At 41.0% G+C, this 72,089-nt stretch overlaps 1 protein-coding gene and 1 long non-coding RNA gene across 2 annotated transcripts; one reads left to right on the forward strand and one right to left on the reverse strand.

The window, feature by feature from the left end:
• Window positions 1–4,790: 4,790 nt before the first annotated feature.
• On the reverse strand, window positions 4,791–7,476 carry LOC124128319. The gene is made up of 3 exons (XR_007219259.1): window positions 7,390–7,476; window positions 5,134–5,205; window positions 4,791–4,896 (listed from the first exon to the last, which is right to left on the reverse strand). It is a non-coding gene; the product is annotated as an uncharacterized LOC124128319 (long non-coding RNA).
• Window positions 7,477–40,001: 32,525 nt separating this feature from the next.
• On the forward strand, window positions 40,002–58,474 carry LOC124125669 (COP9 signalosome complex subunit 6-like). Its single transcript, XM_046489019.2, has 10 exons — window positions 40,002–40,211; window positions 42,831–42,962; window positions 44,717–44,805; window positions 46,342–46,404; window positions 48,786–48,833; window positions 50,439–50,553; window positions 52,505–52,591; window positions 55,183–55,283; window positions 56,105–56,173; window positions 57,899–58,474. The coding sequence occupies exons 1-10, from the start codon at window positions 40,055–40,057 to the stop codon at window positions 57,968–57,970; spliced, it is 933 nt and encodes a 310-aa protein (XP_046344975.1). The 5' UTR covers window positions 40,002–40,054; the 3' UTR covers window positions 57,971–58,474.
• Window positions 58,475–72,089: the final 13,615 nt, after the last annotated feature.

Raw genomic sequence — 72,089 nt, forward strand, 5'->3', positions numbered from 1 at the left:
CCTGATTCACCTGATTGTGTCAGTGTACTGTGACCCTGATTCACCTGATTGTGTCAGTGTACTGTGACCCTGATTCACCTGATTGTGTCAGTGTACTATGGCCCTGATTCACCTGATTGTGTCTGTGCACTGTGTCCCTGATTCACCTGATTGTGTCAGTGTAGTGTGGCCTTTAGTCACCTGATTGTGTCAGTGTACTGTGACCCTGATTCACCTGATTGTGTCAGTGTAGTTTGGCCTTTAGTCACCTGATTGTGACAGTGTAGTGTGACCCTGATTCACCTGATTGTGTCAGTGTAGTGTGGCCTTTAGTCACCTGATTGTGTCAGTGTACTGTGACCCTGATTCACCTGATTGTGCCAGTGTAGTGTGGCCTTTAGTCACCTGATTGTGACAGTGTAGTGTGACCCTGATTCACCTGATTGTGTCAGTGTACTGTGACCCTGATTCACCAGATTGTGACAGCGTACTGTGGCCCTGATTCACCTGATTGTGTCAGTGTACTGTGACCCTGATTTACCTGATTGTGACAGTGTACTGTGGCCCTGATTCACCTGATTGTGGCAGTGTACTGTGACCCTGATTCACCTGATTGTGACAGTGTAGTGTGACCCTGATTCACCTGATCGTGACAGTGTAGTGTGGCCCTGATTCACCTGATTGTGACAGTGTATTGTGACCCTGATTTACCTGATTGTGACAGTGTACTGTGGCCCTGATTCACCTGATTGTGTCAGTGTACTGTGACCCTGATTCACCTGATTGTGACAGTGTACTGTGACCCTGATTCACCTGATTGTGTCAGTGTACTGTGACCCTGATTCACCTGATTGTGTCAGTGTACTGTGGCCCTGATTCACCTGATTGTGTCAGTTTACTGTTACCCTCTCATTCACCTGATTGTGTCAGTGTACTGTGACCCTGATTCACCTGATTGTGTCAGTGTACTGTGACCCTGATTCACCTGATTGTGTCAGTGTACTATGGCCCTGATTCACCTGATTGTGTCTGTGCACTGTGTCCCTGATTCACCTGATTGTGTCAGTGTACTGTGGCCTTTAGTCACCTGATTGTGTCAGTGTACTGTGACCCTGATTCACCTGATTGTGTCAGTGTAGTTTGGCCTTTAGTCACCTGATTGTGACAGTGTAGTGTGACCCTGATTCACCTGATTGTGTCAGTGTAGTGTGGCCTTTAGTCACCTGATTGTGTCAGTGTACTGTGACCCTGATTCACCTGATTGTGTCAGTGTAGTGTGGCCTTTAGTCACCTGATTGTGACAGTGTAGTGTGACCCTGATTCACCTGATTGTGTCGGTGTAATGTGACCCTGATTCACCTGATTGTGGCAGTGTACTATGACCCTGATTCACCTGATTGTGACAGTGTACTGTGGCTCTTATTCACCTGATTGTGACAGTGTACTGCGGCCCTGATTCACCTGATTGTGTCAGTGTAGTGTGGCCTTTAGTCACCTGATTGTGACAGTGTAGTGTGACCCTGATTCACCTGATTGTGTCAGTGTACTGTGGCTCTGATTCACCTGATTGTGTCAGTGTACTGTGACCCTGATTCACCTGATTGTGACAGTGTAGTGTGACCCTGATTCACCTGATTGTGTCATTGTAATGTGACCCTGATTCACCTGATTGTGTCATTGTAATGTGACCCTGATTCACCAGATTGTGTCAGTGTACTGTGACCCTCTCATTCACCTGATCGTGTCAGTGTAGTGTGGCCCTGATTCACCTGATTGTGTCAGTGAAGTGTGGCCCTGATTCACCTGATTGTGTCAGTGTACTGTGACCCTTATTCACCCAAATGTGTCAGTGTGCTGTGGCCTTGATTCATCTATCTGAGCAGTAAATGGGTACCCAATAGGATGAAATGGCAATGTGGTTGTTAACCTAGTGCCAGAATTATTCAGAAAATTTGACGACACTTGCAGTACTCAGCATCATCATTTTGAGGTGGAAGTGTATAGGTATATGGTGGCATCAACTCATCATTGTTAACTGCAATTTGAATGACCTACGGGACATGTTCCACCCTTTGTGCAAATGTAGGATAATTCCCACCCACTCGTGTTTTAACAGACTTTTTGAGGCAGCATAACATAGCAATACTGCCATGGCCAGCTGTTTCTCCAGGATCTCCCCTATAGAACATGTCTGGGATGAGAAGGAGTGACACTAGGACCAGATACAGACAGTAAAACTGCTCATTTGGGCCAATCTTTGGTTGACATTTGGAACAACATTCCCTAGGCTGTTGTCATTCATCTTGTGTCTTCAGTGGCCACTGCCTGGCCTTTATCAACACAAAATAATGGTGATCACACCTAACATTGTTAATTGTGTTGTTACACCATCCCTCTTTTAGAGCAAGTAGGTCTGTCTCCTGTGCAGGGACCCAACAAGAGCAAGTGTGTGCCGAGAGTCCTCGGCAACGTACTCCAGGGAAGCATTTAAACTGAGCAGGCAGTTGTAAATGCGCTAGTCACGGTCCGTGGGAGAACCTTCGACCAGACTGGCCGCTGCAGCCAAGTAAGTGTCTCCGTGAGACATGGAGTTCCGAGCGAGGGCGTCCAGCTGGTGCAAGGTAGCTTGCGTTACCGTAGCAGCCGGTGGGGCACGGACACCCAACCGCTCAACATGGGCCTCCGCGGTAGGACCAGCCTCGGGAAAGGCAAGGTCATGTACCGGGAATAATCCCTTTCCCCACGACGTCGGAGGCAACGGGAGACCCCGACCGGAGGCCGCCGCGAAGGCGTTCTCCAAGGAAGGCTTGATACCGCGCAGCAAGGTTGATGCGGGGAAAGCCGTGTCGGAAGACTCATCGTATACCTCGGAGGAACCCACAGAGCCGTGGATTCCCCTCGGTACCGGCCGGGGCCGAGGCATGTCCTCAAAGAGGTCATAAACCATGGCCACGCGGTCCTTAACCGATAGCGGGAGCAACGGTTCGGGGGAAGGACCGGTGACCACAGCCAATGACGGAACAGCCAGCGGCCTATCCTGAGATAAGGCCACCAGCTTGGAGTCCACAAGTTTTGCAAGTAATGCAGCGACGGAAACCCCGGACAGCCCACGGGCCGCCAAGGGATCCGCCGCAGCCGTGGTGGTGGTACCCGCAAGGGGACCCCAACCGGACGAGCCGGCCACCACAGGGGTGGAAACGGACTGCACATACAGCCGGTAGCGCTCGCTTGCGGCACAACCCGCAGCTCCTGGTTGCGGGGGTAGAGGGGGTGGAGGACGGCGAAACATCCATGTCAGACATTTTGTTTGTACTATGAACAAAGAACAAACATGGTTACAACACACGCACCACAAATAGTCACAAACGAGTATTTTCACCAGAAAATAAACGAAATGCGAATAAAGAACATACACATATAACATATAGAGGAATAAGTGATGTAGAAAACCCAAGATATACTAGAACAGGGGAACGTAAGACGCAACGTGCATACGAGACACCCAGCAAGTATATAGAAAAAAAGGGCGGGAAAAATATTTCCTTTTGGCGGGAAAAATATTTCCAAGCGTAGTTACAGCAAACGCCCCATAAAAGCACAGTTTATTAGAGAGAATAAACAGTAATAAATATCACCGAATGGTCGGAGAAACAGGAACGCTTGAGCAGTTTATTGTACGTCTTGCTAGAGCAAGCGAAGAGACAAGAGTGAAGGGTGTCACATGGCAGCTAGGTGGCTACGCACGTGCTGCATGAGGTAATTGATATCTCTGTAGTAGATTTCGCTATAGCAGCAGTTGTGGGAGACAACAGCCTCGGTATAACAGTGGTAACGTATTACTTAATGTAATTATTGTACAACACGTACAGCACACAGGTTTATTGTACAACACGTACAGCACACTGGTTTATTGTACAACACCTACAGCACACTGGTTTATTGTACAACACTTACAGCACACTGGTTTTTTGTACAACACGTACAGCACACTGGTTTATTGTACAACACTTACAGCACACTGGTTTATTGTACAACACTTACAGCACACTGGTTTATTGTACAACACTTACAGCACACTGGTTTATTGTACAACACGTACAGCACACTGGTTTATTGTACAACACGTACAGCACACTGGTTTATTGTACAACACGTACAGCACACTGGTTTATTGTACAACACGTACAGCACAATGGTTTATTGTACAACACTTACAGCACACTGGTTTATTGTACAACACGTACAGCACACTGGTTTATTGTACAACACTTACAGCACACTGGTTTATTGTACAACACGTACAGCACACTGGTTTATTGTACAACACGTACATCTCACTGGTTTATTGTACAACACTTACAGCACACTGGTTTATTGTACAACACGTACAGCACACAGGTTTATTGTACAACACGTACAGCACACTGTTTTTTTGTACAACACGTACAGCACACTGGTTTATTGTACAACACGTACAGCACACTGGTTTATTGTACAACACGTACAGCACACTGGTTTATTGTACAACACTTACAGCACACAGGTTTATTGTACAACACGTACAGCACACTGGTTTATTGTACAACACGTACAGCACACTGGTTTTTTGTACAACACGCACAGCACACTGGTTTTTTGTACAACACGTACAGCACATCCCTCAACAAACTGGGCTTTTTTTATCAGAAACAAGTTTCAAAGAAACAAAGTAGCCTTCTAGGATAAAATTCATACCTTGCTACCTTTGAAACTTACCATAAAACTCATCCTCAAACCCATGTATGCTCCAATGTTCATGAGGTTGATATTTTCCAGGTCTATTTCTTCCTTGGGTGCATCATCAGCCCATTTCTGGCCAGTCGACCATTCCCCAGACTGGAAGTGCTCCTTGGCACGTTCATGTGCACTGTGCTTCCTCTATCAGCAACAAAACACAATGATTGCTTGAATCTAAACTCATCAAATCTTCTTGAAAAAGATCAAATGAAGAACATAGAAATAGGCAATAACCATTTATTCATAATTAACAAATCATAATGCTCTATGGATTTCTTTCTGGAAAATTCAAGTCATAAGGTTAGCTCTATACCAGGACAAGACAAGGCAGGCAGAACAGTACGTTTTTATTGACCATGATTGAATGTCCCTACTTACCCTCATGTTAGACATGAGTTTTTTATCCAGGGTTTGTTCCAGGAATCGAGGACTGACTTGATGTAGAGAGCCCTTGAAATACCAAAACATGGAAAAATGTGTCTCGCAGTGACAGAAAGCTTGAATGTCAGAAAACATAACATATAGGCAAATACATTTTAAACAATTGATATACTGCTGAGGCCTCATACATGACTGAAATCATAAAACGGCACTAACGTACTGTCGGAAATGCTAGAAAAATGCTTTTCTGGCTTCATGTAATAAATACGAGACATAGGACTATAAAAGAGCATATATATCAAAATAACCGAATTGACCTAATCTTGCCTAATTGACATTGTGATTACCCTCAAAATGTACTTTTACAAGTAAAATCATGATAAAGTTAGAAAATATTTGTGTGTTGTCATGCATGTATGAAAAGTCCAATAACCTGAGGTAATTACCTAACACCTGTCCCGAGGTGATGACCTCACATCGGCCTGTGCATTCTCCCAGGTGCAAATGTCACCAGAGTTGGGGGTGATCTCACAATATTGCTGTTATTGTTCTTAATTGACATGCATTGATAGGGTAGCAATTAAGGATATGTACTGCATTATATTTGCTTGGAAACATGATGGACTAGTTAAGAGCCATGAAATGGGATGAGTATTGGAAGTTTGGGTTTTTGGAATCAATAAGTATTTGTTATTCTGCAGATGATTTCTTGAGGTAGCATCTATCCCTCCTGATGATGACTATGAATCTGTACTATCACCCAAAGGTATGATAACTGGTTCAACAAGGCTGATGTCTAGCAAAGACTGAGTTGATCCTCCCTTTGACATGTGTGAACTTGAATGCTGTGTTATGTCTTGCCACAAACCACCCACAGTAATCGAGGATAGGCACAATAGGTTTGAGCTCACAATGTCTGACTGGCGTACTTAAGACAATGTGACAGTGTTGTGCCGCAAGCACATGTCTTGTACTTTACTGGTTTCTTATTCAGCCGGTCTGAAGTCGACAATGTCATATATTCCTATATGGTCGCCTTCAGACTAATCATGGTTTGTGTGACAGTATTTGATTCCCAAACATTACATAAACTGACGTTATCCATGACAATGACACTGAGGTTGTTTAAAATGGAAATAGCTGATGTTGCAACCAGACAATGAACATATCTCCTCCTATAATTTCCTCATGAAAATCACAAGTTTTCTTTTTCGGTCTTGCGGTGTGCAAAACAATGCCATGATTACCTTTACCTGATGGTACCATAGGTGCTTTTTGTCCATCTGCCGATAGCCACGTGTAGTCAGTGGAATGATTCAACAAAGTAAATGATCTGGAAGCCCTGACTTCAATGAATGGTGAGGAGATAATGTGACCTCATCGACAGGATGGAATATTTTCCCCTGAAAACTGCTCGCCATGTGCAGTGTATCGAAATCGGCAACATTTAGTGCAGTCCGAAAACATTAATTGTAACTTTAATTTCCTCCTGAATTTTACAAGTCGGGGATACCTTCTGCTCATAAGCTTGTACACTATATCCTTTTATGTCCAGGTTTCGTTTTTGAGACCACCCTTAAACCTTTTTGTTTTATTTATCAATCCTTAGACTTGATGGTATTAAAAAACCCAAAGCTTGGCCAGTTCAGTAATTCACGCCATCTAAACTAAAAAAAGTAAAGAACTTTCCTAATACAGACTCAATATCATGTACCATGGCTATGATTATTTGTAAGTGTAATGTAACATGCATCATGGGAGCAGTGTTGACAAAAGAAACGCAGCGTCATTTTGTTATTTTAGAAGATGCACATCTAGAATTTTCTCAATATGATTTCTTTTGTGTGTATTAGATATTTTATGAAGACTAAATTATTATCATTATAACAGAGTCACATGCTCAAATTTCTATAGTCTGTTTTAGACTGCCAACATTGGACTTAAAATAAATGTGAACTTACTGTTTTTGTTCGACTTGTTCTCCTGTAAACTTGTCGATAGGATTCCTTGTGACTGAAATACTTCCAACCACATGTAGGTCGATTGGTAGTCACTCAATATTACAATAGCAAAAGACTATTTTTAACGGGGAAAAAGCATTTTTCTAGCATTTCTGAAGTACTTTAGGCCTGGTACCAGCATCAGGTCTCATTGGGGAAATAAATGATTAGCCTTTATACAAATAGACAATGTCAGACTCATCTAAGGGAGTAACATCCCACGTTGTAACCATGGTAATTAGGGGAAGCTCACCAGCAGAGAGGCAGCTTCTACCCGAACCTTCACAGAGATGTCGTTGATCATGTTACAGATTTTAGCGAAGCCATCATCCACTAGGCGTAGCTCCTCCATTGACGATTCACACACAGGCACCAGACTGAAACACAGACACAGGCACCAGACTGAAGCACAGACACACACAGGCACCAGACTGAAACACAGACACACACAGGCACCAGACTGAAACACAGACACACACAGGCACCAGACTGAAACACAGACACACACAGGCACCAGACTGAAACACAGACACACACAGGCACCAGACTGAAACACAGACACACACAGGCACCAGGCTGAAACACAGACACACACAGGCACCAGGCTGAAACACAGACACACACAGGCACCAGACTGAAACACAGACACACACAGGCACCAGACTGAAACACAGACACACACAGGCACCAGACTGAAACACAGATACCGGCACCAGACTGAATCACAGATACAGGCACCAGACTGAAACACAGACACACACAGGCACCAGACTGAAACACAGACACAGGCACCAGACTGAAACACAGACACACAGGCACCAGACTGAAACACAGACACACACAGGCACCAGACTGAAACACAGATACCGGCACCAGACTGAATCACAGATACAGGCACCAGACTGAAACACAGACACACACAGGCACCAGGTTGAAACACAGACACACAGAGGCACCAGACTGAAACACAGACACACACAGGCACCAGACTGAAACACAGACACACACAGGCACCAGACTGAAACACAGATACCGGCACCAGGTTGAAACACAGACACACACAGGCACCAGACTGAAACAGATACCGGCACCAGACTGAATCACAGATACAGGCACCAGACTGAAACACAGACACACACAGGCACCAGGTTGAAACACAGACACACACAGGCACCAGACTGAAACACAGACACACACAGGCACCAGACTGAAACACAGACACACACAGGCACCAGACGGAAACACAGACACACACAGGCACCAGACTGAAACACAGATACCGGCACCAGACTGAAACACAGACACACACAGGCACCAGACTGAAACACAGATACCGGCACCAGGTTGAAACACAGACACACACAGGCACCAGACTGAAACACAGACACACACAGGCACCAGACTGAAACACAGATACCGGCACCAGGTTGAAACACAGACACACACAGGCACCAGACTCAAACACAGACACAGGCACCAGACTGAAACACAGACACACACAGGCACCAGACTGAAACACAGACACACACAGGCACCAGACTGAAACACAGACACACACAGGCACCAGACTGAAACACAGACACACACAGGCACCAGACTGAAACACAGACACACACAGGCACCAGACTGAAACACAGATACCGGCACCAGGTTGAAACACAGACACACACAGGCACCAGGTTGAAACACAGATACCGGCACCAGGTTGAAACACAGATACAGGCACCAGACTGAAACACAGATACCAGCACCAGGATGAATCACAGACACACACAGGCACCAGGTTGAAACACAGATACCAGCACCAGGATGAATCACAGACAAACACAGGCACCAGGTTGAAACACAGATACCAGCACCAGGATGAATCACAGATACAGGCACCAGACTGAAACACAGACACACACAGGCACCAGGTTGAAACACAGATACCAGCACCAGGATGAATCACAGACACACACAGGCACCAGGTTGAAACACAGATACCAGCACCAGGATGAATCACAGACACACACAGGCACCAGGTTGAAACACAGACACACACAGGCACCAGGTTGAAACATAGATACCAGCACCAGGATGAATGACAGACACACACAGGCACCAGGTTGAAACACAGATACCAGCACCAGGATGAATCACAGACACACACAGGCACCAGGTTGAAACACAGATACCAGCACCAGGATGAATCACAGACACACACAGGCACCAGGTTGAAACACAGATACCAGCACCAGGATGAATCACAGACACACACAGGCACCAGGTTGAAACACAGACACACACAGGCACCAGGTTGAAACACAGATACCAGCACCAGGATGAATCACAGACACACGCAGGCACCAGGTTGAAACACAGATACCAGCACCAGGATGAATCACAGACACACACAGGCACCAGGTTGAAACACAGATACCGGCACCTGGTTGAAACACAGACACACACAGGCACCAGGTTGAAACACAGATACCGGCACCTGGTTGAAACACAGACACACACAGGCACCAGGTTGAAACACAGATACCGGCACCTGGTTGAAACACAGACACACACAGGCACCAGGTTGAAACACAGATACCAGCACCAGGATGAATCACAGACACCGGCACCAGGTTGAAACACAGATATCGGCACCAGGTTGAAACACAGACAGGCACCAAGTTGAATCACAGACACAGGCACCAGGTTGAAACACAGATACAGGCACAAGGTTGAAACACAGATACCGGCACCAGGTTGAAACACAGACACAGGCACCAGGTTGAACACAAACACAGGCACCAAGATGAACACAGACACACACATGCGCCAGAATGAATCACAGACACACACAGACACTAGTACCAAGGGTTTAAATTGTTTTTTCAAATGTCATAAAATAACTTTCACAATTATTGAAAGACATGTTTTTATAAGTAATAGATTTTATTTTGTCCGCCTGTCTTCTAGTTAGTTGAGGCTTAAGGGGAGAAACACATCAGACCTGTCAACCTTCCCGCATTTTGCGGGAGACTCCCGCAATTTGATGAAATCTCCACGTCTCCCGCAAGATGGACTATTTCTGCCGCAAAACAGAATTCTTCATTATTTAAAACATTCGCCTCCATTGTCCCGTGAGTAAAAACAATGAACGGGAAGTTTGCATCCTGATCTGTCCGGTAGGCTCCCGGATTAGCGACCCGCAGGGGGACCCAGATGGGCCGTTGTCCAGTGATCAACTGGTAATTAAATTCATATGGTGAACGATTGAACAATGTAAACTGTTAAGAAAACTCGGATAGTCCTAACAGGTGCCTGAAGGGTTGAACTTGAAATGAAAAATCAGCCAAGTATTCATCACTTCATGAAATGAACTGTTGTCTTCATGTTCTTAGCGTGTTTATTCTTCCATAATTTAAGAACGTAGATACATATGGCCGGTCCAGTTATACATAACTTTATTGGTTATCAGATTTGTCAGAAACTTTGTTAAAACATCAACATACCTCAAAGTTACATCTTTGAACTCTTGGAAATGAAAACAAAATATGTCCTGTTTCTAGGAAGTTTAAGAAGCGAAGTAATGGGACTGTCAACAGACTACCGCAGACAGAAAAAAAACAGTATATCTTATTGAAATTAAGGGCGATGATGTTGCGTCAGGATAAATGCATTTGATATTTCTTTGGCGAATTTTGTAACCAACATCGCGCCAAATACTCAGAAAACCTGCACCGTAACCAAGCCTGACAACTGGTCGGATTTGAACACGTCGTCAACTGGTCAAGCTACCGATTGTGAAATTTCAATATCTGTTTGCGTTTATCTGAGATGATCTTTGAACGAAAGTTATATTGGTAGATTGTGCTGGGTTCATTTTTGGAGGAGGAAAATGCGGACGGAAATTAAGCAAGCTGTACGTATATATACTTATTGATTATTTATTGTTTCAAAATATTTGGTTTTCTTTGTAACATTATTAAAAATAAAAGTTGGAAATTATCTTATCTTCACTATCTTAAAAATCTCCCCCTTTGGAGGCAAATCTCCCCTATTTTGAAGTCAAATCTCCCAAATTGTCATGATGAGGGGTTGACAGGTCTGCACATACAAAAAATATGGATGGCTTTATGCAAATGACATTTGGCATGCCAATCAACAGGGACCTGGATCACTTGGACCCACCAACTTTCACGGATCGAGTTACTTCGGCATGAGGAGCTTTGGCTTGTCTGACTTTGCCAAAACACATTGCTACTGGGCAATGTGAACAGGTCCAGAAAAAGACCAAAAAAATACTTTCATCACTTGAAAATATTTTTGACCAGATGAAGGCAAGCCGAACACAACGAAGCAAAACATCGTTGAAATCACCGATTGCCGTATATATTGTGAGAAATGCTATTCATAAAACTGTAGATATACCATACACAACAGGATTACGATTGGTGCTGTGACACATATTATGTTTTTTTGTTCAATTTCACTGCTCTTATTCATCACGACAAACATATTTTGTTCGCGTCCAGAGAATAGCTCAGAACTATAATTTGTGTGTTGGACTGTGTTGGATAAATCGTGGACATTCCACGGTATCATTTTATGAAGAAGTGAAGACGAAATGGCAGGTACTTTTTGAAAACCAAAGACTAATTGTTTGTTGAAAAGTCTTCGAAGTGTTTGATGGATATTCATTACCAATAAAACATACGTCCTTGTTGTCAAACAGCCCATGTGGGTGTTTACATGACGACACACATTTACACATTAACCAATGAAATTTGTGTGTTATCATGACGTCATATTGACCTGTCAGATCACTCGTGTAAGCTCCGCCCACTAGAGTGCGGAAGTTCCTACCACAGATGGCCCTCTTAGACGATATGGATATCGACAACTGTGAGAAAAGTAATTCTGACAAAGAACCTTTTAAACCACAAGTGAAGAAAACTAAGGACTCAGAAACTAACAAAGGGATAAATTTAGGAAATCACACATCTCCTTGTACTCTTGTCCTGCAGAGTACATGTCATCATAGTACAAATCTAAAAAAAGAATTGCCCTTATTAATTGCAAATCTACTACTTTTCACTCCAAAAAAACAACATGACAAGACAACAAAGACTTAATTTAGTGAGTGAGCTCACCTTTCTGGGTAGAGATGACATAGAACCCACACCACTTTGACTGCTGCCCTCCGCACATCCTCATAGTCATCTGTGAATGCCTGACATGCATGCTGGTGAATACTTAGGTCAAGCTGCAAGCCACGCTGGTGGAAACTCACCTGCAATAACACATCACATGAACAAACCTGCAATAACACAGGACATGAACAAACCTGCAATAACACAGGACATGAACAAACCTGCAATAACACAGGACATGAACAGACCTGCAATAACACACGACATGAACAGACCTGCAATAACACATCACATGAACAAACCTGCAATAACACAGGACATGAACAAACCTGCAATAACACAGGACATGAACAGACCTGCAATAACACACGACATGAACAGACCTGCAATAACACAGGACATGAACAAACCTGCAATAACACACGACATGAACAAACCTGCAATAACACACGACATGAACAAACCTGCAATAACACACATGAACAAACCTGCAATAACACAGGACATGAACAAACCTGCAATAACACACGACACGAACAAACCTGCAATAACACACGACATGAACAGACCTGCAATAACACACGACATGAACAAACCTGCAATAACACACGACATGAACAAACCTGCAATAACACACGACATGAACAGACCTGCAATAACACAGGACATGAACAAACCTGCAATAACACAGGACATGAACAAACCTGCAATAACACACGACATGAACAAACCTGCAATAACACACGACATGAACGAACCTGCAATAACACACGACATGAACAAATCTGCAATAACACAGGACATGAACAAACCTGCAATAACACAGGACATGAACAAACTGCAATAACACAGGACACGAACAAACCTGCAATAACACACGACATGAACAAACCTGCAATAACACACGACATGAACAAACCAGCAATAACACAGGACATGAACAAACCTGCAATAACACAGGACATGAACAAATATGCAATAACACAGGACACGAACAAACCTGCAATAACACACGACATGAACAAACCTGCAATAACACACGACATGAACAGACCTGCAATAACACAGGACATGAACAAATCTGCAATAACACAGGACATGAACAAACCTGCAATAACACACGACATGAACAAACCTGCAATAACACACGACATGAACAAACCTGCAATAACACACGACATGCTGTAGGACAGAAGCAAGAACATGTATACAGAGTCACACAGGTGCTGTAGGACAGAAGCAAGAACATGTATACAGAGTCACACAGGTGCTGTAGGACAGAAGCAAGAACATGTATACAGATTCACACAGGTGATGTAGGACAGAAACAAGAACATGTATACAGAGTGACACAGGTGCTGTAGGACAGAAGCAAGAACATGTATACAGAGTCACACAGGTGATGTAGGACAGAAGCAAGAACATGTATACAGAGTCACACAGGTGCTGTACGACAGAAGCAAGAACATGTATACAGAGTCACACAGGTGCTGTAGGACAGAAGCAAGAACATGTATGCAGAGTCACACAGGTGCTGTAGGACAGAAGCAAGAACATGTATACAGAGTCACACAGGTGATGTAGGACAGAAGCAAGAACATGTATACAGAGTCACACAGGTGCTGTAGGACAGAAGCAAGAACATGTATACAGAGTCACACAGGTGCTGTAGGACAGAAGCAAGAACATGTATACAGAGTCACACAGGTGCTGTAGGACAGAAGCAAGAACATGTATACTGAGTCACACAGGTGCTGTAGGACAGAAGCAAGAACATGTATACAGAGTCACACAGGTGCTGTAGGGCAGAAGCAAGAACATGTATACAGAGTGACACAGGTGCTGTAGGACAGAAGCAAGAACACGTATACAGAGTGACACAGGTGCTGTAGGACAGAAGCAAGAACATGTATACAGAGTCACACAGGTGCTGTAGGACAGAAGCAAGAACATGTATACAGAGTCACACAGGTGCTTTGGGACAGAAGCAAGAACATGTATACAGAGTCACACAGGTGCTGTAGGACAGAAGCAAGAACATGTATACAGAGTCACACAGGTGCTGTAGGACAGAAGCAAGAACATGTATACAGAGTCACACAGGTGCTGTGGGGCAGAAGCAAGAACATGTATACAGAGTCACACAGATGCTGTAGGGCAGAAGGAAGAACACGTATACAGAGTCACACAGGTGATGTAGGACAGAAGCAAGAACATGTATACAGAGCGACACAGGTGCTGTGGGGCAGAAGCAAGAACATGTATACAGAGTCACACAGGTGATGTAGGACAGAAGCAAGAACATGTATACAGAGTCACACAGGTGCTGTAGGACAGAAGCAAGAACATTTATACAGAGTGACACAGGTGCTGTAGGACAGAAGCAAGAACATGTATACAGAGTCACACAGATGCTGTGGGGCAGAAGCAAGAACATGTATACAGAGTGACACAGGTTCTGTAGGACACAAGCAAGAACATGTATACAGAGTGACACAGGTGCTGTAGGACAGAAGCAAGAACATGTATACAGAGTCACACAGGTGCTGTAGGACAGAAGCAAGAACATGTATACAGAGTGACACAGGTGCTGTAGGACAGAAGCAAGAACATGTATACAGAGTCACACAGGTGCTGTAGGACAGAAGCAAGAACATGTATACAGAGTCACACAGGTGCTGTAGGACAGAAGCAAGAACATGTATACAGAGTCACACAGGTGCTGTAGGACAGAAGCAAGAACATGTATACAGAGTCACACAGGTGCTGTAGGACAGAAGCAAGAACATGTATACAGAGTCACACAGGTGCTTTAGGACAGAAGCAAGAACATGTATACAGAGTCACACAGGTGCTGTAGGACAGAAGCAAGAACATGTATACAGAGTCACACAGGTGCTGTAGGACAGAAGCAAGAACATGTATACAGAGTCACACAGGCACTGTGGGGCAGATACACTACTTGTAAAAGACTTTTGGGCATTTCACAAAGTACACCTAATGTAATGGCGAATGTGGAAGGTGTCCATTATTTAATGATTCTTTACTAAATTGTATTAAGTATTGGTTAACACTTATTCACATACTTCCTAAAAAAGCGGATGACATGCTATACCTTTAAGATGTGAAAACCAGATATCCTTATGCAGCACGGGTCAAACAGTCATTATTTAAACTTCTGTTAGGTTATGTTTAGATCTACCAAAATGTAGGACTCAAAGCGTGCTTTAGAAATGAAATAAAAATAAAACTTTGTAGCTGTGGTCATAGCGCGGGAGGTCATACATGGACCCAGAGTCCACCATTACCGTGAGAGATGGCTGTACATGTAATTGTCGCAACAGGAAGCCACTTTATTACCGATGCTAAGCATCCATTGAGACCACTCGATTCCTATACTCACAAACATGAACTAGTAACTGGGACAAAAACTGCTGAATCTCAAAATATTTGTTCATGTTGTTACAGGTAAGAAGGTTTAAGAACACTTACAGATTTAGCAGCCTGGAGTATCTGCACTTTGTAGCCGGCACAGCTGCTGGGGCGCTGATGACAGTGATTGAAGGATCTCGCGCAATGCTTTGTGGGATTCTGTAACATGAAGGTATAAAGGGTAGGAGGGCAAGAAGAGAGAAGAGGTGCAATGATTACTGGATGCAACATAGTAAGAGGATCAGGATGCACACTACTATCAAGCAGAATAATGGCATGGTCAAAATAGGTTTTCAGTGCTGGAAGGGCACACTTACAAATCATTTTGAATAACAAAAATAGCTTGTGACACTGCTTATAATATGAAATCTGCGTAGATTGCATTACTTAGATTTTGTATCAGCTGATCGCCAAATTCACTTCCAGACAGTTATATTTGGAAAAATTTGCGTCACATACAAATTCCAATTGAAAAGCACATCATGCCTAGTCTTCAACAGTCGCTCACTGTCCATTTAAAAAAAGCGCCTTTCTTACAAACAAGCAGATGCAGACAGGTATACTACTTTTCATTTAGTTTAATATGATTTACAGGGATTGTTACAAAACAGGTTTCCAATTTAAAATACCCAAATGTCAAGAAACAGGTTGGTATTAAAAATGTGAATATACCCTCTAAACATTGTGGATACCCAATCAGACTCAAACCCCTTGTTAAAATACCCAAACAACCAAAGCTTATCTAGACCTCTATCAATGATAAGGGTATGGGCAATCTTTCTCAATTACCAATGCTATTTAAACTGCCTGAAAGATGGATTCTAGGGCTGGGACAGGTAACTTGGGTACCCGGGTCGGGTGGGTACTGAGTAGGACCCGGGTACCTACATGACTACCCGTACCCGTGGTTAGTCATGTGATATATTGTTTAATGACAAAAATTATCTGGAACTCTATGGTTACACTACAAGTCACTAATGTTCGCATTTCTTTCTGACTATGCAACCATTCCTTCTGACTTTTCATATTGAATCCATTGCCAAAACTGTTTCATTTTCTGTGAGTCTATCTTTTGTCACTTGTCACCATTGTGCCATCCCATGGAAACACCTCAGCATGTAGAATGTAACTAGATACCTGAAAAATCTGGCTATGAGGGCTTACTTTCTGTGCTGAGTATGGCCAGGAGGTGATCAATGACGTTGTCTGGTGAGAAGCCAGGCAGTCGACACAGGTGCCCCAACATCTGTGCTATCTTGCTCCTCACTACTGCCTCTTTCTCACGGTGGTAGTGGTCCATCAGCTCCCCGACTACATCCATAGCAGCTTCACCAGACACTGACTGCAGGCCTGCCTCAAAGTCCAGGAGCACATGCAGGGCATCGTGGGAAGTGCTTGTATTCTGCAGATCAAGATGAAGGTCGGTTGCGGGAGGCTTGTGCTGGAGGCGGAGCTTCTTCACAGGCTTTGGCTCTTCCTGTATACCAGTAGATTGAGATTAAAGGCATATCTATGTTTTTGATGAAATTCTGACATGTTTAGCTTTCACCATGGTCAATATGAACCATAAATACAGTGAATGAGCTGGGTTTTGACGTTGCTTGGAACGGTATTCCAGTTATAGCTTAATGTGATTATGACAAACCTAGAAACATAATCTGGGCGAACTAGTATTCAATCCCACTATCATATCTATTCTGGCATGCCCATGGGACGCAACTCTGGACAGTAACTTGCGGCATATTAAAAACTAGTGCCCCTAAATAGACAATTAAATCACACTTCTCATAACCATGACAACTGCTCCCCCCCCCCCCCCCCCCCCCCCCCCAAAGAAAAAAGGCCAAGACATTTTCCTTTGTTTCCTTGATTTTGTTGACGCCTTGACTACAAAGGCGCTCAGATTGTTTCACCACTCCGTCATAAACACTTTTGAGTGGTTGACCTCAGTGAAAGTAAGGAAAACTGTTAAATGTAATCATAGTGGTCTGGCAAAGTGTAATATTGTGCCACTTGATGGAGAAGTGTTTCTGTATCAATTGGTCCTGTCAGGTAGATAAAAAACGAATTTGAACCCTATTTGAGAAGGATTATGGTTTACAGAAACGCATTGTCACTCTCAACCGGTACCCCCGGGCTTCACTGCTGCAAATAGCAAGCTTGTCACCTGTGTTACACAGTGTGTACCTGAATCACTTGGCTGTACTCCGCTGGAGCTCTCTTCTTTAAGAGGGCAGCCATCTTCTTCTGCCACAGATGGAACAAGTCTAACTCAACCTAGCAACTCAACCCTACAAGCAAAGTACCATACACTTTTCTTTTCTATTAGTATATTTTCAACAACGTGAGATTGATCTTATAATAAACTTGTCGGAATCCATTCCAGTAGCAAACTCATGGTTAGACTGGTTCTTGTTATTTAAAGTCTTATTTGCTCGTGCGCAATATGGAATCCAGTTCCTGTTTTTTCACTCAAACCGCAGTATGGTCAATGGGCAAATGCCAAAATCTTCCATTTAATTTTTAGGTGACTTTCAAATAAATATGTACAACAGACAAGCAAAATATCCTTCATTTGGGAAATTGTCTTCATTTGGCTCCAATTCGTCCTGCTAAAACAACACCCAAGAACGACATGTTATAAACTTGGCTCAGACTCTACACAATTTCAACACGGTAAGCGCAAAGAGGGCAGTCAGCTAGTTTAGAGCGGCCTTTACACACCAACTCCTGTGTACTTCCTTGAGCAGCCACCATGATTGTTGTTGTGTCAAGTAGCCGTACCGTTACATAAACAGATTGGCAGAACTTAATGATGAAGGCGACATCGGTAAAATGAATAATGATTGCAATAGATTTGTTTGCGCCTTTGGTGCTAACAGGTCCTTCATCAGATATCGGTCTGGGCTAATGTGAAAGAGGTGAAACGTAAGACAACAAAAGTCCGAACGTAACTTGAAATGGAGAATGTTACTACATACTAGACCTCACTGTTAGTCTGCACTACAAACTATTGGTAACAACGCAGTTTAGCTCAGCTTACTTTAGCGCTAATGTGGCTCTTTCTGCCGACTGTGGCTCACGCTTCACGGATTTCGCGTGCCTCCGTATCTACGAGTTAGTTGTGTAAGGGTAGGATAAAATTACCCCCAACGCTATATTCTTAGGCCTTTTATGCCCTTTACGATCATTAGGGGTAGGTACCTCATCAGCAAAAGGTAACCTTATGAGAGTAAAGGGAATCCAAGTGTAAAGTCTATAATATTTTAGTTTAGAAAAATAGAAATCCTATGCCCAATGGTGTTTAAAGGGGCACAGATCTACAGCAATTCCCCGGGACTTGTTGTTGCCTTTGTTATTGAGTTTTCCCCCGTGAGTACCTGGATGATATAGCAGAAATCTGGACTAGTTTGCGACCTGTGCTGCCCCATTCTTAAGCACATTTGTCGCTTTTATTGATAGTGTGAGGGCATATAGTCATATTGATCAACAAACTGGAATACAGTTTAGTCTTGAAAATAATATGGGAATGTTGGTGTATTTGCATCGGTAATGGTGACGAAGTTTTGATAAGTGGTATTGGTATTGGATTTGGTATGGTGCGATTTTTATTACACTATTTTGACTTGCAACACAAAGTAAATATTTCACCTGAGCATTGCTTATTTTATCGTGTGTATATGTTATAGTCAAAATGTGTAACATTTTCACTGAGGCAATTTATTAAATGCCTAAATGTTAAGTTATTTTACAAGTAGACTGGAAAATCTGTCCATTTTGTTTTAATGCTTACAAATTCCAAACATTTTTATGCTTTAATTTCATCACCCAGTGACTGAAAATGATAGGATTAAAATATCATTAAAATTCAAAGTACATTTCTGTAGTTTTGGCTTCTAATCATAGCATAATTAGTCTATTGTGATGTTTTAATCCCTTTTGAACCTCTTAATACTTGTTAGTCAATCTGTTGAATAAATGGACAGATGTTTCAGTCAGTTTTATGAAATACTGAAATATTTAGACATTTTATAATTTGCCTGAGTGAATCACACTTTATACATAGACTGTAACATATACATGCCTACAAACGAAAAGGCTTGTGAAAACAACGTCTGTCTTGCATCGAAGAACTTCCCAACGAAAACATAGAGGAACAAGAATGATTCTATTTAATACTACAGCAAATGAATGAAAACGAAATGCAAATATCATAATTACAACCTACCAAAGTTATCTGTATAAATTTAGGCAGCTACCTTGTTCGAGTAATGTATCCGTGAATATCCACATAGAGGAACAATATCCCATACATCTGCAGCTGTACAAATGAACTCTTTCAATGTCACGTGTCTCTGTAACAATCAAATATTTTAAAATATATATAGCGTTTGGGAATATTATAACCCACTAAGTTTGTTTCAGGTGTTTCACATAGGTGTCAAGTCTCAAAGGTCAAACTATTTTCCTAATTTTCAAAAGCCATAGAGTTAGATAACAATGAACAATCAAGCAACGTATTATCAGCTAATTCTTTGAACAAAGTATGTTGCCTTTACATCGGCACTTCACGCCCAGATATGGGTTTATTCCATCTGCTTTAGTAAACCTACACATGTAAACACTTACTTTTGACAAATCCACTGTGCAAGATAACAGTGATTATTCAATCGACGTATTTTCTGTTGATCGTTTGATGGCTTGTCACGCTGAAGAGGCAGGTTCAATTCCTCTCATGGGTACAATGTGTGAAGCCCATTCCTGGTGTCCCTCACCGTGACTTTGCTGGAATATTGCTAAAAACGGAGTAAAACCATCCTCGCTCACTCCTCCCTCCACAAAGTGGATAGGTGATGCCTGCTTCAACTTAGACATTGCTTATTTTTGTGGCAGTCACCTATCCATCAGCGGCAATTCCACTCCAACAGTTAGGGTGTTGGTTCCAGTGATGGCTACACCTTTCTCAGCTATCTGGATACAGACTACATCAGCACCACTAGTTGCATTTGACAACTATAGAGACTTTTAATCATTGGGCATCTCTTTGACACCAATGATGTCTACGCAACATTCTAGAGATGCTACAGTGACAACAGTGCCTTTAGGCATCTAGAGATTCCATAGGATCTCTTCACGCCAGGAAGCACTGATGAGATTTGACTTGAAGGCGACACTGTCTTGTCACTACTTATGCTGATTGATTATATAGTGTTGTTCAGTCATCAGCATACAAAGGAACAGTCAAGCTGGCAATTTTAGTAATGCTTCTCAAGGGAGATGAACAGTGGACGTCATTGTGGTCCCAGATCAGCCACTTCAGTTTATAGAAGGTCTGTTCAATAAACAACTAAGATACAATCATTGAATCTGCAGGTTTCCAGTCAGGATATGTCGGTCTACAGCTGGCAGTGTCTACTATGATTGTTGACATCAGCACATACCACATCAACACACTTCAGTCACAAATTTGGCAGCACATTCCAGGTCTACAGTTTGATAGACTGTGTGCCTGTTGAGGCCAAGGTTCGCCACATCCCAGGTGTTACAGATGTCGTTGCTGACCTCCTGTCTAGGCAACACCAGTCCACTCCAACAGAATGGCAACTTCATCCAGGTCTGCTTTGGTTGATATGTCAACAGCTGACACACCAAACTACAAGTACTTTCAGTGTTCGCAGACCATATTTTGGGGGAAATCTCCACCTTTCCACTGCCACCATGACTACCTAGAGTACTACTGAGGTTGAGGAGACTGTCATGTACCTTCCACCTTTGGAGAAGCAACTTGTCAATGCATGCTTCCTCTGGAGCAAATATAACCAGGAATTGGACCTTGAGGAATAATGTTTTTGATCAAAGTGACCCCATCAACCAAGTCTTTTAAAGTGTCGTCATGTATGCGATAAGTAAAATTCAATGCGATTCTTAAGAAGACTAGCATTCTTACAAGAATCTCTAGACAGAGTCGGATAATTAGAGATCTTGGGCAATTCAATAGCAATAGATATCCGGACCGCATGTCGCCAATGGTATCGAGTTCCACATCACCAGTAGTGTCATCATCACTTTAAGTGCGAAGCCGAAGGGCCCTGTAGAACACAAATATCCAAGTAAACTCTCAGATTTCTAGATCTGATCTCAGTTTTTTCTATCCCTATGAAACCATAGCGTTCCTATTTGTAATACAATATCCAACAATCCCAATTGATCATCATCAATGTACCATACAACATATTAACTTCCCATAAATAATGTCTACCAACATTAAAGAAACCGCAGAACACAGCACTATGCTCATACAGTTTCAATTCATGTGTCAACATTATGTTGTACTTCTGAGTCAGTTGAATATTGATAGAGCAAAAGGCCTTGTCATGAAACTACCTTAAATTCTAATGTCACTTCAGTCCCAATAATTAGTAGTCATATTTCCTTTCTAACTCACATGGTTGAATCCTTGTCGACCGTCTTTGCACAATACTGCATCCTATGTTTGAATCATTCACAAAACATCTCCTCTCCTCAACAGGAGGTACACAATAGCCTTCTGACTAGGCAAAACTTCCTGAACATATTACCGGTATGATTGGCCAATCATCTACTTACTTACTTACTTTGGAGATTTAACGTGCGCTTTCCGACTGATGCGTATTTCGCACACCACGACCGATTTATAGGTCTTCACCCAGGCTACGAGACAATCGACCCTCTGTCCTTCATCCTGAGTGAATTCATCTTTAGTCTTTCGACTGTCCTCAATATACTCGGCAACTTGAGGTAGAGACATATCTACCTCGATCACCACTAGAGACTGTCAGGCATCTCTAGACTTGATCTCTCAAGCTTTGAAACAGCATAGGCATTTCATCATCAATGTGTTTATGATATTCAATTAAACGTAGGCATGTTCCCTCTACGTCCTTGTCGACATTATTACTACGTGGGCATGTTACCTCCACGGCTTGACAGCGTTAGCATGTGACCTCTATGACTTACCATCATTTTATATCTGCGTAGGCATGTTACCTCTACAACTTTTTCGTCATCTCATATCTGCGTAGGCATGTTACCTCTATGACTTTTTCAACTCCTATGGCCTATCTTAGGAAACATATTTTATTTGATGCATATCTCAATACAGTAGGACTACAAGTTACTTATTGTATAAACTACTGTCCATTACTGGTGTGTTAACAACCCTACACTCCATAATATGTGACTAAGCACAAGTCTGCTACTTCCATCATCTTCAAACCTATTGTTTACTTTTGTGTTTCCGCTTCGCTTTACCTGACATTGTCCTCCTGATGTGGAAGTCCTCCACAACCTCTGTTGGGAGAAATTCTCTTAGAACCCATTTTCTTTTTGAGATACCGGCATATCGGACCTTATACCATTTACCTTGGCAATCTGACATACATTTCTCTAAGGCTTCAATTTGCCTGTCCTCCATTTCAGTCTCAATCTTGACAGCGGCGTCTTCGTCTGCCGCGCCAGCCGTCCCATGTGCATCAGTATCCCCTTCATCTGATGTCAACTCATCAGCTAATGAAGGACATGCCTCCTGTTCTGACACAACAACCTCATTGTCAGGTACCATGTCAGGATCTAGTACCTCATCGTCAGATAAATCTAATGGTATTGCCAAAGGGCGAGCGTCTGGACTGATATACGGTTTCAGTCTATTTGCATGAATGGGTGATCTGATCAGTTTGTCATCACCACATCTGCGTAGCTGAAATGTGTTTGATGGATATTTCCATACCACATAAAATGGTCTCGCCACGACTTATAGGGCTTCCTACTAAACCCTTTTGGCACTTTAGAACAGTAGAGCCATACCGTCTCCCACACGGTATGGAGGTTCAGCTGACTTCTTGTCAAACTGTTTGTATGCTTCCTGAGCAATCTGTACATTCTCACGTGCAATCTCTCTGGTAACCTCGATATCACCAAATCAATCCGCGTTTGTACTGAAAGACCTTGCGTGCGAGGCTCTAGTACACTGTCAATTGGTAACCTAGGTTCCCTGCCAAACACCATGAAGTATGGCGAGAAACCCGTCGAGCCGACTGCAGGACTCATCCTGTAACCCGCTAGGATACTTGGTAACAGCTTCGGCCAGTTTTCCTGTGCCTTGTCACCATAGATCCGGAGTGTTTGACCAATAACACTGTTCATGCGCTCAGCATGACTGTTTGTCTCCGGATGAAAGGGGCTGGTCTTCAGTCTACCTATATCCAATAATCTGCATACTTCATTCAGCAGTTTGGAGGTAAACTCCATGCCTCTGTCAGTGAGTATACTCTGCGGGCAAGAATATCTGCTTATGATTTGATCATACAATACTCTCGCCACGTCAAAAGACTCCTTGCTTTTCAGTGGAAAGCATTCCGGTCATTTTGAAGCTGCATCAATGCAAAGCATTACGTATTTGAATCCGTCAGGGGATTCCTTCAATGGACCTACAAGGTCAACATGCCACCTCTGAAAAAAATCTACCACCGATAGAGGCTTAAGAGGTGCCGGTTTTGCATGGATTTGTCTCTTTGCTGACTGACAATCCACACAAGAAGCAACCCAGGCACGTACTCTTTCATACATCCCATACCAGAAATATCTCTGTCTGATGAAGGCATAACACCTTTCCACACCCATGTGAGCTGCTAACAGGTCATCATGATAGGCATGTAGGATGGAGTGATACAATTGTTGAGGTACGGCCAGTTGTTTCACATGACGAAGTTCCTAAGGGCCTTTCCCCCTTGGAGCATAGAGATGATAAAGTATACCATCCTCCATCAGAAAGTCATCAGCCTCCAACAGGATACGTCGTGCCTTCTCATCGTCATCTGGCAACACATCTGATTCCAGATAATCAATGATGCGTTTGAACTTCTAATCGGCCAACTGTAGGCTACACAGTTTGTCCACTGTAAGACCAGTTTTCTCCTGAACATGGGTTATCACAGACACCTGAGACACTCCATTGACATATGCCTGTGAGTGTTTGTCATCATCAGACAGTGACAATATCCAATCCTCATCCTCTATATCATCATAATCATTAGCAGGTGAGGGTTCATATTCTTGCCGGCTCAAGGCATCTGCATTGCCATGTTTTGCACCTGGACGGTATATCACCTCATAGTCACACTGAGTAAACATCAGTGGCCACCTTGCCAGTTTACTTGTAGGGTCTTTGATGCTCTTCAGGTATCTCAGAGCGACATGATCCGTAATAACCTGAAACGTATTCGGAGCCAGATAGAGGTGGAAGTGCTTGACACCTGTGACCAATGCCAAACATTCCTTCAATGTGATGTGGTATTGTCTTTGTGTTTTGTTCAGGCTCTTGCCACACCATAGGCTATCACTCTTTCTCTACCTTCAGAGACTTTCTGGCCGAGGATAAATCCTATAGCAAAAGAGCTACTGTCTGTGTACAGTATGAAGGGTTTGTTGATGTCTGGTAAAACCAGAATTGGAGATGATATAAGTGCCTGCTTCAAGGTCTGAAATGCCTTGTCAGCATCCTCTGACCAAACAAATGGTACGTCCTTACCAAGTAATGTATTCAATGGAGCGACAATGTGGGCATAGTCCTTGACAAACTTTCTGTAGTACCCACACAACCCTAAGTAACTTCTCAAGTCACCTACATTCTTAGGTCTGGGAAAAGACTTAACAGCCTCTATCTTATCTGGATCAGTTTTTATACCTTCTTTGGTAATAACATGTCCAAGGAATCCCACTTGTTTGACAGCAAATTTGCATTTAGAGGGCTTCAATTTCAATTTAGCCTCCCTTAGCTTGTCAAATACTGCCTTCAGGTGTATCAAATGTTCATCAAACGTCTTGCTATACACCAAAATGGCATCCAAGTAAACCAACGTGAATTTGAATGACATAGGTTCGACATGAGAAATGCAAATGAGCTAGGTGCTGAAACCAAGCCCATTGGCATAACGAGCCACATATAACTTTTACCTGATGGCACCATGAAACTGGTGACATCTTGGCTGTCCTCGTCAACAGGTAACTGCCAAAAACCTTTGAACAGATCCAGGGAACTATATACCTGTGCGTGTTGACTACCTAATGAAGCCAAACTCTCGTCAATCACAGGTAGAGGCCAAATTTGAGGAACCGTCAATGCATTCACGCGGCGATATTCAATCACAAATCTAAAGGTGCTATCAGCCTTCTTATCGAGCAAGCAAGGTGAGCTCCACTGACAAAAGGTAGGTGTTATCATGTCATACTCAAGTAATTGATTTATCTGTCTGTCAATCTCCTCCTTGGCCGCAGGTGAGCATGGGTATGCTCTTTGATATACTGGACTGTGATCACCTGTATTAATTCTGTGTGAGACGGGTGTGTTCTACCTATTTCTGACATTTCTACTGCAAAAACATCCCTATGTAGTCCCAAAAATAATTCAAATTCCTTTTTCTGTTCATCAGTCATGTCAGCATCAGCTAAAGATACCGTTGACTCACTTGCCTAAGCTCTCAGATTCTCATAATCTGGCTCAGGTCAAGCATCTCTAACCTCAGGTGTCACTACATCTATGATACCACCTAAAGTCATACATGTGGTACCTGATGACTCACCTATAGTCATACCTGTGGTACCTGATGACTAACATATAGTCATACCTGTGGTACCTGATGACTCACCTATAGTCATACCTGTGGTACCTGATGACCCACCTATAGTCATACCTGTGGTACCTGATGACTCACCTACAGCGACATCTGTATGCAAGCAAACAACCTCATCAATTTGACCTGGCAAAACATCATTGCCAACTTCCAATTCACCTGATGAATTGATTATCAGCTCACCTGTGTGTACACCTGCCTGTTAACATCTACTATCATCCATGGACTCACCTGACACATCACCTGTCAAGTCTGTCCCATGTACACCTACCACACCTATCTCACTACCTATGGGACCATCCCCAGGTAAGGTGTGAGTGAGCATGTCACTAGACCATCTCAAGTTGACACCTTCACCATCATCAACATGCATCAACATGCACTGAAGGGCTATCAACAGGTGAGCAACCCTGTGACCTGTGTACTGACATCTAAACAAGACTCCATGGTATCACCTTGTATACCTGTGTGTATATCAGAACCTATACATGTCACATCATCCTTGACACCTGCAAGTGTATAGACATCCTTGTCATCTAACTCCTGAGTCCTGTCAATGTCAAGATGGTTGAATGGTTTGTCACCTGCGGTATTATCAAAGGTATGAGTGGCATCCCCATTACCTAACTCCCCATACACTTTGGCAACATCAACCTCTTCAATGACACCTATCGCTACTTGCGCAGGTAATTTAATCTCTAAGCTAGTAGGGTTCATCATTCTAAACAAGGCTATCTGATTGACAGGTGACGTGAGACATCTAGCACCGTACACATGTAATGACTCTGCAACAGACTCAATTGGCTCCACGGTGCCTAACTTTAATATCTGGGTCATAAACATATACAGGTAACAAAGTCCCGGTGTGAGGTGGAAGCACCGCATCCCCTTGGAGCATAGCATTCTGACTCAGAGCAACAATCCTGCAAGCACACTAGCACGCAGGATCAGATCCTCCTCATACACATATTCCTCACAGAGTCACTGCCCTAGAATCTCCACTGTCAACCAAGGGTCCACTGTCAGCTGTTCAGTGAGATTATTTTGATGAATGGACAGCACCCTGGTCAACTGTTATCCCAGGGGTACCTTGGTGAAGGATGTTACATCGTATTCTACCATGAATTTGGAATTTACTTGATTCTGATTGGTCAATCAGAGGCTATTAAATCACAATAAACCCCCTCTGATTGAAACAGCTGGTTTGACGGCCGCATCACCGTGGAAGCTAATATTCATAGAATAGTACTATTTTCAGTCATTGTCGGTAGGCATATATAAATAATTATATCTACAATTACAGGTTACAAAATGCGCAGATGCGGTTACTACAATATTCAAAGGATGTGTGGCAATACATTTCGTGCAGAAAAACACGACAGAAATCAACAAAGGGAATGTATTTATGTTTTGGAGACAACAGAGAGCTTGTAATTTTGGCGCTTTTCTATATACGACTGTGACGTCATATCTTTTGCGTCACAATGCGCGATATGACGTCAAAATGGTGATGTGCGATGTAGAGCGAAAGCCTTGCAAAGCTTGCTTTGTTTTCTTTAGGGATGCCCACCTCATGTTAGCTTACCAAGTTGCCGTGCTTATATGCTTTCAATGCCTGTCATATGTTCGAGTGAAGTATTACAGTGTAAACAAACTGCTTGAGTTTATACAGCACCATATTTTGTTCGGTGATTCCCTAATTCAGATTGATAACCCACTCAAAACACTGAACTCAACCCATGCCGCTTCACTCAGTATATTTGCTAACACCAAAGAGTTCGCATTTTATTTAGTCATGGTAGAATGAGGGAGATAAACATACTGTGTTTTCAATGTAGAGCTAGGTTACCTGTAGATTTAATCGCGCTAAATTTAACATTTGAAACCTCACGCTGCGCGTTCGGTTCCAAATTCAATTTAGCGGGGTTAAATCTACAGGTAACCTAGCTCTACATTGAAAACACAGTATGTTTATCTCCTAATTGCCACAGTAGTTGACTGTTCTGCATCATGTATCGCAAATGTGCTCATTCTCAGACTATGTTTTATTGGGTGAGTAAAGATGTGTCAACAACACTCTAGATGTATTGATGAGCTGTGTTTGAGATACAGTACGACTTGAGACTGCAACTACAACAATCCTCAATGCTTTCACATTGAAACATTCAGATCCTCATTACAAGCTACTGCAGTCGGTTTACAAAATATTTCTTAGTGTCACATCAGATATTCTGAGGGTTTGCTGTGCTCTTGTTGCTATTTGCTGCAACTTGAGTTTCCGGTCAACAGGGCATCGTATGTCTTTTGACGTGTTAGGATGTCACAACAAAAATTAAACAGGTACTGAAATAACAAATGTATCATCAGTATCATAAACTAATGTTTGTGAAACAGTGGGCCGCTGCCACCATAGGCTATTTAAAGTAACATAGTATTGTTTTGTTGATGTATGTTGCAACCTAATTTTAAAAATTATGTCATAGGTTATTGTCAAATGCTCCGACTTTGTGGTGTTACTGTTTGGCTGTTTGTTTAGTATTTCCGGTGGAAGTTTAATTACCCTCCGTGATTGATTGTAAATGCACGAGCAAGACAGCTTGCAGGTTGAGCTTTGGTTCTTTTGAAATTCAATCAGGATTGATTTAAGACATTTGGAGGCAATATTCGCAAATTTAATATTTGACAATCAGAAAGTTTGTTGTCCGTCATTACAAATGTGAACTTCCTTTAAAGTGGCACTTCCCACAAACCATGTGACTGTAAACATGAAGGTTTGTGTAAAACAAAGGAGATGTGTCATTTGTCCAGTATACACGTGTCCTACCTTTGACTTCACTTCATGGATGTAAAGGAAAGCTCAAACAGACAAGACCCTTCTTCCAAACTGCAGCTCAGTTGAGATTCTTAAGTGGGATTCACTATTGAGCCAGGGCCTTGAACTGTGATCTGGCTAATACGGCTCTATCTCAAAACGGCTCCGACCCGGGGAGGTCCAGACTAGAGTAGGTCTTCAGTAACCCATGCTTGCCATAAAAGGCAACTGTGCTTGTTGTAAGAGGCAACTAACAGGATCAGGTGGTCAGGCTCGCTGACTTGGTTGATGCATGTCATCATATCCCAATTGTGTGGATCGATGCTCGTGATATTAATCGCTGGATTGTCTGGTTCAGACTCAATTATTTACAGACCGCCTCCATATAGCTGGAATATTGCTGAGTGCGGCGATAAACAACTAACCACCCAACAACCAAATCAAAATGGCTCCATCATAGCTCTTCATTCGGGAAAACAAATCTTTCCATCAGAAATATCTTGAGTCTCATTCAGAAACATTTTCATGATTCCTGTAGCCTAAATCTGGACAACAGAACTTCTCATTTCATGTATTCGGTTGTGTATCCAGTAACGTGCACTATATATCTTCTGACCGGTGACCAGTTATCACATGTGTGTGTTATTTCTTACATAGATGAAAATAAAGGTACCACAAACTGCCATGTCTGTAGAATTTAGAGCAAAATCACACATTTTAGAATATACAGTCAAACTCTTTTAGACAGTGATAAGAAGGAATGAAAGAGGTGGCAATTCAACTTTCTCGTCGACTTACAATACAGCTTGTCATCATCAAGACACATGCATTGGATCAAGTGCATGTCTTCAGTTGTATAAATTGTTTCATGCTGTTATAAGCTGTTGGTGTAAGAAAGTGCAAATAAGGGTTTGGCTAGTTAGTGCTTGAAGATGTGCTCTACGATTGCTACAGTATTAGGTGGTTGGGTTATATATTGGATGTGAGGCAGTTAGCATGGTCAACATTGACTGAGAATATATATATATATACCGCGTATATATATATATATATATATATATATATATATATATATATATATATATATATATATATATATATATTAATCTACGTATATGATAGTATCTTCTACGTAGATGATAGTATGCCATCTAGATACTATCGTCCACTTACATACTTTCATCTACGTGCATGATACTGTCATCTAGAGTATGTAGAAGTGCAGTCATATATGTGATACCAATGACATAGAGCTCACATTAACTGTCATTACATACACACCTACATGCGCGCATACACAAGCATACATACATACATACATACATACATACATACATACATACATACATACATACATACATACATACATACATACATACATACATACATACATACATACATACATACATGTATATGTGTGTTTGTGTGTATGTGTGTATGTACATGGCATAGTATCGGAGATAAATATAATTTGGTTTCTTAGTTAGTCACTATTCTTTTCATTGGAATGTTAAGAAGGTATGCTATAATTTCAATATTTTATTACAGTGCTTGATGTTAGCTGGAATTGTTTTAATCCTCTTAAACCCCCAGAGAAGATTAAGAATTTTTGGCCGTATATATGTCACAGGTTAGTGATAACTTATGAAAAACGTAATTATCTGTTTCGAAAATTATGTACCGCATTATACGTGAGGTACCAAATTTGGTATCAAGGTTGCTTGGCGCAATCCACCAACGATTGCCGAGTTTAATATTCTTAGAATACTCTTCGTATAAGGTCAAAGAGAATATTTACGTTAGTGACAAAACCCTTTTCATTATAGATTTTCCATCCTTTCAATTTTGATCAAAACAGATATATTTCAGCAATAATTGATTGCAACAAATATATTATACATTCAGATGCTCTTTCAAACTCAACAAGACATGCCCGGATATTATTTGTGCAGGCTTTAAATTATAATTTCGTGCCGTTATCATGATGGATTCTGTTTTTGTTGTTGGGGGAAGGAGTTATTATCCCAGCAAAAACTGTCAGTGAGTAGTTGTTAGTTCTTCATGACATATGAAAGGAATCCAGACAGTTACATGTATTCATTTATTTCATTAAATATACATCTTCCTATGAAAGGAAATATTTTATGTTATATTAATGATCTATATGTTAATCATACATTGCTACAAATATTGCATAAGTTAACATGGTTTGCATATATTTATTATAATTCCTTATCTGTGAGAAGTTCACAGGGATCGAGAATACATAATATCTAATAGTATATGCAATGTAGGTAAAGAATATCCACGCCCCTCTTTAGATATTAATAAAAACATTGTATATAATGTTATGTATTAAGTATTCTCCTTTCCCATGCATGGGAAATCTATGCTGCATTTGCTGACGACTGGTTTTTTCTTTTGAAATTGCACAGGAGATCTGTCACTCATTTGTTGCATTTGAATTCTTCGTCAAAATATAATGTATAAATACGATTGAATTGTCTCGTTTGTTTCAAGGAAACGGTCATGTGCTCCTTATCAAAATAAGTAAACCTCCAATGCAAATCGACATAATTTCAGGGTCCGGTTGCACAGAGCTCTCTTCGGTAACTCGTAACTCAATGGTATTGCAATGGACTCCTAGCTAAGCTAATATTGGATGATAAATCAATAAACCTAGTTGTCGAATAGACGTACCTAATGTAATCCATCATTTTTAACCCGAGGATGGATCTTTCAGTCATAAATTTCGATGTGTACAGTTGCTAGAGTATTATTCTAACAATACAGACATGACTCAAGCTGCACGTAGAATAATTGATAAAGGTAGTCCTTGCGGGTTCACATACCTACATGTACATCGCCCAGGTCATTGTCATTATTTGCTTTACATCCTCCGAGCAACGTTAAAAAATTGAAACTTGAATAATAATAAATTGATATTATGTATATGAACATGTATAAATCAGCTTGCACACAGACTACTGCAGAATGACATGTCATCCATTTGCTAGTTTAGTTTAGTTTAAACATATTTTATTCACAGAAAAAAATGAGAAGTGTATTGGGGACAAGTTCTTGCAACTTAGTAAACCCCTCTCCGCATAAAATATGTACAAATATACAGTTTTAATAAATTTCTTTCAGTCAGTAAAAGTTTCCACTTTCCACATTTACACATCAATATATTTGTGTAAGTTTGTTACATTATAATTATTCCATTGTGTATATTACTACCTACTTTACCAATTGAAATATGATTCCATTAGGTTAAATATGAACAATTATGATGAAAATCGTCAATAGGATATATTACAATTAAATACAAAACACAAAGAGTATTTCTCAAATAAATAAGAAAAGTAAGTTCATTCTAGTAATTAATCCTCTTCTGGAAAACCATAGAAATGAAATTCCAATGCGTTTATATATACATATAATTATACAACAATGTACGATAACGACCTCAATCCTCCCCCACACCCATACTTTAATGACGATTGTACGATAAACCCTGTACCAACCCTGACAATGATAGGTTCTAGTCATTTAACGCCTTTGACACTAAACCTATAAGGTTATTACAATTTACGTAACAAGTTATTACATTTTACCGCAAGTTGAGATTATTACAATTTGCGTCAAGACTCCAAGACGACCAAGACCGCCTCCGTGGTCTAGTGGTAGAGCGTCCGCCCGGAGAGCGGAAGGTCCGGGGTTCGATCCCCGGCCGCGTCATACCAAAAGACGTGAAAAGATGTTACTTGTTGTTACCCTGTCTGGCGCTCTGCATTAAGGGGCTAAAACAAGGACTGGTCAGTATACTGTGTCTGAGTGGGGTATTCATGTTTAACTGCGGCATGGTATCTCAGTGAGCTAGCACTATAAATCGGCATCGGTCAGGACTACTAGTACAAGCAGCCACATACACGTGCATGCACGTCGCTATATAAGTGCAGTAATCTTGGACGCGACGTTAAACCCCATTTCACCTCACCCCCAAGACGACCAGTCCTTGTTTTACCCATGCATGCCAAATGCCAACCACCCGTTGAACCACCAACCAACACACATAGAAAAGACCATGATTACAAAAATTGGAAATATGGACGATGTCAGTGGGAATGGTACACCCGATAACAACGTTTCACTGCACTGTTGTAATCCATCTATAAAACACATAATTTGTAGTTAGATTAGATAAGTGAAAGGCTCAGTCTGTATGTATTGTACCACTTATATCCCAGAAACAAACCTCGCGGCAGTACTATACTATACACTAGGGCTGGGACGAGTCCAAATTTACAACCCGGATACCCAACCCCTATTACCCGACCCTACCCGGATACCCGCTGCAGGTCTCAAGAGATAGGTCCAAATGTTCGACCGGCAATAGTTTGTCCGCAGCCCTGGACAAATGTATTTAGATAAACGTCATGCATAAACTGAAGTTGATTGGAGTTTTATCTTTATTCATACATATAAAGTCAGAAGGAATGTGTGCATAGTCAAAAAGAAATGCAAACATAAGTCACTGATAGTGTCACTGTAGAGTTCTAGATAATTTGTTGTCATTAAACAATATATCACGTGACTAGCCACGGGTCCGGGCAGTCATTTAGGTACCCGGGTCCTACTCAGTACCCACCCGACACGAGTACCCGAGCTACCCGTCCCAGCCCTACTATACACTATGACCCGTTGTATTAAGCCAGCATTAAGACGTCCAAGGCCTGCAAAGGTGGTGCTTGATATTAGGGCTGGGACGAGTCCAAATTTACTACCCGGGTACCCCTACCCCTATTACCCGACCCTACCCGGGTACCCGCTGTTGGTGTCAAGAGATAGGTACAAGACGTCCGTTTGGAAATAGTTTGACAGAAGCCCTGGCAGAATGTTTTCAGATACAAGTAGAAAACAATGTGGTCATGCATACACTGAAGTTAACTGAAGTTTTAGCTTTGTTCAAACATATTTAAGTCAGAAGGAACGTGTTCATCATCATGACGAAATGCGAACATTAGAGACTTAAAATTGTCGTGTAACCATTTAGTTATGTAGTGATTTTTGTCATGAAACAATATATCACGTGACTAACCATGAGTCCGGGTAGTCCTGTAGGTACCCGGGTCCTACTCTGTACCCACCCGACCCGGCTAGCCGAGCTACCCGCCCAAGCCCTATACTTGATACCATATATAAAGAAATAAAGTAAAGTTGACGCTTAATTGTCTCTCTTAGTCTATAGTTAGGGGACAGAAAAGGACGACAGCCTAAGCTGGATATTGTAAACTAGAACCTATGTTATGTTGATACACATTTGATGTTTAACTGCAAACTTTCTTTGAAGTGTTACTGAAGAAACTCTTTCAAATTGTAACAACATACAAAAATTGTTTAACAATACCCAACCTAGGATGGTCTTAATATAATTATTATGTAGAACATCATGATATTCATCTGAAGTAATAATCAAAGTAGCAATGAATTAGAAGCTAAATATGTTACACAATCTTAAAATAGACTTACTTATTTTCCTCCTTTCTCAGGTTTTAACATTAATTTAGGCCATGGCGAGATTTGTTTGCTACGTATGAAGATAAGATCAATTTGCTTATATGTCATTAACTATCAGAACAAGATGTTATGTGATGTCTGATTAAAACCTTCTAAATCACAACTTTGAAAACTTCACACAAATGGAAATAGTGTGAACTGTGAACTATGTAAAATCAACCATTCTTTACTAAGGGGGCAACCATTTGATTTTCTAGAAAGTAATTAAAGCCTGATTTACTTAGACAAAATTACATATGCCTCGCAATGCTGGAAAACATGTAGATATGCGAAGACAATTTTTCAAAGAACTTTGGTGCTGATATCGTTAACATTACGGTAACTGGGTTCTGTCTATATTATAAATGTCCGACAAAATTACGGACTACGGTCTCAATACATATATTACGCCTTACGTAAACCTTTCAGCGACATGTTCACTCAACTGACGATATATGCGCTAATTAATATTGGAAAACTAATGCCATGTCATTGTATTCAAATGTCAAGCATACAGACTTGCTGACTATAATTAGCTTGTAATATAAGACGCGAATCGGGCAGTTGCAGTGAGTTATCTCCCTTGAAAAATGCGATAATCGATAAAACGAACACATACACACGGTCCTGGAAAATGTGGAAAATTGCAGTACTGTTTGTATATACTATTTCCACTAAGACGTATCAATAGTGTTTCATACTTGATTATTAAAGTTTCTTTGTATTGTGCTTTTTTATATCTTCGATGCCATATACGCTAAAAGAGTGACATTAATGTTTAATAGTAGACGGAAGAAAAAGCCTGCAATGTTATTTTAATGAAATAAATTATTTCATAAATAATATTTTAATATATGTTTTTAGGGCTACTCTTGTACGAGATACGAAATGTCAGATGGATATTCCGATTGGGTTGTAGTTGAACTGGTTCGATTAATGGTACGCGCCGAAAGCTTAGCGTTACTAAGGTAGACAGACGCCCAGTCAAGATTGTAATCAACTCGTACGCATAGATACTCGTTCATAGAAGGAATTTGCCAATATCTTGTCCATACACTGCGAATTGTGTGGTATTATGGTTCTGTGGTGTTATGACGTCACGCATTGCAACGCATTAACCTTTCTGTATGGTCTGAAGAGGCTGCTAGTCTGACCTGAAAGCTCTCGTCTATAAAAGGATTAATGCATTCCAATTTTACATTTTAATTATATACTGCCAGAGAGTTGCATTTTAAAACTAATACTATTTGTTATGGTGTCTGTAGTTGCAGTATACGGTGTCATTAGGTTAGCAGAAAAATATTGGGCGAGGGGTTAACCAAATATGACACCGTATACAACAATTGAAGGTGAGGTGAGGTGAAATTGGGTTTAACGTCACGTCCAAGATTATTGCACTTATACAGCGACGTGCATGCACGTGTGTGTGTGTGTGTGTGTGCAGTTTAACATGAATACCCCACTCAGACACAGTATACTGACTCCGAGCCGACCAGTCCTTGTTTTAGCCCCTTAATGCCGACGGCCAGACAGGGTACCATCTTTAAACGTCTTTTGGTATGACGCGGCCGGGGATCGAACCCGGACCTACCGCTCTCCGGGCGGACGCTCTACCACTAGCCCACGGAGATGTTCCCAACAAATAAAGACACCATAAAGAAAGTATTATGTCAAAAAGTTTACACTATCAGGGCGTCGTTGTACAAAGCGATATCAGCGCTAATTAAGGTGATCGTAACTTCCATGCATTAACTTAGACTTACGACAGTCTCAGGGCTAAGATTGTTTTGTACCTAAATCGCACATGTCATGCCAAAATGAAAACTTGACACTTACAACCAGTATAAATGATTGGACCAGTACATATGTTTCCGATACAACGCTTTAATATAAACACAAACGTTAACAATGGAATATTTAATGCACTAACAATTATAGCTAAAATGGATAGAATTATCATAAAAATGCCCGCATGTTATGAGAAATCTGCGGGCAACTGTAACTTGATAGCAGTTCCTTACGACGGCGACTAACGGGATCGGGTGGTCAGGCTCGCTGACTTGGTTGATGCATGTGATCGTATCCCAATTGCGTGGATCCATGCTCATGATGTCAATCACTGGATTGTATGGTCCAGACTCGATTTTTCACAGACCGCCGTCATATAGCTTGTATATTGCTGAGTGCGGCGTCAAACAACAAACAAACAAACATACAAGATATGATGGCACTGTGGACCGGGGTTAAATTCCCCTCGTGGGTACAAAGTGTGAAGCTCTTTTCAGTTCCATGTCAGTCCCATGTGTGAGTTTTCCAATGTAAGTAAACCTATCCGTGTGGCTCTATTGTCAACCCCTGACGGATCACGGGTCAGACAAGGTCCCCAGCAACGTATGCTGGTTGTAGGAAGTGACCAGATGGATCGGATGGTCAGGTTCCATGACTGGGTCCCCAGCAACGTATGCTGGTCGTAAGAGGTGACCAGATGGATCAGATGGTCAGGTTCCATGACTGGGTTGATTGCGTGTCATCGTGAGTAGTTGCTCATAATATCATCCACTGGTCCGTCTGGTCACGTATCATGCACGCCAATGAGTTTTCTTTGAGATGTACAACATATTTCCATATATTTTCTGAGAGTTGATATCCAATTACAAGACATTCCTATGCCACATCTCCGCAAGGATCAGGTCGCAAAAAATGAAAAAACTCACCTGATGTAAATGTTCACATTCACAGGAGTTGTTGAAAGACAGAATAAACAGATTTTTCCATTATTGAAAGATGAATTATACACATGTTTACAACACATTCGTTGAGCACTTTTTGAATGAGAATATACACATACATATCTCAAAGACATAATGACAAAAATACCACCACACTAAAAATCCTTAAACATGTTTCAGTGATATCCTTTGGGAGTCTATGGCATGTTATAACATCACAATGATACATTAATATGTCACAATATCAGCATTTAACATTGACAGGAGCTGTCTTTCAGATTTGTATAAAAATAATTAAATCATAATGTACAAAACTGAGCAAGATTAAAGTCAGGATGAAATAATTATGTCAAGCACTGAAGATTAGGATATTAGGGGATTGGTAACTCGGGGGGGGGGGGGGGGGGGTACCATGGGCCGATACAGAGGGGGGTTGCGGGGGTGCGCACCCCCCCCCCCCCCACCCCCCACCCCCCACCCCCCCCCACCCCCCACCCCCCCCCTTTATTTCGAAAAAAATATTTATTTCTGTATAAATTACTACCAAGGACAATAAATAGAACTTAATTGTGCACACACACACACACACACACACAACCCCCCCCCCCCCCTCTATCCGCCCATGGGCACCCTCAGTACTACCCCGACCCGTGGTTAGTCACGTGATATGTTGTTTAATGACAAAAATGGTTAATGACATGGTTACACTTCAAGTCACTAATGTTCACATTTCTTTTTGACTATGCACCCATTCCTTCTGGCCTTTATAGGTTTGAATACAGATAAGACTTCAGCCAACTTCAGTGTGTGCATGACAAGATAGTTTTATACACGTATCTAAATACATTTTGCCAGCCCAAACTATTCCCAATCGGACATTTTGTACCCAACTCTTGAGACCAACAGTGGGTACCTGGTAGGGTCGGGTAATAGCAGGGTTGGTACCTGGGTAGTAAATCTGGACTCGTCCAAGCCCTACTGAAGATTTTTAATGATTTCAGATCCTCCATTACAGTTTTGTGCGTGAACAGGGGTTGCATGACAGACCCACACCGCCTTTTCTTTGTTTGTTTGTTGGTTAACGCCACACTCAGCAATATTCCAGCTATGTGACGGCGGTCTGTAAATAATTGAAACTGGAACAGACAATCCAGCATTTTAGGAACAGATTATTTTCGTAACAATCCCCGAACATTAAGTGGTCCACCCTTTATTTCTCAGGAGTGAGGCACTCTCGTCAGGAACAGTCTACATGGTGGACAGAGATGTTATACAGGTGTGCAAGAAAGAAAGGGTTCATAAAATCAATGTAGAGACTCGAGAGAAAATCATTGAAAGAGGGCATCACAGATATTTGTTCTGACATGACACGGGAGGCCGTGCAAGGGCTGGAAGGCAAAGCGGTGAGCTATCTCAAGGGCAAGGATCTCTGGGAGGGTTGGGCAATACAGTCACGAATGTGGTTTCATTAAAAAATTGTCTTTGCACATCACAATTAATCATATTAAAACGCTAAACAGTGTTGAATAACGAATTTCTGCACCAGAATTTTCATGTGAAGTATGTGAGATGTGTGTTGGAAAATCCAATATATATATATATACTGGCAGTAGTATTCCAATGTGATAAGGCTCGTCTGGGCTGATAGCGCTCGCCAGGTATATAATCATAATCATCACTTATCATATTCAATCATATAAGTGCCTGGACCAAGCCAATTAATGTTTATCGTCGCTCATCAAGTCATGCTATCGAACATATTTTACAGTTGTACAAAACCCACGATTTATATCTTCAGAATATTCACGCTTGGCACAGACATAATTTCTCCATGACACACGCCTAGTCTGTTTAAAGGTACGTCATGTTTAGCTATTGTAATGCATATATAATTCACAGTTGGCTGTTGGCGGATATAATATACTTAAGTAAAAATTTATGTTTTTATGTTTATGTAGCGGCCATGAAATTTCCGAGTCCCGTGATGGGATTCCAACCATGGACCTTCTGATCCGAGGTCGGACGCCTTGTCCACATGACCAAAGAGGTTAACCCCGTCAGCAAGCGGACAAGGCAAGGATGTCGTCTGTGGGATGACTCCACGCCCTGCTACATTTAGATGTAATGTCATTAAAATCAGATCTTAGAGCCAGGACTACGACACGGTAAATCATTGGGTAGCTCCCCGAGGAAATATAGTTCTTGTTGATACATCAATAAAGGTTGATCATACGTTTCAAAACGAAATAATTGCTGAAAGTCAACCCATATCTAGTCCGGTCAGAGTTAAATCATACGGTGTTCTCATGGTTATCCTGAGAAAAAAAAACTGAACACAAGACAATTCTTTTCCAACATCTACGATTTGTTTTGTTAATATAGAGGACAAATTATTTTTCCCGATTAAATTTTTTCAACAACCTCCATTGTCATTTTGCCATATGATCTTCTTGACTGAAACACGAACTGTACGAAATATTTTAAGCGGATGTTCGGTTTCGTTGAAATAGTATTACCTCCCTTTGATTACAGGAAGTTGACATTCACCAACACAGCGAAGTACATAGATTATTGTAAAATCGCCGGTATGGCGACAAATATGGAGGTAGATACTCCGAGGACAAGTGTAATGGCCACTGCAGGAACGTCGGGCAGCGTCTCCGTGGCTCTCCATCCCCTCGTCATCATGAACATCTCCGAACATTGGACAAGAGTCCGTGCACAGGAAGGAAAACCGATGCAAGGTATGAATGTTGACTGTCTATATCAGCGATAGAAACTAACATTTTTAGTCCATTAGTCCTTATAATGATACCATATAGCAAAACCCTTGAAAATAACAAATTTCAACTAGTCCTTATGATGCCTTAACCATGTTAACTATTGGGTACTTTGGCAAGGACTTGCAGGACTAGTGCCAATTTCTAACACTGTATATTGTGGCCAATATCATTCTTGTTTAGATACATGTGTCGGCTTTTGGGCTATACCATATTTCCTCTATTAGTCGCCGGGCCTCTAATAAAAGCCGAATCAATTGTTCAGTGCAAAAAATAGAAGCCGGGCCTCTAATAGACGCCGGGTCAATTGTTCAGTGCAAAAAATAGAAGCCGGGCCTCTAATAGACGCCGGGTCGATCAATTGATACAATTAATGATCCCTTTCATAGTGAAATGGGGGTATTAATAGACGCCGGGTGAAAGGCTTGTCCGAAATAAATAGAAGCCTGGGCGTCTAATTGGGGAAATACGGTAACTTTGTAACAGTCACCTTGTCCAGATAAGAAAGGATAGGGAAAGACTTCATCTAAACTGCTGACCGCATTTGGCCTGTCAATATTGTTTGTTTGTTGTTTAACTCAGCAATATTCCAGCTATATGACGTCCATCTGTAAACTAACTGGTAAATAATCGAGTCTGGACCAGACAATCCACATGATCCAGTGATTGATATCATGAGCATCGATCCACGCACTTGGGATCAATGACATGCTTCAACCAAGTCAGCGAGTCTGACCACCCAATCCCGTTTGTCGCTTAGACAAGCACAGTTGCCTTTTACTGCAAGCATGGGTTGCTGAAGACCTATTCTACCCCGGATCTTCACGGGTCTGTCAATATTGGGTTCATGTTCAGTACTGTACACCTGTATTTTACTGTACACCTGTCATTCAGTATTTTTGTGCCTGTGTCATGATGAAAAGGAGTGAGTGAGTTGGGTTTAAAGCCGCTTTTAACAGTATTCAAGTTATATCACGACGTTTCAGCTTAATGTGGGAGGAAAGCCCGAAGTGATGCAGGTCTCAAACGTTTACCACTTCGGTGAAACCCACGAGCACGGGTATGGTGCTGACAAACCTAGAAACAAACACAGTCCCATGTGTGGTATCAATCACAGTCCTTTTGGCAACCCCACCACCTACATGGCCAAGGGGAACATATCTATCAATATTTATCTTTATATTATTATTGAAAACGATCAAAATCTGAATGGGTCTGTTAACCCAGTTGTCTCTCAACCAGTGAGCTCCAAAATGATTCAGTCTATTTCAGCATGGGGGCTGCACTTTTTGTTTGATCCTAGAATGATGAAAATAATTTGTGCATTTACATCTCTTTTCTACATATTGTCATATACATGATGATGTTTGTTTCGTCAGTCTCATTAGGATGATTCATGGGCATGGTGAGAAAAAGTAAAAGCAAATTCTATTCATGTTAAAGTGCAGTATGTTTGACTATTTTTATAGTAACCATGGTGACAGGTGCATGTGTGTATCTATTTCTGTCTGTATTGCCGTAGAAGGCTTTGTTCTCATTGCGGTTATCAGAAACATTATCTTGATAAGACAATTGGTAAAATTTGTGTAAAATAAAATTTCTGTCTGCATTGCCATAGAAGGCTTTGTTCTCATGCAGTTATCGTTGGTTGGTTGGTTGGTTTTTTGTTTAACGCCGCACTCAGCAATATTCCAGCTATATGACGGCGGTCTGTAAATAATTAAGTCTGGACCAGACAATCCAGTGATTAATATCATGAGCATCGATCCACGCCATTGGGATCGATGACATGCATCAACCAAGTCAGCGAGCCTGACCACCCGATCCCGTTTGGTGGCCTTTTACACCAAGCATAGTCGCCTTTTTACGACAAGCATGGGTTACTGAAGACCTATTCAGAAACATTATCTTGATAAGACAATTGGTTAAAATGTGTAAAATAAAATCGGTAATTTTTTCAGAGCTCCAGATAAGCTGCGTATCTGCGTGAAATACACATCAGAAATGCAGAAATACACAGTAAAATATAATCCAAGCGTATCAAATACGCAACGAACATTACAGATACGCTACAAAAATAAAACTTGTGCGTATCATCAAAATATTGCGAAGTAACCCTGCGTATTCGATTAGCAAATCAGCAACTTATTTTGAAATTATAAACGGGCATTCCGTCAACCTTGCCAAACTCCACGATGACAGTTACATCATGATCATTTGCCATCACACTTTCTTGTGGAAGTATCGTGGTATTTTTGAGTCCTATAAAGCTCTCGAACCCACACGACACCAGTTTGCAGGGACTAGATGAATAGTGTTTTTAAATATTTAACTTAAATACCCACATGTGTAAAAACTAGTGGGTAACAGAAATTTGAATACCCAGATAGAATTACTGATACCCAATGATTTTAAAATGCATGGGTAAAATACCCACAACACCAAAAGCTTATCTGGAGCTCTGTTTTTTTCTTTATTTTTTTGTGACTGAAGTATTTACTCATGTCAATCAACTCCATAAACTGTAACATTATGGAAGTGTTGCCCAACTTTGCTAATGACAATAATAATGTTTTGTTCCAGTGCTGGGAGCATTGATCGGACAGCAGAAGGGGAGGAACATTGAAGTGATGAACTCCTTTGAGCTGGTGTTTGATTTTGTGGAAGGAAACATCATCATCAACATGGACTACTACAACACGAAGGAAGAACAGTGTAAGACGATGTCCCTGCTGCCACATTGCACATGCAGTTGGGTCATGACGACATTCATCAGTAGTGCAGGGTTGGGTAATGGGTCATGATGACATTCGTTAGCAGTGCATGGTTGGGATCTGGGTCAAGATGGCATTCATCAGTAATGCATGGTTGGGATCTGGGTCATGATGACATTCACCACTAATGCATGGCTGGGACTTGGTTTATGATGACATTCATCAGTAATGCATGGTTGGGATCTGGGTCATGATGACATTCATCAGTAATGCATGGTTGGGATCTGGGTCATGATGACATTCATCAGTAGTGCATGGCTGGGACTTGGGTCATGATGACATTCATCAGTAGTGCATGGTTGGGATCTGAGTCATGATGACATTCATCAGTAGTGCATGGCTGGGATCTGAGTCATGATGACATTCATCAGTAGTGCATGGTTGGGATCTGAGTCATGATGACATTCATCAGTAGTGCATGGCTGGGATCTGGGTCATGATGACATTCATCAGTAGTGCATGGCTGGGATCTGGTTCATGATGACATTCATCAGTAGTGCATGGCTGGGACTTGGGTTATGATGACATTCATCAGTAGTGCATGGTTGGGATCTGGGTTATGATGACATCAGTAATGCATGGTTGGGATCTGAGTCATGATGACATTCATCAGTAATGCATGGTTGGGATCTGAGTCATGATGACATTCACTAGTAATGCATGGTTGGGATCTGAGTCATGATGACATTCATCAGTGATGCATGGTTGAGTTCTGAGTCATGATGACATTCATCAGTAATGCATGGTTGTGATCTGAGTCATGATGACATTCATCAGTAATGCATGGTTGGGATCTGAGTCATGATGACATTCATCAGTAATGCATGGTTGGGATCTGAGTCATGATGACATTCATCAGTAATGCATGGTTGGGATCTGAGTCATGATGACATTCATCAGTAGTGCATGGTTGGGATCTGAGTCATGATGACATTCACTAGTAATGCATGGTTGGGATCTGAGTCATGATGACATTCACTAGTAATGCATGGTTGGGATATGGGTCTTGATGACATTCACTAGTAATGCATGGTTGGGATCTGAGTCATGATGACATTCATCAGTAGTGCATGGTTGGGATATGGGTCTTGATGACATTCATCAGTAATGCATGGTTGGGATATGGGTCTTGATGACATTCATCAGTAATGCATGGTTGGGATCTGAGTCATGATGACATTCATCAGTAACGCATGGTTGGGATCTGGGTCAAGATGACATTCATCAGTAGTGCATGGTTGGGATCTGTGTCATGATGACATTCATCAGTAGTGCATGGTTGGGATCTGGGTCATGATGACATTCATCAGTAGTGCATGGTTGGGATCTGAGTCATGATGACATTCATCAGTAATGCATGGTTGGGATATGGGTCTTGATGACATTCACCAGTAATGCATGGTTGGGATATGGGTCATGATGACATTCATCAGTAGTGCATGGTTGGGATCTGAGTCATGATGACATTAATCAGTAATGCATGGTTGTGACCTGACCACCCGTTAGTCGCCTTTTACGACAAGCATAGTCACCTTTTACGGCAAGCATGGGTTGCTGAAGACCTGTTCTACCCCGGAATCTTCACGGGTCTCAGGGGGAAGGTATATATCACAATGTGTAAAAGAAAGGTTTCAGGTGATTAAATCGTGATAATGTGTAATTGAAAAGGTAGATGATTTATATTTTCTCTTGCAGTCAAACAAGTCTTCAGCGAGATGGACTTCCTGGGCTGGTACACGACCGGAGATCTGCCGTCAGAGTCCGATATACGAGTTCACAGACAGGTACACTGATACTGATACTGATACACTGGGACATTCAGGTCCAGCCTGCCGATCCTGTTGCCGCGGGCTTCATTGGAGTAAACCAATCCACATATATGGTCTTTTTATGGTCACATCTTAGCTTTTAATACAAATCGTTGATAATGTAGTTGTTTTACTGACCATTATCGACAGGTTTTATATGCTACTCAAAAGAAGTTAAGGACCACCTGATTCTTTCAAGGCATGACAGATTAACTGTAGTAGGGTGGTCCTTTAGTCTGTTGTGTAGTTTGTATACTCCGTGTATAACTGCCAATGTGACTTGTAATTTCAACTCCGTCACTCGCTCATCCACTGAAAACTGGTCACAGAAGTAGGGCTGGGACGGGTCCAAATTTACTACCCAGGTACCCACCACCCTATTACCCGACCCTACCCGGGTACCCGCTGTAGATATTTAGAGATAGGTACAAACTGTCAGAATTGGAAAAGTTTGACCGTAGCCCTGGCAAAATGTATTGAGATATAGTGTAAAACGATCTGGTCATGCATACACTGAAGTTTAATGCATGAGGTTTATCTTTATTCAAACATGTAAGTCAAAAGGAATGGGTACATTGTCAGAAAGAAATGGGAACATTAGTGACTTATATTGTAACCAGAGTTTTAAATAATTTTTGTCATTAAACAACATATATCACGTGACTAACCACGGGTCCGGGTAGTTCTGTGGGTACCCGGGTCCTACTCAGGACCCACCCGACCCAAGTACCTGAGTTACCTGTCCCAGCTCTAAACAGAAGAGTTAGTGATTTGGGTTTAACACCGCTTTGAACTGTTATGTCATGGCATGTCAACCTGATGCTGGAGGAAAGCCCGAAGTGATGCAGGTCTCAGACATTTGCCACTTTTGTGAAACCAACGATCATGAGTATGATGCTGACAAACCTAGAAACATAATCAGGGAAACCAGGATTCAAACCCTCGGTAGCTGAAGAAAATAGTTTAAAGTGTACATAATTCAAATAGAGGAAGTAGGCATGTCATATTGTGTGTACCTGATTTCAGTTGCAGCTGGGACCCGTGAAGATCCGGGTTAGAATAGGTCTTCAGCAACCCATGCTTGCTTTAAGAGTCAATTATGCTTGTCATAAGAGGCGACTAACGGGATCGGGTGGTCAGGCTCGCTGACTGTTGATGCACGTCATCGCATCCCAATTGTGTAGATCCATGCTCATGATTTCAATCTCTGGATTATCTGGTCCTGACTTGATTATTTACAGACTGCAGTCATATGGCTGGAATATTGCTGAGTGCTGCTTTAACATGTTAAAACAACAAACAAAGTTGCAGGTGGCCAATAGCCTTGTTTTAATAAACTAAACCTGATTTATTTTGCCCTGGTGTGGTTTTATGAAAAAATGTGATATTTACTGTTTTACAGACCTTTGTGAACAGATAAATTTATAAAGATTAATTTGTTCTCATCACTGTATGGCTGCAACATTGCCGATATGATGTCAAATTTTAACTCATTCACTCACTTAATTTCAGATTTGCCAGATCAACGAGAGTCCAGTCTTAATGAAGCTGAATCCACTAGCTAGAAACTCTGATGTAAGTGTAACATGATTAATTATAGAGATTTTAGAGATGACAATTCACCACAATCTCATTAAAATCAGACCTTAGTTCTAGCTGCCGCTAAACAAAGATCTGAGGACATCCCATTACGGGTCACGTCAGACCGACCTTGTGCGAACTTTGACCGACCAATGGAATGACCAATCAGAAGGCAGCTTTCTCGTGCTTTACGGCAGAAATTTCCATTTGGCGACTGCGCTTCGAAACATATTTTGACAAATTCTCGATTACAAATTTGAAACCTGAACAAAAACACATTCTGGACTGGCTCATAGATGGTCTAGATTGTATAGATTCAGTTGTAAACCCGTAACTATCGTTCGGAATATCCCATGTTAAAGTTTTCGAGATTGCATGATTAGAAATAACATTCCGACTGTCACTTTTCATAATCTGGTAAACAACGCACTGTTTGGTCGGATAAAAGGTCGTTTTGACGTGACCCCTAATGAAATAATGTCTTCAGATCTTTGTTTAGCGGTAGCAAGAACTAAGGTCTGATTTTGATGAGATTGCAATTCACCAATACATCCATGCATCGATAATATTCTTAAACAATACATTACGAGATATACACCTGTAGCAATACATTCCATATCTTTTCACATATGGACCCAGTCATTCATATTAAATATATTTAATTACAGGTGCACATCTTAGATATTTTGCCAATAGGGAATTTGCTATTTTATTTGATAATAGAAAATATCCATGTTGACACTCCAGTTTATCTGAAATAAGTATTGATTGAAACAAGAGCAGATATTCATGAAGCTTCACGCCTTTTTTGTGTTTATGCTGCATGAACTATACATATTCATGCAAAATTGCCACAAATTAAAATCACAATATGTATTGTGTCATGAACAAAGTATTGCGATACGTGTCATATCGGGAGATAGTCGTATCGTGACATCCCCAATAGATTTATTTTGGATATCAGATTCCCCAAGATATTTTGGATGTAGAACCCCCACTCACTATATTGCTTGGTATTGTTGTCTACAGTTTTTTGACTGTTGATGATTAAGTAAGCAGTCTGTGAATTTACTATTGTTGACATATTTATTTCCAAGAATTGACATGAAAATGTTTTTGCATAGCGGATTTATCCAAAGTGTGCATGGTAGTGTTTTACGTTTATACACCTATAAATGCACAAAATCTTCGTCTTGTTTACGAGCTGCTACAGAGCACTGGGGAACAACATTGAAGGGATCCCTAGAACCTAGGCTTGTCATTTAGGCTGACTAAAGCAGGGGGCAAGGCTTGTCGATTTATAGGGGTCAGGCTTGTTGGTTTATGGGGTCAGGCTTGTTGGTTTATGGGGTCAGGCTTGTTGGTTTATAGGGGTCAAGCTTGTTGGTTTATGGGGTCAGGCTTGTTGGTTTATGGGGGTCAGGCTTGTTGGTTTATGGGGGTCAGGCTTGTTGGTTTATAGGGGTCAGGCTTGTTGGCTTATGGAGATCAGACTTGTTGGTTTATGGGGGTCAGGCTTGTTGGTTTATAGGGGTCAGGCTTGTTGGCTTATGGAGATCAGACTTGTTGGTTTATGGGGGTCAGGCTTGTTGGTTCATAGGGGTTAGACTTGTTGGTTTATGGGGATCAGACTTGTTGGTTTATAGGGGTCAGACTTGATGGTTTATTGGGTTCAGACTTGTTGGTTTATGGGGGTCAGGCTTGTTGGTTTATGGGGGTCAGGCTTGTTGGTTTATAGGGGTCAAGCTTGTTGGTTTATGGGGTCAGGCTTGTTGGTTTATGGGGATCAGACTTGTTGGTTTATGGGGGTCAGACTTGATGGTTTATTGGGTTCAGACTTGTTGGTTTATGGGGGTCAGACTTGTTGGTTTATTGGGAGGTCAGGCTTGTTGGTTTATGGGGTCAGGCTTGTTGGTTTATTGGGAGGTCAGGCTTGTTGGTTTATAGGGGTCAAGCTTGTTGGTTTATGAGGGTCAGGCATGTTGGTTTATAGGGGTCAAGCTTGTTGGTTTATGGGGGTCAGGCTTGTTGGTTTATTGGGAGGTCAGGCTTGTTGGTTTATAGGGGTCAAGCTTGTTGGTTTTGGGGTCAAGCTTGTTGGTTTATGAGAGTCAGGATTGTTGGTTTATGGGGGTCAGGATTGTTGGTTGATGGGCATCATAAAATCAATGAGGCATGGATAGTGCCTCAAGCTGTCAGTTTCTGGTTTGTCTGTCAGAGTGTCGAATATATTCAGGCTACTTTGATGTCGCTCGAAAATTACTGACTGTGACTTTAACAGCTTTCCTTCATTTATTCATTCTTAACTATGTTAATAATATTATACAAATATTGTGTGCATTATAATGTTTATCATGAATTGTGTTGTGTTTCAGTTACCGGTGTCCATCTATGAGTCTGTGATAGATCTTGTAAATAGAGAGGTAATACTAATTTCTACTTCTTTACCATCATGACCTTGTTTACCTGACGAGGACTGAAACAAACTTATATCGTGCGTGTCATCTGTCCATCTGATGAGTCTGAACCTTTAGGAGGATGTATATCACCATAATTAATAGAAAATACTAAAGAATTCATCTTTTTCTCTATAGTGTACTATCTTATTAGAACTGTGTATTCCATTTGAAAATATTGGCCAACAAATACTTTTCATGCAAATTTTCTCATAATCACGTTTACATGGTTCGTTTTGTGCTCATATGGCAACAGGATATCACGGTCCACCAACATTCCTGAGACTTCTGAGTTGTTGCAGCCTGAGCTGTTTGTTTCCTCTAGGCTACCATGCTGTTTATATCACTGTTGCAACTATTGTTTCTATCCCCCAGGCTACCATGCTGTTTATATCACTGTTGCAACTATTGTTTCTATCCCCCAGGCTACTTTGCTGTTTATATCACTGTTGCAACTATTGTTTCTATCCCCCAGGCTACCATGCTGTTTATATCACTGTTGCAACTATTGTTTCTATCCCCCAGGCTACTTTGCTGTTTATATCACTGTTGCAACTATTGTTTCTATCCCCCAGGCTACCATGCTGTTTATATCACTGTTGCAACTATTGTTTCTATCCCCCAGGCTACTTTGCTGTTTATATCACTGTTGCAACTATTGTTTCTATCCCCCAGGCTTCTATGCTGTTTATATCACTGTTGCAACTATTGTTTCTATCCCCCAGGCTACCATGCTGTTTATATCACTGTTGCAACTATTGTTTCTATCCCCCAGGCTACTTTGCTGTTTATATCACTGTTGCAACTATTGTTTCTATCCCCCAGGCTACCATGCTGTTTATATCACTGTTGCAACTATTGTTTCTATCCCCCAGGCTACCATGCTGTTTATATCACTGTTGCAACTATTGTTTCTATCCCCCAGGCTACCATGCTGTTTATATCACTGTTGCAACTATTGTTTCTATCCCCCAGGCTACTTTGCTGTTTATATCACTGAGGTTACTATTGTTTATATCCCCTAGGGTACTATTGTTTATATCACTGTGGCTACTATTGTTTCTATCCCCCAGGCTACTATGCTGTTTATATCACTGTTGCAACTATTGTTTCTATCCCCCAGGCTACCATGCTGTTTATATCACTGAGGTTACTATTGTTTATATCCCCTAGGGTACTATTGTTTATATCACTGTGGCTACTATTGTTTAAATCATCCAGGCTACTATGCTGTTTATATCATTGAGCTTGGCTATTACTGTTTATATCACTAAGGCTACTATGCTGTTTATATCACTGAGGCTACTATTGTTTACACCCCCAGGCTACTATGCTGTTTATATCACTGAGGCTACTATTGTTTATATACCCAAGGCTTCTATGCTGTTTATATCACTGAGGCTACTATTGTTTATATCCCCAGGCAACTATGCTGTTTATATCACTGAGGCTACTATTGTTTATATACCCAGGCTACTATGCTGTTTATATCACTGAGGCTACTATTGTTTATATACCCAAGGCTTCTATGCTGTTTATATCACTGAGGCTACTATTGTTTATATCCCCCAGGCTACTATGCTGTTTGTGGAACTGTCGTACACACTAGCTACAGAAGAGGCGGAGAGAATCGGTGTGGATCATGTTGCAAGGATGTCTTCGTCTGACACTGGAGAAAGTTCTACAGGTGCACTGTTCATTTGGTACCCAGTAGATTATCAACGGTTAAGAGACTGAATCCAATAACTCCCCTGTCCCTGCTGAATGGTGATTAACTGATGTATCATACAGCTGTCTTAGAACAGAGAATGTCACTCTACCATTTGTCTACAACTCACTTTCAATGACCATCAGCAGACAATGAATGTGTTGCCACGGGCAAGAACTTCTGTTCAGGAATTCTGATACAAATCTCTGAAATAATTACTTTTTCCAAAGATTATTACTGAAGTATTTTATACACAATGAGAACATTTGGCTTTTTTTTGTTGTGGCTGAATATGATCATTTATTTTTCGTCAGTATATTTTGCACTCATCTCATCCACAAATGAATGGCATCTGTTGTTTCAGAGAATTGTTGTTTCTCTACTGGAATCAACAGATCTCTGTAAGAAATAAACACAGTCCATTTATCAGTAGGTCTTTGGAAAAACTTAATCTTGCTACAAACATTTTTGCGTAGTAAACATATTTTCTCAAGGAACACTTATCTACAATATGTTTTGTATTTTATTCACCCAATTTTTTACTTATCCTTGATTACTCCTAAATGCATTCACTGCTTACCTTACGACAAAAGACGGGACAGCGTAACGGCGATGGTCCTTGGTGAAAAAATGAAAAACTGTTGTTCGTAGTCCCACTTTTGCCGACCACCGCTGTCCTGTGACCTTGATGACCTGAGGTCACATTCTTCACATCACTGCTACATCGCGCCACAGCATGGATGTGTATCAGTGGAGCTCTCGTTTTGGATTAATTTTAGACCTTCAGTTTTTGTCTACAATTCTAAAATTTATCTGCGACGGGTGATGTATTCTTTCATATTACTCTCAGCATGTTGTGTAGTTTTATGCGATTTATTTAGGTATAAAAGACTCTGTCTTATTTCCTGCCACGTGCTGTTTGTTCACCGCCATTTTAAATTGTGTTAAAATTGTTGGCCTGCCAAGGTAGCCAAATTGTTTACATATTTATGTGTTCTGTTATATACAAATTATTAAATACATTTTCAACTCGTTACAATATTTTTGCCGATAGATTATTTCAATTCTACGGCAGTCTTCCAGTCCCGCTTCATCAAAAATTCTGTAATTGCCTTAATTATGCTTGCGCGTTGTACTAATTGTTATGGAAAACAATTGATTGTCTACAAGGGCTCTATGACGTAGTAAGTAAAGAATTAGCTGGTGAACTAGTTTTGTCTTTATTACTAAGGTGTATATACATAAGGAGCTACTCTTTAATTCCTATGTTCAATTGTTTTCATATTGAAACAACCCTACCGTAATGGCATTTTTCTCAACTTTTCCACTTCACAGTTTATCGACCAACTGGTGTCGTATCTTCAGGGTGTGAATTATTGAGGTTTCTGTATTCTGAGGGTTTCCCACCTCCAAACCGTCAGATACAGATGCATTAAGGAGTAATGCAGGATAAGTAAAAGATTTAGAAAAATCTAAATATTTTTCACAGTTTTATACTTATCCTGCATTACTACGTTTAAGGCCCACCCGTCGCAAGACTTGCCTCCCCACTTTGGCTTCAGAAACCTCAAAAGTATGTTTTTCTAAGAGCTCAGGCGACAGGCAGTGATGTGAAGAAGGTGACCTCAGGTCATCAAGGTCACAGGACAGTGGCTGTGGTCGGCAAAAGTGGGACTATGAACAACAGTTTTTTATTTCTTCACCCAGGACCATCGCCGTTACGCAGTCCCTTCTATTGTCGTAAAGTAAGCAATGAATGCATTAAGGAGTAATGCAGGATAAGTATACAAATGTAAAAAATATTTAGATTTTTCTAAATTGTTACAAGCGTTTGGTGCTCTTCAGTCACAATTAGTTTGAATAAACAACAGTCAGTTGGTGTGATATTTTTATTATTGGTCATTCATCATTTTCATTTTTGTTTTTTCAGAACACTTGATTGCTCAGCACAGTTCTATCAAAATGTTACACAGTCGTGTGAAGCTCATTCTGGAGTATGTTAAAGCAGTGCAAGCAGGTTAGTAGAACCTAAGAACTTTAGAGGTGACTTAATGGAGTGGGCGGTCAGTGTCAGTATAGCGTGTCATCATACCCCGGGGGCATGGTATGTCAGTCACAATGTGAGTTGCTGGTTTGTCTGGTTTGACTTGATTAATTACAAGCATCAAACAACAAACAAATCTTCCAAAATAACAAATATGTACCATGTTTTCCATAAGCATACAGTACAAACCCCATAAAGATCCAGGTTAGAATTTGTCTTCAGCAACCAATGCTTGTCTTTAGAGGTGACTAACGGTATTGTGTGGTCAGGCTCGCTTACTTGGTTGATGCATGTCATATCCCAATTGCTTAGATTGATGCTCATGATGTCAATCACTGGATTGTATGACCCAGACTTGATTATTTACAGAGCCTAGATTTTCGAAACGATCATAGCCTTAAAATTATCGTGAAGTTATCGTAAGGAAATTGTAGGCTATCGTAGCCTATTTTCGAAATTATCGTAACCCTAAGATATCGTAAGATTGTCATAAATCTAAGAGAGCCCCATACCTGTTGTAATATTATTTTATCTTCATCCAAGATGGCGGCATACTTTGCCATGGATATTTTCCAAACAAATAATCTGCTTTACGATCAAAAATTGACATTTCATTTGGTTAAACTGTGTGATTCAAATTGACACTTCAAAAACACGAAGAACGCATCAAAGATTTCAGGTAAAAAATGTTCTTAATGGCGACAGCGAACCACATGACTATGGAGTCGATAGCTTACAATATATCTCTATCCGAGTCCATGCTGTAGATTTATGCAACAACATTCCTCTTCGATAATTTGGGGAGGATAAAAATGGAAGGTGTCAGCAGGCTAGCCCTTTTGATAACTCAGGGGCAGCTAAAATTCCCTAACTGACAGTGGTTTCCCTTTGTATTCGCCCGACAAGACCTTGCTTAATGTTACAGTGTGCATAAAGCGCAGAGTTCCGCTGTTATATTTTCTGGGTCGCATTTGTTAACAATGCTTTAGTCTTTTTTTACGCATTTTATAATTTTTTGTCAATCTACATATGTGACGAAGTGCAAAACCATAAGCGTTTCACGTCAGGTTTTACATCTAAAATGGCGTGGGACGAGCGGTTTTAACAATTGAATAGAACTATACAGTGTAGTATTTATTGATTTGTGATCAAATATGTGTATAGTATATTTGTATAAAGAGTATATTTAATCCTTTTCTAGCAAAAGTAATTGTATTTTTTTTCGTTTTAAAAACAATACCGAGGTTATCTATATCATTGAAAGACAAATATTTGATAACAAGTGATAAAATATTGCCTTTTGAATAATTACATTCTTTAAAAACAGGTGATTAACGGCATAAATGTATTCCATTAAATATAGCAATTTATTATTATTTGGACAGCAAAAGTTAAGCATATATTTTTGTATCGTATTTTCGAGATTGGCGATTTGAAAAATCAATAAAAAATGGGTACCAATGCTCATTTGGGTTTAAAATGTCATCAAAAAGTAAAATATTTTGAACACTGTCCAAAATTCAATTTCCAATATATTTTTGCAGCAAATGTTTATTGAATGAAATTTACTTATTAAATTTAATCTAAATGACCCTCAGCAATGCTGCCAAACGTCATCGAACTACGTTCGGGAATAGATTTCACACATTTACAATGTAGATATTTCGCTCATCAGCCAGATTTAAATCAAATAAAAAAAATCTGTTTATTAGCTCTACTTAATTTAAAAGGATAGAAAAGGACTACATTATATGTATGTTCACGTTAACTTGTGGCGTGTTCCATGAAACAAAATAACTTGACAATTCCTAAGTTATCTCCCTCTGTGAACGAAAATTTGTGTCACTTTCAATTTTTTTCAAAAGAATTATGGATCTAGATAGATAAAACATGTGTTAACATAAAATTCTACCCGCTCGCGAGGGGACCATTTAAAGGGAAAATAGTGAAGTATCTTTCTGCACATTTGTTCAGTTCTAATAGCTATAGTCTGGTAACACTACACTTATTGATTATGACATTTATTGGGTTTGCAAAATGCCTTTGCATGGCACACGAATACTATTTGTGTTCGGGTAGTCAGGGCATCTTTTATCATAAAAACAACACGTCTACATGTAGGATTGTACAGAATGTCACTCAAATATGTGCATGTTAAACAATGTGACCTGACAATGTGATCATAAATTTTCTGTCACTTATATATGTTGTTATTGTCAGCAGCTGGGAAATCCCCATGACGTTATTGGGAAACACCCCGCCTTTTTAATCTCTGACACAAATGAGTTCTCTGTCAGAGTTACGATAGGTATCGTAGCTCTGAACAATCTGCGATGGGTTTACAATAGTTTTGCAATCTATCTTATCTTAATCTTAAGATATCTTATCTTTGAACGTAAGTTGTTATGTTAGCTAGCTTAGCTTAGCTAAGATCATTTTGAAAATCTAGGCCCAGACCGCTGTCATATTGATGGACTATTGCTGAGTGCGGCATTAAACATGAAACAACCAAAACCTAACAAACAGTACAAGGGGGGCTGACTGACTGACATTCATATTTCCAGGAGAAGTACCCAAGAACCACGACGTCCTGAGGGAGGCCTACAGTCTGTGTTATCGGCTTCCGGTCCTCAACACAACACGGTTTAAGGAAGACTTCTATAATGTAGGTCCTCATTATGTTATTTATGCAATGGCTCATTATTTCAACACTCTATAGTTTTCATTCAGATACGAGGATGTATATGGTATCTTGCAGGTGTTTGTCAGGTCCTCTCCACCTAAACTGGCCAATTCATTACTCTTTGTTATTTATGGCACAGCGTTACTCAATATTCATTCATTTGTTTATTTATCAACTTTTATGTCAAATAATACGGAGTTTAACAGGCCTCTTGTCTGAGACTAGTGACTATTTATACAAACTATTGTAGGTGTCTCCCCACATGAATGTTTATAACAACCACGCTTATATTGAACTGACGGAAAAATCATACTGTTCTTTGTCCCGGCCATTTGCTTACCGGTATTTATGTTGTGTATAGTTATAATGAATGAATATAAATGGTCCCTTTGAGTTCGTTTTAACCATAGTTTTCTGTATTTTACAGTGTTTGAAGTTAAACATAAATGTCAAGGGGGCCTTTTCATAACCCTTATGTTAATAGGTCCCTAGATTAAAAAACCCGAAGGAGTATACTTCAACTGCCCCACAATCCCCCTTAATCTTGAACACTTTTTTTCATAAACTGAAACTCATTGTCTGAACATGGGTTGTGGACTAGTTTGTATTTTGATCATGGTGTAACTTAAATCTTTATATGGTTTCTTATTTATCTTCAAGTACACACAAGGCAACATATTTTATGGTTTCACAGGAATTCGACTTAATGAGTCGTTTCTGTTCTGAAATATCAAATTATTTGATTGTTGTGAAAAAAATGTGTAAATGTAACATTGTAAGGTTTGTGACTTTTCTATTTCCAGCAACACAATGACGTGTGTCTCATGGCCTATCTTGGATCAATGACAAAGGGCTGTAATACAATGAACCAGGTGAGCTTGCAAGGCATTCTGGGGTCATAGGTCAGCATTTGCTTCGCCCCTGATTTTTTAGTGAGAACAAAAGTTACAGAAAAGCAAATGCAAATAATGCTTCAATTTAATTGGTTGATAAACATTAAACATGTTAAATGGATTTCGAACTTGAAAATCTCCAGGACTTATCACAATGTACACTTTTCTGAACATCTTCTTTGTTGTTCGGGGGGGCGGTCGGGTAGCCTAGTGGTTAAAGCGTTCGCTCGTCACGCCAAAGACCCGGGTTCGATTCACGACATGGGTACAATGTGTGAAGCCTATTTGTGGTGTCCCCTACCGTGATATTGCTTGAATATTGCTAAAAGCGGCGTATAACCTCACTCACTCACTGACTCACTTTGTTGTTCTGGGTAACAGACATCAAATGTATTCCTTAGGTATTCAGCTGGTTGAAACCCAAGAATAGAGACTGCCAAAACATTATCAATAACTTTGACATTTGGAACCTCCCACAAGGACTGTCAGTTTCTAGGTTTGTCAGCACCTGTCTGTTCGTTGTTTAACGCTGCACTCAGCAATATTCCAGCTATGTAAATAATCGAGTCTGGACAAGACAATCCATTGATTGACATCATGAGCATCGATCCACACAATTGGGATCGGTGACATGCATCAACCAAGTCAGCGAGCCTTACCACCCAATCCCATTAGTCGTCTCTTACGACAAGCTTAGTCGCCTTTTACAGCAAGCATGGGCTGCTGAAGTCCCCAGATCTTCACGGGTCTTGTCTGCACTTATGCTTGTGGGTTGGTTGGGCATCAAAGTGATAAAAGTTTGAAGACCCATGATGTAATGTTGAATGTTGATTTTGTTCTTTTTCATAATGAATCAAGGTGAGAACAATACAATGTCCATCTTAACAATTATGAGAGGTCACAGGTTGCCAAGTGGTCAAAGAAGAGTGTGCAGAGTTGTGCCCCTTGCCCATACCAGGATCCATTGAATTCCAGACCCTTCCTGATTATGATCTGTTTCTACTCATTGCTTAGACCAAAATAATGTCAAAGCCTCAACCTGACCAAAGAGTTCTTCGGTTGAATAATAGGCTGTTTTAGATTAGATTTTGTAATAATTACAGAATAGAATTATTATGTCTGTCTCTAGCTTCCCTGAGAGTGGGTGAGTGAGTTGGGTTTAATGACACTTTTAACAGTATTCCAGTTAAACCACAGCTTGTCAGCTTAATGTGGGAGGAAAGCCCAAAGTGATGCAGGTCTCAGACCACTTCACAGGGCTGAAAAACCTTGAAACATAATCAGTGCGAACCAGGATTCCAACCCACAATCATAGGTTTCTTTTTCTTTGAGAGGATGCAATTAAACTGTCTCATGAATTTCATCTTTAACAAAAAACAAACAAATCAACAAAGTGTCCATTGAAGACTTCATAGCTTACAAGCAACTGTTTTGATGTATCTCATATATTGCTGGGGAGGCGGTCGGGTAGCCTTGTGGTTAAAGCGTTTGCTCGTCACACCGAAGACCCGGGTTCGATTCCCGACATGGGTACAATGTGTGAAGCCCATTTCTGGTGTCCCCCGCCATGATATTGCTGGAATATTGCTTAAAGCGGCATAAAACGATCCTCACTTACTCACTATTGGTGTGTTAAAACAATATACCCCTGGTTTTGTTCAGTTAAGCATGATATCTGTACTTTCCTGTTCTTTTCTGTTCCAGTTTGTGAACAAGTTCAACGTGCTGTACGACCGACAGGGGATGGGAAGGAGAATGAGAGGCTTGTTCTTCTGATACTGACAACTGTTCACATGCAAGGAAGAAAGTGCTAGTATCCATACAACTGTTTGAGATGAAGACATTCCTGACAACTTATTCAAAGAGTTTAACTCTGCATCAGACCTTTGTTTTTCAGATATGAATGTGATCACTGATAAATTAACACTTTTCTCTTGGAAGAATACTTCAGGATATCATAGCTATAGAGAAATACATCTTGTCCCAACATTAACTGTTTAAATGTAATTAATGCAAAAAATGCATATTTTCGGCAGTTAAAAAGGACTGTGAAGTTTGGACTGGTGCCATTTTAGAATCTGTTTCTGTGTACATCAGATACATTCAATCTCTGCAGATTTGGCAACAGTCAAACAGAGCTATGTATGTAAATAAAGTGTTTGCTAATTGGCTGTATGCAGTATTTTAGATGAGATGTGACAGCTTACTCCTAAGAATTTGCCTGTGTTTATGACTGGTGAAATGTTGAAGAAACTGAAAATAAAATAATAATCATTTAAATAATGTGTTCTTATAAATTGATCATGTACAGTGAGGCATTAAAATTGAGGGATCCTTGTCATGACCCTCATGTCGAAAGTAAAAACAGCAGGAGTCCCTAGATTTAAATACTCCGGGAGTAAACATCAAGCATGTTCCCCTTTGTTTTGTTTTGTGAGTGAGTGAGTATGGTTTAACGCAGCTTTTAGCAATATTCCAGCAATATCATGGCAGGGGACACCAGAAATGGGCTTCACACATTGTACCCATGTTGGGAATCGAACCCGGGTCTTCGGCATGACGAGCAAACGCTTGAACCACTAGGCTACCCGACAGCCCCCTTTGTTTTGTACATGAACGGTCTAGATTTAAGGAAACAGATTTAACTCACACATAACATAGGGGTTATTGATTTTGTATGGTATATAAGCTCAGAGGTATTGAATTTGTTCAAACATTGATGTTGTGTGGACATGTAAGGTTAGACACAAATTTGAATATTTCAATAAAATACACTTAGTGCATGTAGACGTAAGTATTAGGTTTCATTTTTCAATAATAGGTTGCACTGGTGCATGTTTTATGAAGCTAAATTGAGCCCTTGTTGATATATCTTCTTAATAGTGAGTGAGTGAGTTGGGTTTAACGCCGCTTTTAACAATATTCCAGTTATATCGCGGCATGGCAGTTTAATGTGGGAGGAAAGCCCGAAGTGATGCAGGTCTCAGACATTTACCACTTCGGTGAAACCCACGAGCACGGGTATGGTGCTGACAAACCTAGAAACATAATTGGGGTGAACCGGGATTCGAACCCACAATCATAGGTTTCTGGCGTGCCCAAGGGACGCAACTCTGCACAGCAAATCGCGGCGCCTTAGACGACTGGGCCACCCGTGCCCCCTATCTTCTTTGTACCTTTGCCACATTCCCTGTGAGGATTCTGGGCTAGAATAGGTACCAAGCAACCTATTCTTGTTGTTAAATAAACACCACACTTGGTAATGTTCCATTAATATGATGGTGGCCTGTAAATAACTAAGTCTGGACCAGACAGTCCAATGATTGACATCATGAGCATCAATCCACACAATGTCATCATCGATTTTTCAGTGATTTCTCCAGATTGAAATTTCATGTATACTTTAGTAATGTTGTATATAAAGCTAAAAAAATAATAGTCTTGGTTCTCAGGCACCGCGCGCATCATCATAAAGTTTGCCTCACATTTCATTTTTATTTCCATTTTTAAAAAAAGCAAAAAAATCTTTAAATATTCCAAGTCCAAAGGTAGTCAAATACTGTATTCCATTATTTTACTCATCAGGGAATATATTTATGTAGGGAGGCCCTTTCCCAGATTTATTGATTACACAACTGTTTATTGGTTACATACTAGTTTGAACACCCCCCACCCCCACCCCCCCCAAAACAGACACCGCCCGCCTGCACTATAGTTTCAAAAACCATTGCCTGAGAACCAATTCTTTTATTTTTTTTTAAGCCTAAGTTTCACACGTAGAGTTGCGATCACATGTTGCAACACCGATTTTACTCTTAGGGAGTGTTGGGGCGGTCGGGTAGCCTAGTGGTTACAGCATTCGCTCGTCACACCCACCCGGGATCGATTCCCGACATGGGTACATTGTCTGAAGCCCATTTCTGGTGTCTCCTCCCCCCCCCCCCCGTGATATTGCTGAAAGCGGCGTAAAACCAACCCCACTCACTGACTCACTCACTTAGGGAGTGTTACCGAACCATGTTGCAGTTGCGGACGTCGCAACTTCCCCACTAGTATTATGCCAACAACCCATATTGTTCACGATATTATTTGAGACAGCAGCGTGCAAAGACAATGCTATCCCAAGGGTAGTGAACTATCACAAGGACAAGTAAAACGCTGTTGGACCCTATGCCCGTTGACTAAATATTTGTAGCGAGCCTGGGTTTGTTAGTTTGTTTTATAATGAGGTTATTAGTGCATATATATAAACAAATCTTCAAGTAAGTCCGAACTGAAAATCTTTTATCACTGATGCCTGTTTCATCTGTGAAATTCACACCAATGAAATTACAATATGACTTTTTCAAAGATACCGTGCCTGTGCTTCCTTGACATATGTTCAGGATTTTCTTGTCTTATCTTGCATGTAAACTCTCACTATGTTGGATATCACATATAGCTGAACAAGAAATGATGCATTATATCAATATGGCCACACGTGAAAAACATGCAGATTGCATCAAACACACTGAACAAACAGTTTCCTGATACTGATAGGTGTAAGGAAATCCTGACCTTATAAGTCTTAGTTGTTGAATGGAATAGAAAGTCGCTGCATGTCATGTTGTTAAGGGATGTTACCTTTGTTGTTGACAATGGTGATGTAAACTCTTCATCCTCCACGTTTAATGTTGCTGACTAGCATGTCCTGGTCTGCCGTACATGGTTAGTCGTCTGTAATAGAAACTGTTGCACCGATTAATCTGAAACTTCTCACACACCTGCCATTTACATCACAAACTGAGTTCAGTATTCGGTGAGAAAACAATGTTGGTTGGTTAGTTTGTTGTTAAACGCCGCTTTCAGCAATACTCCAGCTTTATTACGGCGATCTGTAAATAATCAAGTCTGGACCAAACAATCCAGTGATTGACTTCATGAGCATCGATCTATTCAGTTGGGATCGATGACATGTATCAACCAAGTCAACGAGCCTGACCACCCGATCCCGTTAGTCGCCTTTTACGACAAGCAGTCGCCTTTTACGGCAAAGTATGGGTTGCTGAAGACCTATTCTACCCCGAAATCGTCCTGCTTGTTCTAGTCTGGACTAATGCCGATTTATACCATGCGGCAGTTTAACATGAATACCCCACTCGGACACAGTATACAGGCCCTGAGCCGACCAGGCATTGTTCTAGCCCCTTTATACCGAGCACCATGCAGGGTAACAACAAGCACCATATTTTAAAGACGTTTGGTATGATCAAACCACCGACCTTCATCTCTTGGTGGACGCTCTTCAACAAGACCACGGAGGCAGTCTGGTAGATATAGAAGGTTATGTTAATATTTAATCAAAGACATCGAAACTATATTGAGTTAATGTAGGGTGGAGTTTAAACAATAACATTAAAAAAGATTCTGTCTGGAAAAAGAATCTGTATTGCTTTAGTTGCGCGTTCACACTTGAGCCAAAACATTAAAAGATCAAACCTTTATATTTGGAAGTGGCACGTCTCATCATTAAAAGACCAACTCATTTAAATAGGAAGTGGTGCGTCTGAGCTAGAGCTGAAACATTAAAAGACGAACGCATTTTGATAGGAAGTGGTGCGTCTGAGCTGGAGCTAAAACATTAAAATGACAAACTCATTTTAACAGGAAGTGGCGTGTCTCAGCAGGAGCTAAAACATTAAAAGACCAACTCATTTTAATAGGAAGTGGCGCGTCTGAGCGGGTGCTAAAACATTAAAAGACCAACTCATTTTAATAGAAAGTGGCGTGTCTCAGCAGGAGCTAAAACATTTAAAGACCAACTCCTTTAAATGGGAAGTGGCGCGTCTCGACTGGAGCTAAAACATTAATAGACCAACTCATTTTAACAGGAAGTGGCGCGTCTCAGTAGAAGCTGAAACATTAAAAGACCAATTAATTTTAATAGGAAGTGGCGCGTCTCAGGAGCTCAAAAACAATAAAAGACCAACTCATTTTAATAGGAAGTGGCGCGTCTCAGAAGGAGCTAAAACATTAATGGACCAACTCATTTTAAAAGAAAGTGGCGCGTCTGAGCTGAAGCTAAAACATTAAATGACCAACTCATTTTAATAGGAAGTGGTGCTTCTGAGGGGGAGCTAAAACATTGAAAGACCTACACATTTTAATAGGAAGTGGCGCGTCTCAGCAGGAGCTAAACATTAAAAGACCAACTCATTTTTATAGAAAGTGGTGCGTCTGAGCTGGAGCTAAAACATTAAATGAAAACCTCATTTTAACAGGAAGTGGCGTATCTCAGCAGGAGCTAAAACATTTAAAGACCAACTCCTTTAAATGGGAAGTGGCGCATCTCGACTGGAGCTAAAACATTAATAGACCAACTCATTTTAACAGGAAGTGGCGCGTCTCAGTAGAAGCTGAAACATTAAAAGACCAATTAATTTTAATTGGAAGTGGCGCGTCTCAGAAGGAGCTGAAACATTAAAAGACCAACTCATTTTAATAGGAAGTGGCGCGTCTGAGCGGGTGCTAAAACATTAAAAGACCAACTCATTTTAATAGAAAGTGGCGTGTCTCAGCAGGAGCTAAAACATTTAAAGACCAACTCCTTTAAATGGGAAGTGGCGCGTCTCGACTGGAGCTAAAACATTAATAGACCAACTCATTTTAACAGGAAGTGGCGCGTCTCAGTAGAAGCTGAAACATTAAAAGACCAATTAATTTTAATAGGAAGTGGCGCGTCTCAGGAGCTCAAAAACAATAAAAGACCAACTCATTTTAATAGGAAGTGGCGCGTCTCAGAAGGAGCTAAAACATTAATGGACCAACTCATTTTAAAAGAAAGTGGCGCGTCTGAGCTGAAGCTAAAACATTAAATGACCAACTCATTTTAATAGGAAGTGGTGCTTCTGAGGGGGAGCTAAAACATTGAAAGACCTACACATTTTAATAGGAAGTGGCGCGTCTCAGCAGGAGCTAAACATTAAAAGACCAACTCATTTTTATAGAAAGTGGTGCGTCTGAGCTGGAGCTAAAACATTAAATGAAAACCTCATTTTAACAGGAAGTGGCGTATCTCAGCAGGAGCTAAAACATTTAAAGACCAACTCCTTTAAATGGGAAGTGGCGCATCTCGACTGGAGCTAAAACATTAATAGACCAACTCATTTTAACAGGAAGTGGCGCGTCTCAGTAGAAGCTGAAACATTAAAAGACCAATTAATTTTAATTGGAAGTGGCGCGTCTCAGAAGGAGCTGAAACATTAAAAGACCAACTCATTTTAATAGGAAGTGGCGCGTCTGAGATGGAGCTAAAACATTAAAAGACCAACTCATTTTAATAGGAAGTGGCGCGTCTCAGCAGGAGCTAAAACATTAAAAGACCAACTCATTTTAATAGGAAGTGGTGCGTCTGAGCTGGAGCTAAAACATTAAATGACCAACTCATTTTAACAGGAAGTGGCGGGTCTCAGCAGGAGCTAAAACATTAAAAGACCAACTCATTTTAATAGGAAGTGGTGCTTCTGAGCTGGAGCTAAAACATGAAAAGACCAACTCATTTTAACAGGAAGTGGCGCGTCTCAGTAGGGGCTGAAACATTAAAAGACTAACTCATTTTAATAGAAAGTGGTGCGTCTCAGAAGGAGCTGAAACAATAAAAGACCAACTCATTTTAATAGGAAGTGGCGCGTCTCAGAAGGATCTAAAACATTAAAAGACCAACTCCTTTAAATGGGAAGTGGCGCGTCTCGACTGGAGCTGAAACATTAATAGACCAACTCATTTTAACAGGAAGTGGCGCGTCTCAGAAGAAGCTGAAACATTAAAAGACCAATTCATTTTAATAGGAAGTGGCGCGTCTCAGAAGGAGCTGAAACAATAAAAGACCAACTCATTTTAATAGAAAGTGGCGCGTCTGAGCTGGAGCTAAAAAAAATAGACCACCTCATTTTAACAGGAAGTGGCGCGTCCCAGTAGCAGCTGAAACATTAAAAGGCCAACTCATTATGTGAGGAAGTGGCGCATCTCAGATGGAGCTAAAACATTAATAGACCAACTCATTTTAACAGGAAGTGGCGCGTCTCAGTAGGAGCTGAAACATTAAAAGGACAACTCATTATGTTAGGAAGTGGCACATCTCAGATGGAGCTAAAACATAAAAAGAGTAACTCATTATACTAGGAAATCTACTGCGCTAAATTGTTGGTCAAACCGAGACAGTTTATCTGTTCTTATGTACCTATAGCTTGGAGCGGCTCGATATCTAACAATATATGAACAAAGGACATCCGACTTCCAGACGACCTCAGCTGACACCACAACTGACTTTCTACGGTAACTGGGGTATCATTGGGTGTGGACAGCACCCGCAACTCATTCTTACACTTCACCATGAATGCGGAAGGTTATACTTTCCCGCTACTCGGAACATTTGATCAGCAAAATACACCCCTATATCTACTGACCACATTCTTCACAGGGAAAGTCCAGCATAGCATGACTTTCTCAGAATGGAGCCCACATGACCACGGACAGTTGTAGTGTGTAACCCATGTCCAGGCACCTTGGTCGTCTGGGTATAACCTACTATGGTAGATATAGATGAGGTGAAATGGGGGTTTAACGTCGCGTCCTAGATTATTGCACTTCTATAGCGACGTACATGCACGTTCGCGCGCGCGCGCACGTGTGTGTTTGTGTGTGTGTCTCTCTGTCTGTCTGTCTGTTTGTTATAGCGACGTACATGCACGTGCGCGCGCGTGTGTGTGTGTGTGTGTGTGTGTGTGTCTGTCTGTCTGTCTGTCTGTGTCTGTCTGTCTGTCTGTTTGTTTGTTTGTTTTGTTTGTTTGTTGTTTAACGCCGCACTCAGCAATATTACAGCTATATGACGGCGGTCTGTAAAGTAATTGAGTCTGGACCAGACAATCCAGTGATTGACATCATGAGCATCGATCTACTCACTTGGGATCGATGACATGTATCAACCAAGTCAGCGAGCCTGACCACCCGATCCCGTTAGTCGCCTCTTACGACAAGCATAGTCGCCTTTTACGGCAAAGTATGGGTTGCTGAAGACCTATTCTACCCCGGAATCTTCACGGGTCCTGCGTGCGTGCGTGTGTGCGTGCGTGCGTGCGTGCGTGCGTGCGTGTGTGTGCTTGTACTATTTGTTTGTTTGTTGTTAAACTCCGCTTTCAGCAATACTCCAGCTATATTACGGCGATCTGTAAATAATCAAGTCTGGACCAAACAATCCAGTGATTGACATCATGGGCATCGATCCACACAGTTGGAATACGATGACATGCATCAACCAAGTCAACGAGTCTTACCACCCGATCCTGTAAGTCGCCTCTTACGACAAGCATACTCGTCTTTTACTGCAATCATGGGTTGCTGAAGACCTATTCTACCCCGAAATCTTCCTGCTTGTTCTAGTCTGGACTAATGCCGATTTATACCATGCGGCAGTTTAACACGAATACCCCACTCAGACACAGTATACAGGTCCTGAGCCGACCAGGCATTGTTCTAGCCCCTTTATACCGAGCACCATGCAGGGTAACAACAAGCACCATATTTTAAAGACGTTTGGTATGATCAAACCACCGACCTTCATCTCTTGGCGGACGCTCTTCAACAAGACCACGGAGGCAGTCTGGTAGATATAGAAGGTCATGTTAATATTTAATCAAAGACACCGAAACTATATTGAGTTAATGTAGTGTGGAGTTTAAACAATAACATTAAAAAAGATTCTGTCTGGAAAAAGAATCTGTATTGCTTTAGTGGCGCGTTCACGCTTCAGCCAAAACATTAAAAGATCAAACCTTTATATTAGGAAGTGGCACGTCTCATCTTGAGCTAAATCTTTAAAAGAATAAACGCATTCTACTGACAAGTGGCGCTTCTCAACCAAAACTTTAAAAGGCTAACTTATTATAGTAGGAAGTGGCGCTTCTTAACTGGAGCTAAAACATTAAAAGACAAAATTAATATATTAGAAAGTGGCACGTCTCAGCTCGAGCTAAAACTTTAAAAGGATAACTCATTATACAAGGCAGTGGCGATTCTCAACTTGACCTGAAACTTTAAAATAGTAACTCATTATACTCATAGTAACTCATTATTGTGGCGCTTCTCAACTAAAACTTTAAAAGGCTAACTCATCATACAAGGAAGAGGCGATTCTCAACTGGAGCTGAAAGATTAGAAGAAACTAATTAATTACACTAGGAAGTGGTGCTTCTCATCTAGAGCGTCTGAGCTGGAGCTAAAACATTAAATGACCAACTCATTTTAACAGGAAGTGGCGTGTCTCAGCAGGAGCTTAAACATTAAAAGACCAATTCATTTTAATAGGAAGTTGCGCGTCTCAGTAGAAGCTGAAACATTAAAAGACCAACTCATTTTAATAGAAAGTGGTGCGTCTGAGCTGGAGCTTAAACATTAAAAGACCAACTCATTCTAATAGGAAGTGGCGTATCTCAGCAGGAGCTAAAACATTTAAAGACCAACTCCTTTAAATGGGAAGTGGCGCGTCTCGACTGGAGCTAAAACATTAATAGACCAACTCATTTTAACAGGAAGTGGCGCGTCTCAGTAGAAGCTGAAACATTAAAAGACCAATTAATTTTAATAGGAAGTGGCGCGTCTCAGGAGCTCAAAAACAATAAAAGACCAACTCATTTTAATAGGAAGTGGCGCGTCTCAGAAGGAGCTAAAACATTAATAGACCAACTCATTTTAATAGGAATTGGCGCGTCTCAGTAGGAGCTGAAACATTAAAAGACTAACTCATTTTAAAAGAAAGTGGCGCGTCTGAGCTGGAGCTAAACATTAAAAGACCAACTCATTTTAATAGGAAGTGGTGCTTCTCAGGGGGAGCTAAAACATTGAAAGACCTACACATTTTAATAGGAAGTGGCGCGTCTCAGCAGGAGCTAAAACATTAAAAGACCAACTCATTTTTATAGAAAGTGGTGCGTCTGAGCTGGAGCTAAAACATTAAATGAAAACCTCATTTTAATAGGAAGTGGCGTATCTCAGCAGGAGCTAAAACATTTAAAGACCAACTCCTTTAAATGGGAAGTGGCGCGTCTCGACTAGAGCTAAAACATTAATAGACCAACTCATTTTAACAGGAAGTGGCGCGTCTCAGTAGAAGCTGAAACATTAAAAGACCAATTAATTTTAATTGGAAGTGGCGCGTCTCAGAAGGAGCTGAAACATTAAAAGACCAACTCATTTTAATAGGAAGTGGCGCGTCTGAGATGGAGCTAAAACATTAAAAGACCAACTCATTTTAATAGGAACTGGTGCGTCTGAGCTGGAGCTAAAACATTAAATGACCAACTCATTTTAACAGGAAGTGGCGGGTCTCAGCAGGAGCTAAAACATTAAAAGACCAACTCATTTTAATAGGAAGTGGTGCTTCTGAGCTGGAGCTAAAACATGAAAAGACCAACTCATTTTAACAGGAAGTGGCGCGTCTCAGTAGGAGCTAAAACATTAAAAGACTAACTCATTTTAATAGAAAGTGGTGCGTCTCAGAAGGAGCTGAAACAATAAAAGACCAACTCATTTTAATAGGAAGTGGCGCGTCTCAGAAGGATCTAAAACATTAAAAGACCAACTCCTTTAAATGGGAAGTGGCGCGTCTCGACTGGAGCTGAAACATTAATAGACCAACTCATTTTAACAGGAAGTGGCGCGTCTCAGTAGAAGCTGAAACATTAAAAGACCAATTCATTTTAATAGGAAGTGGCGCGTCTCAGAAGGAGCTGAAACAATAAAAGACCAACTCATTTTAATAGGAAGTGGTGCGTCTCAGAAGGAGCTAAAACATTAATAGACCAACTCATTTTAACAGGAAGTGGCGCGTCTCAGTAGGAGCTGAAACATTAAAAGGACAACTCATTATGTTAGGAAGTGGCACATCTCAGATGGAGCTAAAACATAAAAAGAGTAACTCATTATACTAGGAAATCTACTGCGCTAAATTGTTGGTCAAACCGAGACAGTTTATCTGTTCTTATGTACCTATAGCTTGGAGCGGCTCGATATCTAACAATATATGAACAAAGGACATCCGACTTCCAGACGACCTCAGCTGACACTACAACTGTCTTTCTACGGTAACTGGGGTATCATTGGGTGTGGACAGCACCCGCAACTCATTCTTACACTTCACCATGAATGCGGAAGGTTATACTTTCCCGCTACTCGGAACATTTGATCAGCAAAATACACCCCTATATCTACTGACCACATTCTTCACAGGGAAAGTCCAGCATAGCATGACTTTCTCAGAATGGAGCCCACATGACCACGGACAGTTGTAGTGTGTAACCCATGTCCAGGCACCTTGGTCGTCTGGGTATAACCTACTATGGTAGATATAGGTGAGGTGAAATGGGGGTTTAACGTCGCGTCCTAGATTATTGCACTTCTATAGCGACGTACATGCACGTTCGCGCGCGCGCGCACGTGTGTGTGTTTGTGTGTGTCTCTCTGTCTGTCTGTCTGTGTCTGTCTGTCTGTTTGTTATAGCGACGTACATGCACGTGCCCGCGCGTGTGTGTGTGTGTGTGTGTGTCTGTCTGTCTGTCTGTCTGTCTGTCTGTCTGTTTGTTTGTTTGTTTTGTTTGTTTGTTGTTTAACGCCGCACTCAGCAATATTACAGCTATATGACGGCGGTCTGTAAAGTAATTGAGTCTGGACCAGACAATCCAGTGATTGACATCATGAGCATCGATCTACTCACTTGGGATCGATGACATGTATCAACCAAGTCAGCGAGCCTGACCACCCGATCCCGTTAGTCGCCTCTTACGACAAGCATAGTCGCCTTTTACGGCAAAGTATGGGTTGCTGAAGACCTATTCTACCCCGGAATCTTCACGGGTCCTGCGTGCGTGCGTGTGTGCGTGCGTGCGTGCGTGCGTGCGTGCGTGTGTGTGCTTGTACTATTTGTTTGTTTGTTGTTAAACTCCGCTTTCAGCAATACTCCAGCTATATTACGGCGATCTGTAAATAATCAAGTCTGGACCAAACAATCCAGTGATTGACATCATGGGCATCGATCCACACAGTTGGAATACGATGACATGCATCAACCAAGTCAACGAGTCTTACCACCCGATCCTGTAAGTCGCCTCTTACGACAAGCATACTCGTCTTTTACTGCAATCATGGGTTGCTGAAGACCTATTCTACCCCGAAATCTTCCTGCTTGTTCTAGTCTGGACTAATGCCGATTTATACCATGCGGCAGTTTAACATGAATACCCCACTCAGACACAGTATACAGGTCCTGAGCCGACCAGGCATTGTTCTAGCCCCTTTATACCGAGCACCATGCAGGGTAACAACAAGCACCATATTTTAAAGACGTTTGGTATGATCAAACCACCGACCTTCATCTCTTGGTGGACGCTCTTCAACAAGACCACGGAGGCAGTCTGGTAGATATAGAAGGTCATGTTAATATTTAATCAAAGACACCGAAACTATATTGAGTTAATGTAGTGTGGAGTTTAAACAATAACATTAAAAAAGATTCTGTCTGGAAAAAGAATCTGTATTGCTTTAGTGGCGCGTTCACGCTTCAGCCAAAACATTAAAAGATCAAACCTTTATATTAGGAAGTGGCACGTCTCATCTTGAGCTAAATCTTTAAAAGAATAAACGCATTCTACTGACAAGTGGCGCTTCTCAACCAAAACTTTAAAAGGCTAACTTATTATAGTAGGAAGTGGCGCTTCTTAACTGGAGCTAAAACATTAAAAGACAAAATTAATATATTAGAAAGTGGCACGTCTCAGCTCGAGCTAAAACTTTAAAAGGATAACTCATTATACAAGGCAGTGGCGATTCTCAACTTGACCTGAAACTTTAAAATAGTAACTCATTATACTCATAGTAACTCATCATTGTGGCGCTTCTCAACTAAAACTTTAAAAGGCTAACTCATCATACAAGGAAGAGGCGATTCTCAACTGGAGCTGAAAGATTAGAAGAAACTAATTAATTACACTAGGAAGTGATGCTTCTCATCTAGAGCGTCTGAGCTGGAGCTAAAACATTAAATGACCAACTCATTTTAACAGGAAGTGGCGTGTCTCAGCAGGAGCTTAAACATTAAAAGACCAATTCATTTTAATAGGAAGTTGCGCGTCTCAGTATAAGCTGAAACATTAAAAGACCAATTAATTTTAATAGGAAGTGGCGCGTCTCAGGAGCTCAAAAACAATAAAAGACCAACTCATTTTAATAGGAAGTGGCGCGTCTCAGAAGGAGCTAAAACATTAATAGACCAACTCATTTTAATAGGAATTGGCGCGACTCAGTAGGAGCTGAAACATTAAAAGACCAACTCATTTTAAAAGAAAGTGGCGCGTCTGAGCTGGAGCTAAACATTAAAAGACCAACTCATTTTAATAGGAAGTGGTGCTTCTGAGGGGGAGCTAAAACATTGAAAGACCTACACATTTTAATAGGAAGTGGCGCGTCTCAGCAGGAGCTAAAACATTAAAAGACCAACTCATTTTTATAGAAAGTGGTGCGTCTGAGCTGGAGCTAAAACATTAATTGAAAACCTCATTTTAACAGGAAGTGGCGAATCTCAGCAGGAGCTAAAACATTTAAAGACCAACTCCTTTAAATGGGAAGTGGCGCGTCTCGACTAGAGCTAAAACATTAATAGACCAACTCATTTTAACAGGAAGTGGCGCGTCTCAGTAGAAGCTGAAACATTAAAAGACCAATTAATTTTAATTGGAAGTGGCGCGTCTCAGAAGGAGCTGAAACATTAAAAGACCAACTCATTTTAATAGGAAGTGGCGCGTCTGAGATGGAGCTAAAACATTAAAAGACCAACTCATTTTAATAGGAACTGGTGCGTCTGAGCTGGAGCTAAAACATTAAATGACCAACTCATTTTAACAGGAAGTGGCGGGTCTCAGCAGGAGCTAAAACATTAAAAGACCAACTCATTTTAATAGGAAGTGGTGCTTCTGAGCTGGAGCTAAAACATGAAAAGACCAACTCATTTTAACAGGAAGTGGCGCGTCTCAGTAGGGGCTGAAACATTAAAAGACTAACTCATTTTAATAGAAAGTGGTGCGTCTCAGAAGGAGCTGAAACAATAAAAGACCAACTCATTTTAATAGGAAGTGGCGCGTCTCAGAAGGATCTAAAACATTAAAAGACCAACTCCTTTAAATGGGAAGTGGCGCGTCTCGACTGGAGCTGAAACATTAATAGACCAACTCATTTTAACAGGAAGTGGCGCGTCTCAGTAGAAGCTGAAACATTAAAAGACCAATTCATTTTAATAGGAAGTGGTGCGTCTCAGAAGGAGCTAAAACATTAATAGACCAACTCATTTTAATAGAAAGTGGCGCGTCTGAGCTGGAGCTAAAAAAAATAGACCACCTCATTTTAACAGGAAGTGGCGCGTCCCAGTAGCAGCTGAAACATTAAAAGGCCAACTCATTATGTGAGGAAGTGGCGCATCTCAGATGGAGCTAAAACATTAATAGACCAACTCATTTTAACAGGAAGTGGCGCGTCTCAGTAGGAGCTGAAACATTAAAAGGACAACTCATTATGTTAGGAAGTGGCACATCTCAGATGGAGCTAAAACATAAAAAGAGTAACTCATTATACTAGGAAATCTACTGCGCTAAATTGTTGGTCAAACCGAGACAGTTTATCTGTTCTTATGTACCTATAGCTTGGAGCTGCTCGATATCTAACAATATATGAACAAAGGACATCCGACTTCCAGACGACCTCAGCTGACACTACAACTGTCTTTCTACGGTAACTGGGGTATCATTGGGTGTGGACAGCACCCGCAACTCATTCTTACACTTCACCATGAATGCGGAAGGTTATACTTTCCCGCTAC

The sequence above is a fragment of the Haliotis rufescens genome, unplaced genomic scaffold, assembly GCF_023055435.1.
Source record: "Haliotis rufescens isolate VD_foot unplaced genomic scaffold, xgHalRufe1.0.p SCAF_79, whole genome shotgun sequence".
In the NCBI taxonomy this organism is placed as follows: domain Eukaryota; kingdom Metazoa; phylum Mollusca; class Gastropoda; order Lepetellida; family Haliotidae; genus Haliotis; species Haliotis rufescens.

Excerpts from the sequence above, each read along its gene's own strand:
- LOC124125669 (XM_046489019.2), top strand. The coding sequence starts at position 40,055 with ATGGCGACAAATATGGAGGTAGATACTCCGAGGACAAGTGTAATGGCC. Across the intron at positions 46,405-48,785 it reads CACTAGCTAGAAACTCTGAT|TTACCGGTGTCCATCTATGA; the intron begins GTAAGTGTAACA and ends GTTGTGTTTCAG. Across the intron at positions 56,174-57,898 it reads GCTGTAATACAATGAACCAG|TTTGTGAACAAGTTCAACGT; the intron begins GTGAGCTTGCAA and ends TTTCTGTTCCAG.